The sequence below is a fragment of the Phodopus roborovskii genome, unplaced genomic scaffold (genome assembly GCF_943737965.1).
Source record: "Phodopus roborovskii unplaced genomic scaffold, PHOROB, whole genome shotgun sequence".
NCBI classification, from domain to species: Eukaryota; Metazoa; Chordata; class Mammalia; order Rodentia; family Cricetidae; genus Phodopus; species Phodopus roborovskii.
This window is the reverse complement of record NW_026125608.1, coordinates 223-72,311: the sequence shown is the minus strand read 5'-3', so window position 1 is coordinate 72,311 and position 72,089 is coordinate 223. Positions and strand designations below refer to the sequence as shown.

The 72,089-nt window shown below is 46.5% G+C and overlaps 1 protein-coding gene across 1 annotated transcript; it reads right to left on the bottom strand.

The window, feature by feature from the left end:
* Positions 1-43,615: 43,615 nt before the first annotated feature.
* On the bottom strand, positions 43,616-65,285 carry LOC127217074 (cyclic nucleotide-gated cation channel beta-1-like). The gene is given in 17 exon segments (XM_051177915.1): positions 43,616-43,930; positions 46,649-46,744; positions 46,746-46,796; positions 46,798-46,870; positions 50,976-51,122; positions 51,588-51,706; positions 54,234-54,317; positions 54,405-54,502; positions 55,559-55,718; positions 56,357-56,498; positions 60,553-60,675; positions 61,525-61,589; positions 62,336-62,422; positions 62,899-62,949; positions 63,815-63,826; positions 63,828-64,024; positions 65,102-65,285. Coding segments are annotated over 17 exon segments (2,004 nt in total).
* Between the last annotated feature and the right edge of the window lie 6,804 nt (positions 65,286-72,089).

Sequence of the window (72,089 nt, the reverse complement as noted above, 5' to 3'; positions counted from 1 at the left end):
TGACGGCTTCTAGAAGCCACATGTGGAAGTGTTTGGAATGAGCATTTGATATGCTACAGGGAGAGGCTACAGGTCTGAGGGGACTTCCAGAGCTGTACTCTCATCTGTTTGTTGTTGTTGTTTGTTTATTTGAGACAGCCTCTTTCTATGTAGCCCTGGAAGGTTTAGAACTCGATATGTAGACCAGGCAGGTCTCAAATGCACAGAGATCCTCCTACCTCCTGAGTGCTGGGATTAAAGGCATGTGTCACTGCACCCAGCGCTATCTTTCGCCTAAAATATGCATGGCTTTAGTTTCAGAACTTGGAAGGCAGAAGGATCTCCTTGAGTTTGAGGTCAGCCTAGTCTACATAGTGAGTTCCAGGACAGCCATGGTTATGTAGAGAGACCCTGGAGAGAGAGAGAGAGAGACAGAGACAGAGACAGAGAAATAAACCAGCTGCTGTGCTATATGCCTGCAATTCCAGAACTCAGGGAGCAGGAGGGTGAGAATTCAAAGCCAACCTAGACTACAAAATGAAATTTGACCTAAATATAACAAATAAATGCATTTGGAGCTGGAATGTAGCTCAGTGATACAGAACTTATCTAGCATGTAAACACCCCTGGGTTTGATCAGCATCATAAAAAACAAAACAACAGGAAAAACTCAGGATGCTGAGGCAGGAGAATAGGAGGATTATCATGAGTTTGAGGTTAGCCCAGGCTGCAAAATGAGCTTCAAGGTAGACTAGACTACAGAGTGAAATTGTCTAAACAAGCAAAACAGAACAATAGATAGCAGGGCAGACATGGTGGCATGTTCCTGTAATCCCTGTATTTGAAGGCTAAGGCAGGAGGGTCATGAATTAGAGGCAAGCCTGGGGTACACAATGATACTCTGTAGGGAAAAAGTCCTGAGTGAGTTGTTTGACATAGGCATGCCTCATGGGAGTGACAAAGTCTTTCTACCCTGGTAAGGCTCAGAGGGATGGCAAAGCAGGGATGGATGGTGTGTGCAGACACTGATGGTGTGTACAGACACGGATGGTGTGTGCAGACACTGATGGTGTGTGCAGACACTGATGGTGTGTGCAGACACTGATGGTGTGTGCAGACATTGATGGTTCTTCACATACAGTGATAAAGGAGCTAGGCATGGAGGCTTACTCCTTTAATCCCAGTACTTGGCAGGCAGAGGCAGGTGGATCTCTGTGAGTCTGAGCCCAGCCTGGTCTACAAAGTGAGTTCCAGGATAGCCAAGGTTATACAGTGAAACCCTGTCACCAAAACAAAAACAAACCAACAAACAAAAAGAATATTATATATAAAGGGAAAACAAAAAAGAGATAGTATATATAAAGATGGAAAAGTACGTGTCATACAGATATAAGGCCCAAGTGCATATGTTAACTGCAGATAAGGTAAGTACCAAAGCAGGAAAAGTGACCAGGAATAAAGAGAGACATTGCATAATGATAAAAGGGTCTGTTTGTCACAAAGAGGAAATCTTCCTCCCATGGATGCCCTCAGCAGGACTTCAGAATCAACTCAACCAGCTCCTTCATGGGGAATGAGTGGACCCTCTTGTGTCACCTGGGTTGTTCTCAGAAACCCCAGCCTGACTAGCTCTCAGTTGGACTAAACCTCACTAATTTTGGAGGTCAGGTAGCTAGGTAGCACATTGGTAGTCCCTGCTGCCTTCTTGGCTGCCTGGGTTGTGACTGTGATTGCCAGAGGCACTCTCTAGGAACCTGAAAACACTGGCCTTTGTCTTGGGCCTACAGATGACAGACACGTAATTAGGATGGATGAAAAGCGATCTCTGTCTCATCTGCCTTACCTGCTGTCTCTCTCGGCTGCCTTAACCTTCAGGTCAAATTTGGCTGAGTTCTACATGTAGGCATGTGAAACATTTGAGAAATGTTTTGCCAAGAACTACAAAACAGGGTTAACTTGAGCTAGACTTGCCTAGTCTGTCTCTCACCCTGCCTTCCAGGCTGGTGACACCTACAGCCACCATGACTGGAAACACCAGACCATGAAAGCCTGAAAAGAGGTGGTTCCCAAGTTCTTAGAAAAGCCCCACCTAGTCACAGAAGTGCCATGAATGTTCTTCCATTTCCTGCCCATCGCTCCCTTGTTATTCCTACCTGCATAGGGTAAGGGAGCTAATCTCATTCATTATTTATTGTTTTAGTTTGTGCTTTTGAGACAGGGTCCTGCTATGTGGATCAGGATCTGACCCAGAACTCACATGTAGTGTAGGCTGGCCTTGAACTTGTGACTCCCTCCCTTAGGGTCTTGACTACTGAGCTTGTGGGCATTTGTTACCATGTCCAGCTGGAGAAGCTGATTCAGGAGCAAGGACCCCTCTTCTCTCTTTGCTCACTGAATAAAGCCTTCACCCCTACATTAATCATCCCAGCATCCTCCTCTGGAGTACTGGTCTTTCCCTGGGAGGGGTACCTGGATCTAGCAACTACTTCATCAAGAAGACAGAATCATCCTACACATATGTGCCTAACAGCATAGCTTCAAATAGAGGCAGCAAAATCCATAGAAGCCATAGAAGAAACAAGAAAAAACACAATTTAGTTAGAGTTACCTCTCTCAGTAATTAATGTTATAAGTAGGCAAAAAAATTAACATAGATACACAATTTAGTCATCACATCATCTGAATGGATCCCATTGACTTTTATGGAATCTTTCAACTAATAGGGGCAGAACACACAGGCTCCTCAGGTGCAGGTAGAGCTCTGTTAGACCACACTGTAGGTCATAAAACAAATCCCCATACTTAGAAGGAGCTAACCTTTGGTTGTGAGCAGAGCCTTTAATGGCCAAGCCATCTCTCCCACCTACTTTAAAAGACTTTAAATGATATAAAATTATTTTCCAAAATGAAGTTAAATTTGAAGCCAATAAGAAAAAAACCTGGAAAAGTACTTAAACTGAGCAGCATATTTCTTCTTTATTTGGTTTGGTTTTTTTCTTTGTGTTTTGTTTTGCTGAGGCAAAGATTTCCTTTACAGCCTAGAACTAACTGTGTAGACCGGCTTTTCAAACTTGAGGCCATTCTCCTGCCTTTGCTTCCTGAAAGCTGGAATTTTACAGGCATCTGGCAATAGCCAGGGTGGGAGTCTTAGTCTCAATAGAAAACCTTTCAAACCAAATAAAAATGAAAATACAGCACATGAAAATTTGTGGGATACAAATAAGCAATGCTTAAGGAAAATTCATAGCATTGAATGCTTATCTGAGAAGAATAAGAGCCACAGTTCAAAAGCTAATCTAGATCGGGCATGATGGTGCATGCCTATACTCCCAACACTTGTGGGAGAGACAGGAGAACGGGGTGTTTTATGGCAAGTTTGAGCTACAGAGCTAAATCTTCTCTCTCTTACACACACACACACACACACACACACACACACACACACACACACACGAGGCGGGAAAACTGAGAGGAAACAATAAGCAAAAGCAAGGGAATAATAAAGCTAAGAGGAAAAAATCAGTATCAATGAAAATGGAAAAGCAGGAAAAACAGCAACAATGAAAACAAAAGCTGAAGTCAGGCGGGCAGGGTGGTGGGACAGACCTGCAGTCTCAGTACTGGGAAGGCTGAAGCAAGACAATCATTTCTTTTTTTCTTTCCCCACAAGGACACACAGTGTTTATTTGCTGTGGGGGTTCTGCTCACACCTTGGGGGTGGCAAATAAATCCCAGCCTTCCAGCTTGCCAATGCAAGACACTCATTTAAACCTGTAAATTCCAAACTGAAACTGAATAGGTGACTCACACTTATAATCCCAGCATTTCGGAGGCAGAGGCAGGTGGATCATCAGAGTTGGAGGCCAGCCCATCCACAGAGTGATCTCCAAGGCAGCTATGGCTACATAGAGAAACTATTTCTCCAAAAGACCTGGGCACATGTCATAACCTCAGCACTTGGCAGGCAGGAGAACTGCTACAGGTTTAAAACTAACCTGTGCTACATAGTGAGACTCTGTCTCAAGATAACCAACAAAACAGAGACCGAAAATAAAAAGCAGAAGCAGATTCTTTGACAAGATTGATAAAGAGATGTAAAGAGATGTGCACAGAAAACTGCTAATTCAGGAGAAAATGGACCAATTTGTTAAAGCCTCAAACTGCTAAAACTCCCCTATGAAAAAGCAAAAGAACTAAATAGTCCCACCTGCTAGAAGAAACTGAATGTCTAGTTAAAAATCCACCCCCACCCTATAGTTCTATCAGCTACTTAAAGAAGGCAGTAAAATCTGTTCTCCACTCTGTCAGAAACATAGAGGAGGCTGGGCATGATGGCATACACCTTTAATCCCAGATCTCAGGAAGCAGAGGCAGGCAGATCCCTGTAAGTTCCAGGCCAGTCCTGCCTATATTGTGAGCCTCACAGGACTAGGTAGAGATGTTATGTCTTGAGAAAGAAAAGAAGAAAAGAATTCAAGGGCACCTATAAAGTGCATTTTCCCTGGAGAGTCCTTCCTCCTGTGAAACTTAGAAGCATCTGAAGCCAACTTTAATTTTATTTTTCAAATTAACTAATCAGTTAATATGTTGCAAGAGGATTTCACTATGTAGCTCTGGCTGGCTTGGAACTCATTCTGTAAAGACACAAGCCTTTCCTTAAATGTCACCAGAAACTCTTGTTTTCCCCAGACCCCAAATAAACACTGGACTAATGTATCTTCTCTGTTTTCAGTGTTTTCTCCCACATCCAAGTCCAAATTCAAGCTGTGTCATATTCCCTCCCTCCCTTCCTCCCTCCTTCTCTCCCTCCCTCCATCTCTCCCTCTTTCAAAGACATGGCTAAAGCTACTGAAATGGCATGGATGACTTTTAACTCAGAATTAAGAAAAGAAAGGGGATGCAGCCCAGAGCATTTTCTAGCACATTGAGGCCCTGTTGTCGATATTCACTCCAGCCCCAGCCTCCACACACACACACACACACAGTAGAAAGAGTCACTTAATGAAATACTAATTATAGTTGCTTCCATCGGGCTCTGGGAAACTACTCCAGGGGTCTCACCCACTCCTGCTGAGCTGCCATAGACCCTATGATCATGCCCTCCCCCACTGGCCTTAGAAATTCCTCTCATACAATTCTCTGACACCCCAAAGTCATGCCATAGTCACAAGGGGCAGACAACTGTAGGTAACTAAAATAATTAAAGGATTGGCTTCATAAAAACAGAACAAAACCAAAAAAGCAGAAAAACATTACCAGGTAAGTGTGGTATTACAAATGCATAAAATAACCCTAGCACTTGGAAGATGGAAACAGGTGTTCAAGGTCACCCTTCATGACATAGTAAATTCAAGGAAAGTCTGGGCTAATTGTGACCCTATCGGATAAAACAAGGAACGGGTGAGGAAGTGTAGAGGTTTAAGAACAATTGCTGGTCCTCTAGAGGACCTGGGTTTTCGTCCCATACCCACCCACACTCAGCTGCTCACAGCTGCCTGTAACCCAGGCTCCAGGGCACCCAGCACCTCTGGCCCCATGCATGTGTCACCACCCACGGTTCCAGGGCAGTCACACTCAGCTCTCATGAGAGTCTCCCAGTCCTTTCTTGGAAATTATGAAAAGGCGGAATAAAGTTTAGAGACCTGAACTAACTTGAATGAAACGAGCTTACAGAGTCTCCTTTATCACTGAGGCTCCACACCTCTCCTGTGAATTATAGCACTATGCAATGCAGTTTCTCTGTCGTCAATCAAATACAATTGGCCAGGGCCAATGTTCCCAGGGAAACTGCAGGCCAGGAGGGCAAAAGGTCCCACACTTCCATAAAGGAGAAATAGTTCCAGGTTCAGGAAGCTGAAGTATCGGTTAGTAGTGTGGGCAGACAGGAAGAAAAGGAAAATGGGTTTGTGGAGCATATCTGACAGGCGGTGGGTTTCCTCATGCCTGCCAGCACCTAGGCCCTCCTTATACAGCAGTTCTTTCCATTCCTCAGATCTCAGCCTAAGACACACCCCCTTGTTGAGCAGTGTGGCACACGCCTTTAGTTAGTCCTAGCACTCCGGAGAGGCAAGCAGATCTGAATTAGAGGAAAACCTGGGCCAAGTGAATTCCTGGACAGCCAGGGCCTCACAGAGAAACCCTATTTCAAACAAAACAAAACAATTGGAAGGCCTCTCCCACCATCCCCACCCCTGTGTATGAAGTGGTACTAGGTTCATGCATGAATTCAGAAGTGGCTTTCTGTTTCCAAGGAAGAGCCTGCCCCGAGGCCCTGCCATGTCACCTGAGCTCCTGTCCTGTTAGGGCTCTGAAGGCTCCATGAAGCCCAGGTTAGCTGTCCTGACACATTGCAAATGGAAGTGGGAAGTGATCAATTAGGCATGCTGACACATGCCTGTACTCCCAGGATTCTGGAGGCTGAGAAAGGAGGGTGGATATTTGTTGGCCAAATTGGGTTCTGTGAGTTAAAGGACAGCCTGGGCTCCATAACAAACAAAGAGCAAGGCAAAACAACAAAATAAGCAGGAGTGGTCACTAACTCTTCCAGAAAACATCAAACAGGTTCAGAGACCTGTACAAACCAAGCAAATTCATCAGGCACTTCAAACGTTTAAAGGGTCATCTTTTACCCCAGGTTCCCTGACTCATTACACTTCAGTTCAGTTTGCAGAACTTGTAGTTTGAGGTACCAAGTGACATTCTGAGTAACAATGGGTTTAATCAGCATTTGACTGAGTTCAAAGGAAGCAGGGGATTATACCAGGCTTTTCTTTCGGGCCACCAACCAGATCCCAAATCATGACATGGAGACTTAATTTTAGCTATAGATGCTCTGTCTTGTCTCATGCTTGTTTCTTGCTAGCTCTTATAACTTAACCTGTCTCTCTTCATCTACATTTTGGCTCAGGGATTTTTTTTTTTTTTTTTTTTTTTTTTTTTTACCTTTCCTTTCTTCTGTATGTCCTATTCCTGCCTGGCTGGCTGGCCCTGAGCATCTTTTTCTTCCTCAATCTCTCCTCTCTTGAGCCTAGTATTCTCTCTGCCTGCCAGCGCTACCTAGCTCTCTCCTGCCTAGCTATTGGCTGTTCGGCATTTTATTAGACCAATCAGGTACCTTAGGCAGACAAGATGAAACAAATGCAACACATCTTTACATAACTAAAAAAATGCAGCATAAACAAATGTAACATGCCTTTACCAGTTAAAGTAATATTCCACAGCATAAAAAATGTAACACATCTTTACATGGTTAAAATAATATTCCACATCAGGGGATTCTGCAATTGGGAAATGCTTCTAAACACCCAAGGCCATCTCCAAACAACCCCCTTTCTCCAAATCCAAGACATCCTGTCCATCCAGCACAAGGCCAGCCTAGTTGCCTACCACGAAGACCATTTTAGACTCATCTCCATGGCAGTGAGCCCAGGAGAAAGAAATAATGTTTTCACCCTCATCAGTGGTGGCAGCCACAGGAAGAGGGCTGCAAGGGCAGCGGAATTTGGGTAACTAAGGACACTGGGGCTGAGTGTGGTAGCGAATGTCTTTAACCCCGATTCTCAAAGATCAGGTGGATCTCTTTGAGTTCTAGGCCAGCCTGGTATACATAGTGAGTCCAGGCTATCCAGGGCTACACAGTGAGACCCTGTCCAAAAAAAAAAAAAAAAAGAAGAAGGAGAAGGAAAAAGAGAAGAAGGAGGAGAAGGAGAAGGAGAAAGGTAGATACAAAACAAAACATCAGGGATCGGTCTGTTATAGCTCGGTAATAGAGTGAATAGAGTGTCTGCCTAGGATGCACAAGGCCTGGCTTCCATCCCCAGCACCACACACACACACACACACACACACACACACACACACACACACACACAAAGGAAAGCATCAGTGTCATATCCTAGAAGAGGGAGACCACGGCAAAGGGAGGTTATCAATTTTGGGGAGTCATGGGGCTAGGGTAGAATAGGCCTTGTGTATGTATGCTTGACAAACTCTTTAGCATTAAGATATGTTTCCAGCCTGGGGTGGGGTCTACTTATAACTCTAATCAATGCTGTGGGTTGAACAGAGCTGGGAAGTATTCTAGAGTGGCCTCCTTTTAGTTGAGAGATTATTAGTAGCTCTACCTATGGGGCACTTTGTGCACATCCCTTTGGAATGCCATTGAACTAGAGAGTAATTCTAGGGACCAACCTGTGAGTGACTCAGCAAGTAAAGACACCTTCACCAAGCATAAGACCTGAGTTCCATCCTCAAGGCCCACATGATGGAAGGAGAGGGGATCGACTTCTACAGGTTGGTTGTCCTATGACCTCCACATGTGTGTGCCATGGCATGTATGAACATGCTGTGCTACGTGTGAGCTTGTGCTTGTATATGAACATGCATGTGCACAAATAAATAAATGTAAATTTGAAAAAGCAATTTCCGAAGTCTTAGCCCCAAAAGATGTACATTTAATGAAAGTCATTTTTTTTCTAGTCCTTTATGAGTAGCTCGTGTCCCAGAGGTCTAGTAATCCCCTAGTAACTGCCAGAGAAACCTGTCTTAGCTCAAATCTCTGCCTTCCCTCTCTTTCCCACTGCCCCACACCCATTCTGTCCTCACCTCATTCTGCTGTGTGCCCCCAGGCTCCAATTCCGATGTGTCCTTGTCTCCGGAGCTCCACGAGGCTGCCAGGGTCCCCTTTCCAAACAGCAGCTCTGCCCAGGACATTCCCTGAGTTGGCTGCCTTCCTGACTGCCCCACAGCCTTCAGGCCAAAGTACAAATTCCTAACCTCCCTGAAAGCTCACAATCATCCCCTCCTCCCCAACTGCTTCTGCCCTGTGTCCTTTAGCTATCTGTCACAGTCAGCTGCCCTCCAGCCAAGACTTAGAAAAGCATAGTCCTGCAAAAATACAGTTTCAGGCCTGCAAGAGTCCCTGTGTGTTTTGGTCTTCAGTGTTATCTACCAGAATCTTCATAAGGCAGGAGGATTCACAGTTCAAGGCCAGCTTGGGCCAGATAGTGAGACCTTGTCACACTAAACAGAAACAAAACAAAAACCTTCCCTTTAAAATCCCTCAGCAAAGACGGGGGGGGGGGGGGGTGACGACACACACCATACATGGCTCAGGGACAGCACCTGCCTGGTATAGGGGAGGCCCTGGACTCCATCCTCAGCACTGTAAAGACGAGACCCGAATTCTAGCTGACCGTGGTCTCTGTCATACCATCGCTTCTGGACTGTGCTCCACTGCTTTATTCGTGAGAGAGGATGAGCAGGACCTTCACCTCCTGCTCTTCATTCACCCCAGCACCATGCAAAACCAAAGATGCCCAACCTTTGCTTCCTTTAAATTTTTCTGTATTTGCTATTTTGGATTGATGAGACAGGGTCTCATCATTGTAGCCCAGGCTGGCCACCAACTCAATGTAATCCTTTTGCCTCAGACTCTGGAATTCTGGCTGGAATTAAAGATGAAAGTTACTATACTAGGCTATTTAAAAAAAAAAAAATGTTTTCGAGTTCATTCTCCCCTCCCCCCATTTTTAAACAAGTGAAGCGAAGGGAGGGAGGCTGGAACCTACCACAGTATGTCCTGCATGGCAAACCCCACCTCCCACTTCTGAGCTCTGCTCCTTCCTGGGTGGTGTGGCAATGTTGGAAGCTTGGAATAGATTGTGGGGAGACAAAGAAGGGGAGAGATCTTTGAGGCTCTAAATTACTTATTTCCCTTGACTTTCCATTTACTCATTTGTAACACAAAATTTCTGCAGCCTTGACTGGGTCCATGTCTCCAGCCTGTAGGGCTTCAGCAGGCTCCTAGGCTCTCTGGGAGTGATAGCCAGGATCATAGCGCCACCTAGTGGGGTTAGGAAGAAGTGGTTGAGGAGCAAGAGAGGGAACCCACCAGCTCAGGGGCCAGGAGAGAGGAATCAGAATTTAGATCAAACCTGCGAAAGGTGGAGGTCAACGTGAAACGGGCAACAAGGCAATCCCTGTTCACCATGGTCAACCTCTCTGTCTGTCTTCTTCCCTTCAGGGTCCCTCTGTTCTTTGCCCTCAACTTCCGGGGTGCTGGGATCAGAGATCTGCACCACCATGCTCAGCCTCAGGCCCTTTTGTATTTTTTTTGAGATAGGATCTCACATCATCCTCCTGTCATTCTCTTGCCTTAGCGTCCTGAAAATAATGACAACTGATGCTCATTTGTATGACAACTTACAGAGCTATCGTTTTCCACCCTTCTTCTGGGGTCTGATGGAACCTCGCTGAGTATTGAGTGACAATTACTATCATGTGACCCCCCCAGATACCTAGCTGCTCCCCAAAGTCCAAACAGTGTAACTTTGTACTGATAAGTGTGTGTACATTAAAAACAAAACAAAACACAGGATGGGGGGGGGGCTGCCCCTAAGCGTCATCTCCAGATGCCTCCTTCTTGGCACATGTACAACCAACTTTCAAGTGACTGAAACAAGGAACTGCACAAGGAAAACGGTCAGCCTTGCTGTGACATGGTTTGGAAATGGCTCTGAAGAAAGGGGCTGGCTCTCTGGGCACAGGTGTGTCAGACGATGACAGAAGAACACTATGAGTTATGGGCCGTGGACTCCTGAGGCAGGCCTGTACCTGATTTTTGTATTTTATTTTCAGTTCAACATATGCCCCAACCTGTAAGCTCAGTAGCTGGGCTCCTCAGGTGGCTCATAAAGGATAATATGTTCCATTTAGATCAGCTCCATTTCATCTGACAAATTCAAAAATAATTTGAGACATACTTACACTGTTTTGTGGGGTTTGTGGTGCTAGATCAAACCTGGAGCCTCATATACACTGGGCAGAGGCTACACCACCAATTTACAACTCTACCTCCTCAAACATACAAGGTGGCTAGACAACATTTATCTATTTGTTGTGACAAGGTCTTGGGTAGTCAGAACTGATGGTCATAAGACCTCAAACTCAATATGTAGCAGAGGCTAGCCTTAAATTCCTAAATCTCCTACCTCTTACCATTTGACCCCATGCTTGACTTTTACTTATTATTTATTTTACAATTTTATATGCATATAACATATGCTGATCATATCCCCCATTACCCTATCTCTTACCCCTTATTCATTACATGTATTAACATTTTTAAAGTGCATCTATTTATTTGTGTGGGGTGGGATGCATGTGTCATGGCATGTGTGCAGAGGGTGGGGGTCTTGTCTTCTTCCATGTGGGTCTTAGGGATTGAACACAGGTCCTCAGCCTTGACAACAAGCACATTTCCCTGCTGGTTCACATAACTGGCAGCATCTACTGTATTTTTGAGAGAAGCTTTCACTGTGTGTCCCAAGCAGTGTCAAACAGGAAATTCTCCTACCATGGTCTCCATAGTGCTGGGATTATAGTCCAAACCTCCACTGGAAAACAAATTTTAAATGCTAAATAAATAAAAAGGCACAAGCTACTGGGGCTTAAATAGCACTGTAGCCTACCTCAAAGTCATCGGCTCAGAGGAAAAAAAAAAAAAAAAAAAAAAAAAAAACCCAGACAGGGATACACCCATAATGAATCTCAGGGCTTGGAGTTTAAAATACATTAAGTACACATGAAAAATTACCCTCTGTGTTCACACCATTGAAATGTAAATGTGGTCCTATTCTCCAAACTCTGCTACTTGGTCCTGAAATTGCACTTGGGATTCTGTCTCCCCACAGATGTCATACTCATCACCCCTCTTCTCGTTGATAAGAATTCTCTCCCTAAGGCTCTTTGCAAGAATTCTTTTTCCTGTAATGAATACTCAGTGGCTCAGGCTTGTCTTTGCAGCCTGCTGGATGTAAGTATCCCCTGATTAATGGACCTGCCAACTCTGAAAGCTGATATCACATCCGCAAGGGCTCAGCCTGAAAAAAGTGTCATTTCTTATCCCTGTTGTCCAAGCCCTTCCTTTTGTGAGCTCTGGGAGCCTCCAGGGATACCAAGTATTTCATATGGGGTTTTGTTAGTAGCAAGGGTCCCCTTATAATTAACAAATTGAAGTAGATTGTTGAATTACTAAATTCAATAGAAATAATTTCTTGTGTCAGATAACATACTTCACATGGTAAGCATAATCCTATCCCCATCGTTTTTTTTTTCAATTTTTCACTCCCAACAGTCATGCTGCAATGTAACCATTTAAATCCATGTGATACATCACTCTAAGCAACCTATTATTTTAAAGATTTGTTTTTATTTTATGAGTGTTTGCTGCACATACCATGTGCACCAGGGACTCCTTGGAACTGGGGTTACAGGCAGTTTTGAGTCACCATGTGAATCCTGGGAACATAGCCTGGGTCTTTGGAAAGAGCAGCAAGTGCTCTTAACCATGGAGCCATCTCTCCAGCCCTCCTCATTTATACATTACACCTTATTTATTGTGTGTAGCTGCATTAACATGTGAGAATAGAAGCCAGAGGATACCCTGAAGGACCTCTTCTCCTACCATGTGTGTCCCAGGGTTCAAACCCAGGTCCTCAGGTTTGGTGCAAACACCCACTGAAACCATCCCACCAGCCCTCAACACCATTATTCTTTTTCTAGGTTCTACCCAGAGGTGAAGGCTTGTGTCTTCATTAGGGTTTCTATTGTTGTGATAAAACACTGTGACCAAACTGGACTTGGAAAAGGAGTTGACCTCATTTTACAGCTTACAGCTGTTCCCACTCTGTGGGAACAAAAGGCAGGATCCTGGAGGCAGGAGCTGATGCAGAGGCCACGGAGGGGTGCTGCTTACTGGCTTGCTCCCCTTGGTTTGCTCAGCCTGCTTTCTTATAGCACTCAGCACCACCTGCCCAGGGAGACACCACCCACAGTGATCTGGGCCCTCCTGCATCAATCATCAATCAAGAAAATTCCCCACAGGCCTATTTGGTGGGTGTGCCTTTTGTTGTTGTTGTTTTGTTTTGTTTTTTGAGACAGGGTTTCTCTGTGTAGCTCTGTAGACCAGGCTGGCCTCGAACTCACAGAGATCCGCCTGCCTCTGCCTCCCAAGTGCTGGGATGAAAGGTGCGAACCAGCACTGCCCAACTGGAGGGGGCATTTTTTTCAAACGAGTTCCATCTTTCCAAAAGACTCTAGCTTGTATCAAGTTGACATAAAACTGCCAGCATGGCTTTCTGTAACACAGTTCCTTGAGAAGAAAATACAGTTCTACAGAGCTCTGACTGCAAATGAGTGGAATTAGGGGCCGCTTCACACGGCTGCACAGGCATCTAGGGAAATAGCAGGCAGGTGGGTGGATTAATTTCAAGAGGACTAGTGATCCCAAAGTTGTAAAACAATGTTCTACCCTGAAATTGTATTCCATAGCGTGGATAAGGTGTGGGTGTAATTGTTCTGGGGTCCAAATAAGAAAACCAAAGGAAGGGTAGGCGAGATGGTTCCATGGGTAAAACTGCTTGCTATTTTATCTCCAAAGCCCTGGTGTAAACAGAGAACCAACTTCTGAAAGTTGTCCTCTAACCTCCACGCATGTGCCCATACTGACACATGCACCACACACACTATGCCCATACTAACACGGGCACCACACACACTACTAGTAACAAAAGAAAAGTAACCAAAGCTATCCCTAACTGGGCATGGTGGTGTACCCCTGTGGGCACAGCACTTGGAGGCTGAGGCAGGAGGATTCTGAGTTCAAGGTCAGCTTAGGTGACAGATGGAGACCCTTTCTCAAAAACAAAACAAGATGGCCACTTCTCCCAGTGCCTGGGGAATATCCACAAAATATAGACTTCCAGAAGCAAAGACCAGAGCATCAGCATGTGATTTCCATAGTAACTGTAAAAACAATGAAAATGGTTAGCAGTTAACGCATCGTCAAAGGGATGGGAACCAGAGACAAGATAGGGAGATACAGTCTTCTACAGAGAAGTACAGGGCTCTACAGGCATCACAGGCACTGAGTCCAAGTGCACTTAGGCCAAGCTAAGCCAGGTTATACACTGTCTTAGTCTGATGGTTGATGCTGTAACAGAATACCACTGCCTGGGGGCTATGTAAGGAAAAGACATTTCTCACATTCTGAAGGTTGAAGTCTAAAGTTGAAGGGTCACATCTTGCTGCATGACAACACAAGGAAAGACATCTCACAGAGAGCATTAGAGAGACAGTGATGAGTCAGAGTGGCCAAAAAACCCCTCCTCCTCCTCTTGAGACAGAGTCCTGTTTCTGTTTCATAGTCTAGGCTAGCCTCAAATATGGCTTAGCCTTCCTTCCTTCCTTCCTTCCTTCCTTCCTTCCTTCCTTCCTTCCTTCCTCTTTTGAGACAGGGTCTTACTATGTAGCCCAATCTGTCCTGTAACACACTATGTAGACCAGGCTGGCCTCAAACTCACAGAGATCTGCCTGCTCCTGCCTCTCAAGTGCTGGGATTTAAGGTGTGTGCTACTATGCCCAGTAGACTAGCTTTTCTAACTAACCCAGTCCTAACACAGCACGATTCCATTCACGTGGCCTGACACCTCCTCAAGGTGCTGTCCCTCAACACAATTAAGAGTGGTGACTAAATTTCAATGTGATCTTTGGAAAGGGATGCAAACTACAGCAGGTCCACACCAAGTCGGAATGACAACTAAACTAAATGCCCAAGAGGTCATGACCAAGAAGCAAACCAACGATAAGGTACCACCCACAAACACTCCAGTGGTGATGAGAACACAGCCCATGAGAAATCTATAATAAGCCATTCCAATGAATGCAGTGCACAAAAGCTCACTGAAGAGCAGATCTGTAGCTTTCTAAAGCCGAGAATATAAAGATTCCGGGCAGCATCTATCAGATACCGAAGAACGAAACATTAAAGCATTGCATACAGCGATCACCACCTCATTTTGTTACGTTGTCCTAACACTTATCTCTGATCCTCCTATAGTGAATTTTCTTTAAAGTGTCTGTCAAACATCAAAGGCAAAGTAACTACCAAATAGCATGACTGGGACGCCTCCCAGCTCTGGGTGCTGCTAATTGCACCATGCAGTGGCGTGTCACCTGCTGACAGATTTACTACAGCGCCGTTTTCCCATCAGCCATTCATGCAGATATTTTTAGGGCTGGCTTATTAGAATTGGGTGGGTGCCCTGTGATTTCCCCCTCCCCAGCCCCCAAGCTGGGAGTCTGTGATTCAACATCCTTATTCTGCTTAGTTCATTGTTTTGCAGAGAAATTAGTCATTTCTGGGCGATGACTGCAGACTACAGTGGACATTTCAAATCTGAATCACAGTTTCCAGCCTCCACTGTAGTCATCATGTGATTCTCATGAATAATCAGAAATAAATAATCTGTCTCCTTTATTTCGAACCCCCCCCACACACACACTTCTACCCTTTCAAGTTAATGTCACACACTGATGATGACAATACAAAGTGCCCTTTCGGGGCCAGCCATCTCATCTTGGCAATCTTCTCTCCTGGAAGGCACTCCTCATGGATCTGCCCAAAGCAGTTCAGTATGTTATCCTCCACTGAAGTTTAACTGAGGTCCATCTGGTTTTAAAGCTAAGCACTTGCAATTTGAGAGACAAACAACAGAACAGCGAGCTGAGGGGAGATAGGGGCAAGGCGGTACTTCTAAGCAAGGGCAAAGTGTGCTGAGGAGTGCCTAGCCACGAATCTGTGCTCAGAGAATGCAATTCTAGACTCTTGGGTCCCAGGGCAAAGGATTCCATGAGGAACACATGGTTAAGAATAGAAATAGAAGCTGGGGTGTGGTGGTGCATGCCTTTAATTCTAGAACTTGGGACGCAAAGGCAAGGTAGAGATCTCTGTGAATTCAAGGCCAGCCTGGTCTACAGAGCTACACATCGGGACCTGATGTCCAAACAGCTGAAGAAATGGCTCAGTTCTTAAGAGCACTAGCTGCTTTTGTAAAGGACCTGGGTTTGACTCCCAAAACCCACATAGTGGCTCACAACTGCCTGTAACTAACTCTAATTACAAGCCATCAGATGTGGCTTATGTGGACACTAGGCAGACATGTGGTGCACATATATACATGTAGACAAAAAAGGTTTGTACACAGAAGAAAATAATTACTAAAAAGAAACAAACAAAACAGACTTTTTTTTTTTTTTATTAATCACCAATAACTCCTCACCCAGAAGTGAACCTCCATCATCTACATCAACCCAATTTCATGGGTCCTATTTCATGCAGGTGACCATGGCTCCTTTTTGCCTTTTGGGTTAGGGCTTGGAAAATAGACTGAGCTGACCTTGAACTTATGCTCCTCCTGCCTCAACCTTCTAAGTGCTGGGGTGATAGGCATGCACCAGCACGTGTGGCTATTACCTGAATGGTTTGTCTGTATCTGTCTTCAGTGCCTCAGGTTTTGTGCAAGCTCTCTTCCCTCCATCTTTCTTTATAGATTAACACTTTTGGGTTTTAGAAATTAGGAAGTCTGAAAGCAGGAGGTCATAGTGCCCTGGGAGTCTATATGTACCTAGTAATTAGCTCCTCAGACACATGTCTCCTTAATTGCTTTCTTTGGAAAAGGTGATAAACTCCTATACCTCTCCTGGGACAAGTGGCTACATTTGAACTGAGGTCCCTAGGTCATTCCCGAAGGGCATTCCTGAGCGGCCTCTTTAGGCATTTATATGCTAAATGGGGCAAGGCTCAGACTTTAAAGACCTCTGAGGTTTTTCTTATTGTTGTTGTTTCTGTTCTTGGGGTTTTTTGTTTGTTTGTTTGTTTGTTTTGTTTTGTTTTTGAGACAGGGTTTCTCTGTATAGCCCTGGGTGTCCTGGAACTCACTTTGTAGATCAGGCTGGCCTTAAACTCAGATCCACCTGCCTCTGCCTCCTGAGCCCTGGGATTAAAGGTATGTGCTGCTTAACATGTATTTTAATTAATTGTCTGATATTAAGTAATACATGCATTTCCATCTCCTAATCCTCTCACAGGCCTTCTTGTGGGCTCACATAAGCTACGGACCACACCATGGGTAAAATAGAGAAACTAATTTCTCTACCAATAAAAGGAAAGAGGGGGCCAGAGAGATGGCTCAGACTTCCTTCCAAAATTGACAACCTGAGTTTGATCCTTGGGACCCACACAGTAGCAGGAGAGAGCTGACTTCCTCCTCTGTCCTCTGATGGTTACTTGTATGCTATGCCATGCACAAACCCATGTGCATGAGCACACACAGACATGATAACATTTAACATATGACAAAACAAAAAGGGAAAAGAGGTATTCCCATCTTTCCTCACAAAAGGCTTTTCTCTGGAAGCAGGAGACACAGAGATGCCAGTCCTTGGGTGTGATTGCTAGGAAGTACGTGTAATCCCAGAACTCAAGCAGCTAAGGCAGGGAGATTATGAGCTTGAGGCAAAGCCTGAGCTACACATCTCAAGGCCAAAACAATTGGGTATAGCCTAACATATTTCATTCTCCTTTAAGGATAAAAGCACACAGATAAGCATAGCAGAGGCTACTGTGAGCTTTTACAAGGACCCTCAAACGAGCCTAAAGGTCTTTCTCTACTCCATGTCCTAAACCTGCAGTTGCCTTGGCCTATAGGTGACCCATAGGAAAGGCAACCATCTGTGATGCTGAATCTGAATCCTGGGGCAGGACCAATCATCTCCTGGGAGCCACCTGGGTCCTTCAGTCAGGAAGGACTTTTGGAGACCACCGTGTAGAAACATAATTGGGAATGTCACCAACCAAACCACACCGTGCCCAGATGCTTAATCATGTAGAGCTCTCCTCCTTGCCCAATTCTTCCTCTATTTAAACCTGAACCTCATGCCAGTACCACAAAGATGGGCATGGGGGTTTCTGGCCCCTTGATCTGTTCCTCTTCCTGTGTGCACAGGTTAAATGGCCCCTGCTTTTCACTAGCTCTTTAACTGGCATTTGGGTGGATGGCTGAACCCAGTTACACTCCTCTAACAATCAGGACTGACTGGAGAAGCTAAGGCATCCATTCAAAAGCATAGGCCCGCCTCTCCAAACCAAGGGGTGCCAAGGCTGCACCCTAATTCTGCAGAACAGGAGCTACTGGTCTCTGCCTAGAGATGGCAAGTAAAATACACCCTGTTGAATTTCAGTTTCAGATGAGTAACACAAACATTGTTTAGCATAGGTATGTAGCAAACGCTTCATGAAATAGTACTCCAGAAAACACTAAATTGTTTATCGGAAATCTAAGTGAACTGGCCATCCTATGTTTTTAATTCCTCAGTCTGGCATTGATGATGGTCAGGAAAGACATGTCAGCAGCACCTTGGGCCCACTGAGAGAGTGAGATACAAAGGAAGGTGTATTGGCCTTCTTTCCTTTCATTCTGGGATGCTAAAGAGGAGATGGCACCTGATGACATAGTGAGGCAGAGAGATACTCACATCCACACATTTATCTCCCCACTAGTTTATCAAATGTTTATTTAACATATTTAAATTTTTAAATGCATTTTCATGTGCAACAGTGCTTTTTGCCTGCATGTATGTATGTGCACCACATGCGTGCCTGGTGTCCACAGAGGTCAGCAGACAGTATTAGCTACCCTGAAACTGGAGTTACCAATGGTTGTGAGCTGCCATGTAGGTTCTGGGAAGCAAGACCTGGTCCCCTGCCAGAGCAAGCAGGGCTCTTAACTGCTCAGCCATCTCTCCAGCCCCCAATGTTCATAAAAGAGCTTGCAGAGATGAAACCTCTGGGCCCAGAAAAACAATTAGGGCAGTAAATTTGTTTTCTTTTTTCTTTCTCTCCCCTTGACTCACTCTTTTTAAGTAGTTTATTAGTTTAAATTATGTATATGTGATGTAGGTATGTGACCATGTGTGAGGTGTCCCCAGAGTCTAGAGATCTTGGATCCTGCAAGAGCTAAAGTTATGAGTGGTGTGAACTCAGGTCCTCTGCAAGAACAATACACACTCTTAATGGATGAACCAGCTCTCCAGCCCATACCCCACATAAAAGTTAACATCTCACAGTGTAGCCTAGACTGATCTCAGAATCAAGATCCTCTTGCTCCAGCCTTCCAAGAGCTGGAGTATAGGTGTGCACTGTTATACTCTGCTAAAATGAAAGTTGCCAAGTTTAGATGATAATGTAAGGTAGCAGCCTAAGTGGGGCAGTCTCCTCCTGTCTTCCTGGGTGCTCTACACTCCAGTGTTTCTGTCTCTGCCCTGGAACAAAAGAAATCCTTTCCTTTTGATTAGATTTATTCATTTACTTATTTTGTGTTTTTATGAGACAGGGTCTCATGTAGCTCAGGCTGGCCCAAAAACTTACTAACTAGTGAAACTTTCTTTGACTTCCTGATCTGCTTGCTTCTCCTTCCCAAGTGCTGGACTTATAGGCATGCACTATCACAGCTGCTCTAGTTTTAATTTTTCAGACAGGGTCTTGTATAGTCTCCCTGCCTCAACCTCCCAAGTGCTAGGATTACAAGTATGTCCTTCTCTTGGCTTCCCCTTTGGTCTTAAATTCAAATTTCCTCTATACGTTGAGTCTGATTATTTCCTTCCTGGTTGATTTTCAGGAGCACAGCAGTCAAACTGAGTGGCAGAGCTCTGTGATGCAGCAGAACACAGTTCATTCTTACAGACAGCAAGGTCTGGGACCAGACTGATGGGCACTCAAGAGGGGCCTTTGGCCTAGGAGTATCCCTTTAGTACTAGAGGGATCTAGGGAAGGCCTGGGGTCAAAGAGCTTCGATACTCAAGTTTATCTCCCTAGACAAAGCCCAGCCTTTCAATAGGCTAGCCATCTTCTGAGAAGCATCTGACTTTAGTCTCAGTCCAAACAGTCTACTCTCTCCCACGTCTCTGGGCTTTTCCTGGTATTTACATTTAGAAACCAATACCTGTTTATAAACAGGTTCTGAACAGAAACCAAGGCCTGTGTTACTCTGAAAGCCACACCCAGAGTGGGTGGCCAAGCTCTTGAGATGTGAGCTGTCAGGAGATTCCAGGAAGTGCCTTGCCTACTCTGCTTAGGTCTTGTCAAATCTGACCCATTGATGTATAGACTCAAAAGACACAAGGTGGCTTGTGTGATTTAGGGAAGAACTGAGGAGCAGCCAAGGAATGGCAGGACCCATGGGAAACTGAACAGCATCTCATTTCTCACCTCCTTAGAGGGTCCAAGCTGAGAACAGCTGATCCCATTTTCCTTGGGCCGTCTCCATTCACAGCTGAAGTCAGGGTCAGAGAGCAGCCTAAATAACAGTGCATAGTTGTCTCATGTGATGGAGGGTCTGGAGTAGAGTGGTTGCTCTCGAGTTGACTTGTTAAATATTTAATGATCTACAGTTCTCATTTTGCCCATCTATGTGTGTGTTTTTGGGGACCAAACCCAGGACCTCACACATACCTAGGCAGATGCTCTCCAGTTCAGCTATATACCTCAGCCCTGACTTTTGGCTTTTCGGGACCAGAGGGCTGCTTCAGCAACAAATACATCCTCCCATCAGTATTTCAAAAGAAGGCCAGCAAGGATGGGATATCTCCTTTACTAAATCCCCCATCCTCCTTCCTTTTACGGGTCAGAACTGGGTCGAATGTCCACCCCTACAATGGGGAAGGCTGTCAGGCAAGTGTTGGGCAAGAGAAGAGCAGGCAGGGATTGTCTTAGATCCATCTCCTGGACTGCCATGCCCAGCTTGTAACTAAGTCAGTGGAAGAAAGAAAGACACATAGTTCTCAAAACCCAGCTTCCCAGTGACCTCTTTGAGGCCGCCAAGCCTAAGTGATCATATGTTGTTGAAACTCCTTCTTTGGGGGAAATGTGAACATTGTCTACCACTTCCCTCCTATGATCCCCAAAACACACCAAGTGTGACTCCACCAAATTTACTTATGACTATAGGGCAGGGGTTACAGGCAGGAGCGTGGACAACGTCAGTGAGGCCACACTGGAAGGTCTGCACGCAGCGTGGATGATGACTCCCTCTGGGCAGGTGGAGTCCTCCTTTCCCATCTGTATCCTCTAGTCTTTCCAGGAGTGCCCAAGACTACATGCAATTAGGATAGAACTGCATATAACTGGCCAGGAGGGGTGGCTGGATACTCAGGGAAGGGTCTTAGGACTCTCCCTTCCTTCCAGGAGGGAAGGTCTACAGTTAACAAGCCCAGCTGCTGGGATGATCTTTGGTGAACAGCTGACCTCCTGGAAATGGTGGCAGTTTGGCTCAGAAGGTAGTCCTCCACAATGCCATGCAAGATGGAAGGGCAATCCTTCCAAAGGTTTCTGGGGCTGAAGGAAGGGAGACCAAAGGGAAGAAAAAAATAGTATATCTTCACTTCCCTCTGCTACTGGCCTTTTCAGATAGTGTATGGTATCCTAAGTATAAATGTCATCTCTCTCTCTCTTTCTTCCTTTCCTCCTTCCTTCTATCCACCTACCCATCTATCCATCCATCCATCCATCCATCCATCCATCCATCCATCCATCCGCAACTATGCCAAGAACCTTGGCAAATCATCTTCCAGGAGGAAAATTTTACCGAGTCTCTCAGTTTCAGAGGTTTAAATCCAAGGTCAGTGAGACTCTGCTTTGGAATGAAGGGAGGCAGAAGACTTGGCAAGAGTGGCTCTGAAACCTGCTTATCTCAGATAGGAATCGTGGAGACAGAGAAAGTGACCAAGGATGAGACAAACCTTTCTGAGACATGGCCTGAGTCCACTTTCTCCAGGAAGGCCCCAGCTTCCCCAGTTTCCACCACTCCCCGGTGGCCCATTCAACCCTAAACCTATCCATGGATGAATCTACTGATAAAGTTAGAGCCCTCATCTGGCCACTTCCCCCAAAGCCCAGCTCTGAACACTGCATGGAGGACTAAGCCTTTGACCCTTGAGCCTTTGGAAAATGTCCTGCATCACAATCACACCACTAGCCTTGCCAGGATTGGCTATATCATTTGTGGGACCCAGGACAAAGACAAACGGAGGACTTCTTAATAAAAAATCACCAGTAATTGCCAACAAGGGGTATTTGTGACACAGCCTTGTCTGGCTGCAGAGGTCTCGTGGCCACGAATCTTGCCCTGGGCCTCTCATCCTGGGAAAGCGTAGTTCAGTGTTCCACTGGGGTACTTACTTGATTTCATTCTTCGTGCCCACTTCTCTCTTTCCTCCCCACCCTATTCTCACTCAGACTTTGCAATGCCAGCCTGTTGCTGATCTTCAGAGTGGCCCCTATCTCCATCCTACTGAATAGGGCGTCAGGGCTCAAAGGGGTCCTTGACTATGGTATATGATCATTCTGGAGCCAGAAGGCAGGCTTTCTGGATGCAGAACCCATGTACATTAGTACTCTATTCTAACAAACTTGATGAGGTAGAGGGAATTGCTGGGTGAGAGCAGCTGATGAAACCAGAGGTGAAGGGGCCTCAACTCCTAGGACTCATGAGGTCGGGTAAAGACTTCTTCCCAGAAGCAATAATTCAGGGTGGACTAGAGCACTGAGGACAGCGATGGGAGCCGGCAGGGAGCTGAGCCAAAATCACTCACAGTGTTCTCTGTCTCTCTTTACACACACACACACACACACACACACACACACATTAAGATATATCTACATATAATATTATATATTAAGATACATATACACATGTCAGTGATGAAGATTGGTACTAGGACTTTGTGCATGAGGATGGTAGGCAAGCACTCTTATCACTGTGCTGTATCCTAGCTGTGCCCTTTTATACGGGTGAGAGGAGGGGCTTGAAAGTGAGGGGGCAAGATAGACTATCAGACATTCCTCTCTAGGATGAGCAATAAGGGTTGCACAAACTCAGCTGTAATCTTGTGGGGTATTCACCTGAGAATGATTAGACATGGGTTGAAACCAATAGAAAGTCTTTATTAGCAACTACACGGTGTTCAGGATTCCGGTATAGCCTGAGCCTTTCTCAGGGTGAGCTTTTAAACATAAAAAGCATGTTTTGGGTTTACAAACGCAGTCAAAGGCAAAAATCAAGGTTAGTACATTTAGAGAGTTTCCCAGAACTATGGACTTTGATTGGTTAGGCTTTTGTTTTAGTTTGGGCAGGTGGTGCTGTCTATATGCTAAGTTTTACAGCCTGTATCCATCATGGAGTCAGCTATGCTAAGGTCTAAGGTCTCAGGACCTACTAAGGTCTGGAGCCCTGTTACAATCTCATAGGAATCCTGTCAGGAAGCAGAGGCCAGCCTGGTCTACACAGCAAGCTCCAGACCAGCTAAGACTACTGTTGTGCCCACCAAGGGAACCCCCCCCCAAAAAAATTTTCAAGGAGCCAGAGAAGCTCGAATACAAACACAAGAAGGAGTTTATTTAGGAAAGCCCAGCTAGCTGGTACTTTGGGGGCTGCCCCTACAGCCCCAGTGGGATTAAAGTGGGATTAAAGGCGTGCACCATTACAGGTGTCCCAAATTCTTTTATTAATTAGACTAATAACTCCTAGAGGGAACTCTGATGTATCCAGTAACATGTGGTAACCATGAAGGGACTCCCCCAAGTCCCTAAAAATTCCATTAACAATTGCTTTGTGTCATTTTTGTTTTGTTTATTTGTTTGTTTATTTGTTTTTGAGACAGGGTTTCTCTGTGTAACAGCCTTGGTGGTCCTGGAACTGGCTGTATAGACCCAGCTGGCCTGGAATTCACAGACATCTACCTGCTTCTGCCTCCAGAGTACTGGGATTATAAAGGCATGAGCCACCCCCTCAGGGAACTTTGTGTCATTTTGATACAATTTTCTACCCCTACTACTCCTGAAAACAGCATGACAAATTTCTGGTTACTTCATTAAAAAAAAATTTTTTTAACTCACTGAATTTTAAATTACTATTCTTGGCATGCCTAATTTAAAGTTTGTGTGTATATGTGTGTTTCAAGGACAACTTTTAAACTACTTTAATATACAGGAGCTCTTACCCTTTGAAAATGAAGTTAGCTAAAAATAGAGAAATTAATATACAGGAGCTCTTATCCTTTGAAAATGCAGTTAGCTAAAAATGGAGGAATTAACTGTAGATTTGGGACTAAAGATATTGAAAAATTAATTTTGAACTTCCTTCCTGGTAGAATGGTTTTGGGTCTGGCACTTTCAAATGTTAATTCTAGAAACAAACTGAGAAAAAAAAATCTTGGTGCAGGATTTACAAGAGCAGTGACAACATAATTCACCAAGAAAGTTTAAAATAAAAGCAGGTGATGTTAATGCGTCATGAGTAGAGCTTAGATTTAATTTATGTGTTGAGAGACCTGATAAATAAAAACTGCCTGTTATAGTTTAGTTTCTGTTGATGTGTGGTGCTTTGAAAGAAAATGAAAAGTGGTCCCCAAAGGGACTGGCACTATTAGAAGGTGTGGCGCTGTTGAAGGAAATGTGTCACTTTGAGGTCTCATATATGCTCAAGCCACGCCCAGTGAGACAGACCACTTCCTATTGTCTGTGAGTGAAGATGTAAGAACTCCCAGCTCCTTCTCTAGCACCAAGTCTGCCTGCATGCTGCCTTGCTTCCTGTCATAATGATAAGGGACTAAACTTCTGAACTACCACAATTAAATGCTTTCCTTTATAAGAGTTGGCATGGTCATGGTGTCTCCTCACAGCACTGTGATAAAACACTAACCACAACCAACTTGGAGGGAAGGGGTTGATTTGCCTTATACTTTCTAAGCACAGTCCATCATAGAGTCATACAGTCAAACAAGAACTCAAGATAGGAACCTGGAGGCAGGAACTGAAGCAGAGGTTACAGAGGAACATTGCCTACAGGCTTTCTCCCCATGCCTTGCTCATCCTGCTTTTTTATACGTTCCAGGACTGCCTGCCCAAGGATGGTACTGTCCAGAGTGGGCTGGGCCATCCCACATCAATCATTAGTCAAGAAAATGCCCCATAGACTTGACTACAGGCCAATCTGATTGAGGCCATTTCTCTTGTCTTCTTGGTGTTAGCCTAGCCTTTAAAGGTGAGACATCTCTTCAGTCGAGGCTGTTTCCTCAATTGAGGTTTGCTTTTCCCAGATGGGAAAAGCTTGTTTCAAGCTGGCAAGAACTAACTAGCAAGGCTTCTAATATGAAAAGCTTAGGAGAAAACTTTATGAAGCTAGTGTCCTCCAAACTAGAATGTTTAATGGTGCTAATCTTTCTGAGGCCTTGTTAAACCCACTGAATGAGAGTAAAGACCATTTTACCCAAATTCTTTGGTCAAATTAAGCAAGTAAGGGTTTAAGAAAATAAAGTAGAACATAGGTGGTAATGGGGTTTATATACCCCCCCAAACCTGCAAGACTAGGGGGTTTTCAAGGGTTGGAGGGGTTTCTAGCAGAATTTTGGTTATATAAGAACTTGGCTGAACTTTTCAAAATTGTTTGGCAGAATATTTTATCTCAGAGTGGAGGTCAGGGTATAGGGTATGGAATATGTCAAATTCCAGAAAATGGGTCAAGATCCATTCAAATACAAGTTTTACAGAAAATAGGGATGAGCTTATTTTGACCTTGTAACAAGACTGCTTTTAATCTTAAAATGGAATCTGGCTGATCCATAAGCCTGTGGTGATGGCTATTTGTTTATCAATTTGACTACACCTGGAATTAACTAAAATCTCAAAATGGCTGGGCACATCTGTGAGGTATTTTTTTTTTTCTTAATTAAATCATTTGAAATGGGAAGACCTACCTCTAATCTGGACCACACCTTCTATTGGCAGCCTATGTAAAGGACAAGGAAGAAGGAAGCCTCTCTCTTTGCCTACTTGTTCTTGCCATCACCAGCAAATCCATTCTTTCACTGACATCAAAGCCTACTTCTTTGGGTTTCTAGAGCATACCGAAGACCAGCTGAGACATCCAGTCTGATGGACTGAACAACTATTGGATTCTTGGACTTGCTATTCATAGACAGTTGTTGTGTGTATTAGCTGGACCACAGCTAATAATAAATCCCATATGCATTACTCTGGAGAACCCTAACTAACATGCCTGTGTTTATGTGTTCCTAATGTATTTTTGTAAAGAACCAAGCCAATGAGCTAGGCAATCAAGATGTCCACACAAGATTTGTCTTTGAATATGCTCAGTTTATTCACACAAATATTCCTTATAATACTGAGGGGGATCAAATGAAAATGTCCCCAATGGTCTTATATATTTGAATGTTTGGTTCCCAGTTGGTGGACTGTTAGGAAAGATTAGGAGGTATTGCCTTGTTAGAGGAGATGTGTCACTTGGATGGGCTTTGAGGTTTCAAAAACCCATGCCAGATCTAGTGTGTGTGTGTGTGTGTGTGTGTGTGTGTGTGTGTGTGTGTGTGTGTCTGTCTGTCTCTCTCTCTCTCTCTCTCTCTCTCTCTCTCTCTCTCTCTCTCTCTCTCTCTCTGCCTGCAGATCAGGTTGTAAAGCTTTCAACTGCCACTCCAGGACCATGTCTTCTTGCTTGCTACCATCCTCCCAACAAGATGATAATGGACTAACCCTCTGAAACTAAAAACAAGCCCCTAATGAACTGCTTTCCTTTATAAGAATTGTCTTGGTTATGGTGTCTCTTCACAGCAATAAAGCACTAAGACAAATACCATGCCAATATATTAAAATTAAACAGACATCCCACCAGTGGGGAACAGGTAGTCAGGCAGAAAACACAACTGTTGGGCTTTACTGGGGAATCTTTTCTCGTGAGGATTCTTCTGGAGCTTTATGGAGTCAACCCATGTCCACTGGGAAGTCCTTCTGCTATGGCAGGCCTGGAGGGTAGCACTGGTAGAGGTCCAGAAGGTCTCAGAGAGGATCAGCTGGTAGCTAGCACTGAGAGATGGGTGTGTGTGAGCTCAACAGTGCCAGAGGGCCAGTCTCAAAGTCCTCTTCTTAATGGAAGGGCATCAGCACCGAGGCTCAAGAACACAAGTCTAAGGAGCACAGCGTTGGCATCCCAGGGGTCACTTCCAAAGGCACAATTTTTGCAGCATTTCATTGTGTAGTAGCTTTACATTATTGGGGCTCACTGTTTAGGGCTGGCTTTTTGCATACCAGTGCCATCTTGGGGTTAAGTCATTAGCATATCAATGTCATCTTAGGCTTGGCTCATTACTGAGCCTTATAGAGGGTCCATTAACTAATGCATCAGAACCTGCCTCTGGGGCATCAGAGCTGCCTTGTGACAAGTTCCTATCTTACAAGCATTACATTATTTCAAGTCACACACAAAATGGTTCTTAAGTAATGGAGAATGATCTCACTTATGCTCCTAATGTTATTTACCATGCTTGAGAACAGACCACAAGATATACAACAAAACCCACTTTTAGAGTTTTATTAGTAAAGAGAAACCTGTGGAGAGAGAAAGTGGGTCCGGTGTGTCTGCTTTTAAAGGTCACTTAGTGAATTTGGGGGCTTATGTAGCCATACCACGTTTACTCATGGATAATGTGGCCAAGCTGCGCATGTGCATAAGGCCCTGGGATGACTAGGCATTTTGCCTGAATTTTGATGACTACACCTAGTAAACGCGCGTGTGCACACACATATACATGGACACATAGACATGCACACACACACACACACACACACACACACACACACACACACACGAGACAGAAATCTGACCTTCAGTAGATAGCACTGTGTTTATTAATGCACAGAGAAAGGGGCAGCCTCTCTCCTGTGGGAAATTAAGTGCTGGGATTAAAGTCATGTGCTATCATACACAGCTACAAATATTTCTTTTTTATTTGTTTGCCTTTGGTTTTTTTTTCGAGACAGGGTTTTTCTGTGTAGCTCTGGCTGTCCTGGAACTCACTCAGTAGACCAGGCTTGGCCTCGAGCTCACAGAAATCTGCCTGCCTCTGCCTCCCAAGTGCTGGGATTAAAAACATGCACCACCATGCCAGTAAAATATAACTTCTAGCAAAAGAATTTAAGCAGTACTTTTGAAAGGTTAGGATACATCCACAGGACAGACATATTATATTTTTATTCATTTTTATATTATGTGTATGGGTATTTTTCTGATTCTGTGTTGTATACATAATGGGTGCCTACAGAGGCCTGAAGAGGGCATCACCTTTCCTGGGACTAGAGTTACAGACAATGGTAGATTGGGACTGATAGAGACATTGTGAAAACAAAAGAAAGAGGAGGTAGACCTCTAGATTGTCCTTTGTCAATGGAGTCTCTCATGGGAGTGAGGACTGTCTTTACAGGGCAGAAAAAGGGAACTTTGGGGGTGGAAGATTCTGTAGACAGACTTGCTCCCCTGTGATCTCAAAGCAGTAAATACCAATTGTATCTGGGGTGGTGTGGGTTCGTGTGGGTCCATAAAAAGAAGACACTGAGGCACTCTAAGGATGAATTTTAGCCGTTCTAGCTGCAGGAGGGTGGGGAGGTCAGCCTCTGGAGGACTGACTCACTGTCCCTTAGCAAAGGTGTTATACAATTTACACCATTAATTTCTGTATACCAGAATCTCTTATCTAAGCTCCCCCAAGGGAACAATGGCAAATTCAAATTCTCAGTTAAATGACATCCAGGTTCTCCTCCAACCAAGTTTTGCATAGACTTTGAACCCCTAGGAAACTCTCAGATTTACATACTTTCTACAGAAGGTACCTGGAGACAAAAGGTAGCAGTCGAAAAAGGCAGATCAAAGCTAGGCGCCAACACTTTGGAATCAAACCAGCTACAGAAATCTGCAGGAACTCCCCTAACAACCAATGAGGTCGGTATGCTGACCTCAGATGTTCTAAGTTTATCAGAGTTCCTGTTCCTCAGCTCCTTTGAGGATTTTAGGTCACTAACCTTTCAGGTAGTCACAATCAGATAGTGCCATGCCAGTGTTGGGAACCAAACCTGGGTCCTCTGGAAGAGAAGCCAGAGCTCTTCCCAACTAAGCCACCTCTAGCCCTCAGGAAAGACAGAATCAAGTTCAAGAATGGATTCCGTGTATGCTGGGCCTTAAAGTCACTCCTATATCTCTTCAATTAATTAAAATTGGCCACAAAGGATTTTATTTACACTAACTTCTTGACATCTAACTTCCAGCATGGGATCAGATCTCATTCCCCAGTGACAACTGACAGTCAAAACTGGACCACCAGAGTAATTGATGTCTTCAGAGAAATTTGTTCAGAGAAAAGAGATAATATGTTTAGAATCAAAATGGAGACCCCCCCCCCCCCCGACACATGGTGCTTGCTTTTGTTCTAGCACTTAAGAGGCTAATGAAGGAAGAGCATAAACTTGGGTCCAGCCTTGGTTTCTTAGAGACTCTGCCTGGAAGTCAACAAAATGGCATCAACTGTGCTAAAGCTGAGCATGGCAGCTCACACTGTTAATCCCTGTACTTGGAAGGTACAGGCAGGTGGATCTCACTGGGTTCAAAGCCAGCCTGTCCCTACGAAGTGAGTTACAGATCAGTCAGGAATTCTCCACTACATCCTGTCTCCAGAAAACAAAAACAAAACAAAACCCAACAACAATAACAACAAAACACTAAAGCCAAGAGGTCATAAAGAAATAATTCTCCCTGCATGGTTACCTGCCACCAATCGAATGTCCCCAGCCTTGGCTTCTCCTTGCATCTGTTTACACTGATTCCAGCACAGGCATATCTCAGGAATCCTCATATCAAATCCCTCAAGGTATAGGTCTGAAAATAGAAAGGATTGTAACTTATACCGGCAAAGCAATTCTAAAAAAAGGACAGGTCCTGTACTTCAATTACCAGGTTGTTAAGACAACAGACCCCAAAGAACAGGAATTTCCTCAGGAATCTCATGCTGGGGCAGGAAAAGGCTGAAGCCTGGTGCCAGATGAAAGAGGAATCTGTCTCCCAGGAAGACACTTCACACAGTTCTGACAGCTGGTCAAATGCTTTGCAGGACAAACTGCAGCATAGTCACTGAGGGTCAAGAATGGGAGGGACCACACTTTGACAGGACTACACAGCTCTTGCCCTCTATTTAAACCTGAACCTTATGACAACATCTCAGTATCATCTAAGGAGAGAGGTCACTGGACCTCTGTATTTGTTCTACTATCCAGTGTGGCCACCCAGAAGAAACCTTTGCTTTCAACTATTATCTGACTCCATTATTGACCTACTGAGGATGGGTAGTTGAACTTCATGCTTTCAGGGCCCAGGCTTTCATCCTAAAGCCACCAATAACAGGACCACTGAATATCCAAGAGTCTATTGTTCCATTTTTATGTATTGGTACAACCTTTGTAGTTTCATGATAATTGATTCCTTGTTTTATTTTTTTAATGATATAAGATATATGAAATTTGTTTAAATATTTTGTATTTGTGTAGACTTTTATGGCCTAGAAAGTTCCCTGGATTGATAAGAAGAGTATGTATCCTGTAGCTGTTGGATAGGATATTCTTTTTTATTTTATTTTTAAAGATTTTATGTTTTGTCTGGATCTATGACTGTGTGTGTGTATGATATGTGCCTGGTGCCCATAGAAATCAGAAGAGGACACCTGATTGCCTAGAATTATAGATGGTTGTGAGCCACCATGTGAGTGCTGGGAATTGAAACCAGGTCCTCTCCCACCCTGGAGTATTCATTATCAAGTCCATTTTTATATGGGAATTGTTGCTGGAAGTCTTTCCTGAGGGAGACATAAACAATACCTACCCATTTCTTCCTCCTCCTAAGGTCCCTAGGACAAATGGAGGCATCATTCCACCAAAGTTTACTCTAGGAAACCCCTTCATGAGGGGATGTAAATACCTAACAAGCCCAACCAAGATGACACGTTTGCAATATGGAACCGCTAAACTCTCCAAGACAAAGTTTGCTCAGCTCCATCTTTGGACCATAGCTGATGGATGTTACCTAAGTTCTCAGTATTAGATATGAATTTCCCTTTGTGATGCAGACATTGTGCCTTAAGTCCAATCAGAGAGCTGGTTCTATCTGTAACCACTCAAGCCCGCTGTTGTACAGGCTGGTACATCTTACCTGGTACTTTCATCATGCAGTTGAGTAACTTGAGGTCTTAATTCTCCCCAGTATCCTCAGTAGCACATTCTGATACTGTAGGAGCTAGCTCACATGGAGGGGACACTTTAGGCCCAGTCTTGGTTTTGTTTCTCCAAGTTCTGCAACCAAAGGAAGCAACCTCTTCAGCAATAGGGTCTACTGTGTAGTTCTGGAAGGCAACCAACAAAAGTGGCATTAACCTTAATTGTTTAAGGGCTTCCTAGGATCTCTGTAGCTGTGGTAGATATTCTTGGTTGTAAATTTGAGAATATTCTAGACTTAAGGCTAGACAGGCTCCTATAGGGGAAATAGAAATTTCAGTCCATGAAGAGACATGCTATACCACTAAATAGCTTAATGAAGTTGCTGATTCATTCAAGCAGAATGATTTACAAGTATGGGACAATAGTGGAAGGAACATACAACTAGATCAGGCTGTTTCTTAATATGGGCCCATTCAGTGGAGATTCTAGGTTTAATATGGAAGCTTGAACAGTTAACCATGATGTTAACCTTTTATTTGATTAGTTAGTGAAGTGTTTGTCAAAAGATGACCTGTTGAAAAGAAGCTGGCAATGCCTGATATTCTTTGGCTTAGTGATGATGAAGGGGTGTTAAGGCTCAGGGAAATTGCAATGCTAGAGTGGATACACTGTGTAAAACCTAATCCTCCACAATGGAGGCAAGGAAGATTATGTCTAGAGTACAGGAAATCCTTTAGGGAATCTCTTGGTGTTATCATGTCCTGTGATTAAAGTTAGCAGCAAAACTGTGACAGTGACAGTCCAATTCAGTAAGGACGACATAAGGCAAATTCCCTTCAGAAGTGAAGGTATGGGTCTCTCCTCTGAGGGGGGAAAAAGACCAAGACCTGCAGAGGTGCTTGCTGAGGGTGGAGGGAATGCAGAGTGGGTAGCAGAGGAAGGCAGTTATAAATACCAGCTAAGGTCATGTGATCAGTTGCAGAAATGAGGAGTATAATTGACGTGAGTGTTTCTGTCATATCTTGTTAAAAATGTGTTTGTACAAATACTTGTGTTTTCTTTGTTGACTTATTCATTATATAATATAAAATCAATTGATATAATATTAGCAATTATCATATTTAAGTTATTAGACACTAGAAGAAAGCCCTTGAAGCAACATTATCCCCTACTTTAAATATATGATGCATTTGCAGTTGTACATAGGATAGTTATATCATGTCAAGCATAATTATGAACTGGTTATCCTTTTCATTTGTAAATTAAGCATGACATAAAGAGATAAAGACAGCCAAAAAGCAGTCACTGAGGCTGACAAACTGGGAGAGCTGACTGGGAGAGCCACGCCAGCCATGGACTCCTGTGTGTGACTACGAGGCGAGCGTAGAACTATCATCCCTCAGTGTATAGGGTGAGTTGGGGAAGTAACAGAGTGGGGAGTAGGGACTGTGAGTGGATTTGCCTATACACTGTAGAGCTTGAAGCGACCCCTAAAGAGGGTTTCTTCCAGGGTTAACAAGGTTGCCAAAATTGAGATGCGAATTGGGGTTGATGGAGAGGGCAGGAATGAGAAAGATTGTTGAAGTCACCTGGTGACTCCAAAGAGTAGGGAGGTACCAGTGGTGACAAGGGAGAAGAAATGGTTTGGGGTTAACAGAGCATAGCATTTGGGGTTATGGGGGCAAGTGGGATCATTGCAGGGAAGCACAAAGGGAGTATGAGACGGCATTAAAGGACCCACTGTTCCTGCTGTAAGTGTGGGGAAGACTCAGGAGGCATTTAGAATAGTCTCCCAAGCCTGGCAAAAGAGGCACACAACTTGATCCCAGCACTCAGGAGGCAGAGGCAGAGGCAGGCGGATCAGTCTACAGAGTGACTTCCAGGACAGCTAAGGCTACACAGAGAAACCCTATTTCAAAAAAACCAAAAATGAAAAACAAATAAATAAAAAAGAAGGAAAAATAGAATAGTTTCCCAAAGGCTGAGTTAAGAGAGATCTTTCAAAGCTTGGCCTGGAAGATGGATTTAGATTGCCTAATAACCCCAACTATACTATCTATAGGAGTGGTGGGTACTTCCTTGCATGGTCCAAAAATTACCACCACTATCCTCTATGAGACAGGCTAGCCCCCACAGTGTAGAACTAGCTCTTTCCCACAATGCACTGGGCCCATTTTTCACCCCTGGGGTCTCATATTGTGAAGGTTACCATACCTCAAGGGGGCTCATGGAGGAATTGTTAAAGCTGTATGCCCCTTCGTGGTTCAAAGTAATGGAACTTACATCTCCAAATTGGACACCCACCCTAGGAGGGGGTTGTCCATGAAGGTCAGGTTTGTTTGGGCTTAGAGGGGACAAAAGTATTTGGCATTATTATGGGAACTGAGGCTGGATTTACTGTTATCACAGCTGGGGAGCAGGCTGTCTGGGTATCAAAAGTCAGGGAGATCTCTAAGTGGTCGCCAGAAGTCAAGAAGACAGAGAAGAACCCCAGCAGGAGGGGAAGACGGAGTTTACCCCTGAGGGAGGCAGAAGCTTAGGATATAGAGGTCCCAGTGACTGACAGGAGTCCTTAGCAGGTGAGGGGTCTGGAGCTAGTTTGAGTTGTGACAAATGGAGCCAGGTTTCTACTCTTTGAAGTTTAGCCGTCATTGTGAGGATAACCAGAAATAGACCCATCCAACACGGGTTTGGGGGGCTTCTAAATGACCTCAATCTCCTGGTAAAATGGTCTGGATGACAGGATGAGTGGAATGCTGGAGAAGGACATGATTGGCAAGTTCCCTGAGAAGGTGGTAGGAGAACATAAGTGTTCGTGGAGTGGGACTGGCTCCAGAGGAGCTAAATATTCCAAAAGGAGAGGATGGATATATGAACTCAAATGGGCTAAGAAAGGAGAAGGCTTGGGGTGTGGCCCCAGCTCAAGTTAGGGCTAGAGGTAAGAGCTAAGTAAAGGAAGGTGAAGTTCAGAAGACAGTTTTGGTGAGTGAGTCTTACTAAGTCCATTAGTCCTTCCTACATTTCCTGAGGACTTGGGATGGTAGGGAATGTGGAAGTGCCACTCCACCCCTAAGGTCCCTGAAATTAACTGGGAGACACTAAAGATGAACAGTGGGGCATTATCTGATTCTAGATAGGATATAGATCTAAGAAGCCCAAATCTTGGTAAACTACCATGCATGAGCTGGGAACAGACCACTTCTGCAATCCCAGCTCTAGTAGGGAAAGCTTCTACCCATCTGGAAAAGTGTCTACCGTTATGTCTCTTTTTAGGAGGCATGTGTGTGAAATCTATCTGCCAGTCCTCCCCAGAAGATTGCCCCCAAATTGGGGGTCTCAGGGCCCCCTGTGGGGAGGTTTGGTTGTAGGTGGGACATCCCTGATCAATAGCCTTAAAGAGGGCAGAAGGACTGGGGGTGGAAGCAGAGAGGTTAGATGAATCAGTGGAGGTCAAAACCCAACAGGAAAGAACCTGTTAATAGTTGTCAGGAAGGGCTTTGCCCAGCATCCATGAAGACAGTACCTGTAGAGGATCCAGCCCTGAGGACCTATAATGGTTCCCATAGCCTGGAAGACCTGTTGTTGGAGCTCAGAGTAGGTAGGAGTTAGGCTTGAAGGCACCAAAAGGAGAATAGAAAAAGGAGGGTAGGAATGTTGGCTTGCTTCCTTAGCAGTCTTGTCAGCAAAAGCATTTCCCAAAGCTGTATCACTAGTAGGGGCCTTTCACAAAGCTGTATCACTAGCAGAGGCCAGGTGGCCTGACAGCTAATAGCTGCTGCCTGCTTAGGAAGATAAGAGGCTTCTAACAGCTTTAGGATTTACAGGCTCATTGGTAAATTTAACACGAATAATAAAAACCCAGAGACAGATATCAGTATTCAAGCTGAAAGATCAGAGAAGCAAAGCAGTCAGTCATTAGCTCTTACCTCTACCTCAGACTGAAACGGTGATCCTGTCTCCATGAATCCTCAGAACCAAATGCTCTGAGCTCCTGTCTCCTCCCACCTTATATTTCTGTCTCAGCCCAGCCATCTCACTCCTGTCTCCACCTCCCTAGTGCTGGGATTAAAGGAATGAGATCCCAGGTGCTGAAATCATCTTTGTGTGAGCTGTTCCTCTTTTAGACTGGATCAATTTCATGTAGTTCAATGTGGCCTTGAACTAACAGAGCTCCATCTGCCTCTGTCTCCTGGCTAAAGAAATGGACCTATTTCAGAACCCCTGGGGGGAGGGGGACGGTCCCATAAACTGAGACGATGTTCTGGTGTTAGAGTTCTCCCAGGTGAAGACAAAGAGGTCATGTGAATCTGGGTGTAAAGGAATGGTGAAGATAGTATCCTTAAGGTCTGTTGTGAAGTATTCACCTAAGAAGACAGCTCAGATGTGGGTTTAAGTCAATAGAAAGTCTGTATTAGCTGGCTGATGAATATCTTGAGAATTTGGGATCCTGGTATAACCCCAAAGCTTTCTCAGGGTGAACTTTTAAGCACCAAAGCCATGTCCTGGGTTGACATACTTCAGTTAACAAGAACAGTTAGTCAGAAGTGAAGCTACAGAAGTTAAAAAACAAGGTTAGTACATTTAGAGACTTTCCCAGAACTATGGGCTTTGATGGATTAAGTCTTCATTATTTTGGCAGATGGTGCTGTCTACATGCTGAGCTTTATGGCCTGAACGGTACCTCCATCATGGAGTCAGGCGTGCTAAGGTCTGGGGCCCTGTTACAGGTCTAGAACGGTAAAGTGGGAAGTAGAGGAGGGAATTTGAGAAAGCAGAGGGTAAGGGTTAGGCAATCCTGGGTGGATAGGAGGGATTAACGAGTTAATAATATGAAGATCCCTAAACCAAGCAATAGGAGTCATCAGGCTTTAGGATGGGTAAGAAAGGCATGTTATAAGGTAAGTGAGTGGGCTAACAAGGAGAAGAAACTTCTGGAAGGCATTGGATGAAAAATGTAATGTAAACATGTTATCTCTGTCCCAAAACAGAGTTGGGCAACTAGGCATAAAGAGGAAGGAGTGAGAATCAGGTGGCCCCACCAGGAACAGAGAAGACCTATAGCCCTAAGCTGGTGGGGCCAGCCATCGACACCCATCACAGAGATGCGACAAGGATAAGCTTTACCATAGTAAGCAGGAAGTATAGACCCCAAATCTATTAAAACAGGGGACACTTACCCTCTACCTAGACAGTTACCCTCAGCTCCTTGGTGGTAATTTCGATGGTTTTGTTGGAGGCCAAGGTCCCAGGAAAAGCACCAATCTTTGGCCATCAGAAAGATCTTCCTGTGGAGGAGGAACCCAGGGGACTGGCTTACCTGGGTGAGGCAGAGGGAAGTGGTGACCCTCCAGCGTCCTTCTTGTTCACAATATGGGCAGGCACTGGCAGCAGGCAAGGAGGAGTGCATTCTTTGCCCAGTGAGTGGTGTTTGTTACAGAATATCCCTTTACACTGTGTGAAGATGTGCCACTGTGATTGGCTTCATGAAGAGCTGAATGGCCAATAGATAGCCAGGAAGAGGTTAGGCGGGACTTCTGGAAACAGGGGTCTCAGGGAAGAAGAAAGGAGGACTCCTCCGGCTGGGTGCAGGGGGAAGCAGGACATGCAGGAGGAGAGGTAAAAGTCATGGGACAGCACGTAGATGAGTAGAAATGGGTTAATTTTAAGTTATAAGAGCTTGTTAGAAACAAGCCTAAGCTAAGGCCGAGCTTCGTAATTAATAAGTCTCCATGTCATGATTTGAGGTATTGATGAGACAGAAAAGCCTGATACAGGCATTGCCCCATTTGACACCATGTGGAGTGTGTTCGTGCCCCATCTCTCTTAAAGGCAGCCTCAGGGTTGCTACCAGAAACTGCTATTTCTATTATGAGAAGTCTGCCCTATCCTTTCCTGCTCTTAAACCTTAACAGATCTCTCTGAGGGATTTGAGGGCCATCATCTAGTTTTCTTCTAATGGCAGGGCTGACTGGGAAGGTAAATTAGAGTGGAGGACAAGCATGCTCTCTTGAGTATGAGGGCCCAGCTTGCTGTACTGAAGGAGAGTTGGGCTAGGAGCTCAGCAGGAGTTTATCTGGCCTCTGGGTGATCCCCTAAGTTTGTCTAAATTTACCACCTTATGGGAGGCTTGTTGTAGGATGATCATCAGGCAATAAACCTTCTATCCTGGGTCTCCCCACCAGTTGACTGATGTTCACCATTAACCTGATGATCCCACTGGGCGCTGTTAAGATGGAAAATTTTCAGTTGCCCTGGGTCCCAGAATAGCCTGAGGATATGCATTTCACCTTACCAAGAAGGACCCCCAGGGGTGGGCTTTCAAAACATTTCCCAGAAACACAGATGAAGGTGCCAGCTAAGGAACATGAGCCCTGCCCAGGCCACCTGGGCCCAACTAATCAGGAGTTTGCTAGAGCAGAAAGTCCCTAATCCCAGACCCCCTCCCTGCTTGCAGTTTTTTTTTTTTTTTTTTTTTTTTCCCTTTATAAGCTCGTGTAAAATTGGGCTCAGGGCTCTCCTCCCCTCCTCCTTTGTAAGGTACGAGTTGAGCCCTAGCTGGCTGGAACCCGAATAAAGCCTCTTGCTGTTTTGCATCAAGTGCCGATTTCCATGGTTTGTGGGTCGATCACTGCATCCCGGGATTCAGGTGGGGGTCTCCCCAGTGTGGGGATCCAACAGGGGCCACCGGATAGGTATGATCCATTCTGTGGATATCATCTGCATGGGCCCTGTCTTAGTCTGGGTTTTTATTGCTGTAAAAAGACATCATGAACACGGCAACTTTTATAAAGAAAACATTTAATTGAGGTAGTGGCTTACAGTTTCAGAGGTTTAGTCCATTTGTCATCATGATGGGAATCATGACGGTGTGCAGGGAGACGTGCTGCTGGAGCTGAGTACTACATCTTGCAGACAACAGGAAGTGTCAGTCACAGTAGGTGGTATCCTGAGTGTAGGAAGCCTCAAATCTCCCCCCCCCACACACACACAGTGGCACATTATCTCCAACAAGGCCATCCCACCCCAACAAAGCCACACTTCCTAATAGTGCCAAACCCTTTGCGGTTCATTTTTCTTTCAACCCTCCACAGGCCCAGACAGCCATCAGACCCTTTCCTTTTCCTCAAGGATGAGATAGAAATCATTCAAGGTGAGATTGACCATAGAAATGGGACATGGAATATGCTGCTAGGGCCTGCCATTTCCCTGAGGGGATAAAGACCATCTTATATGGGAGTGGGTATGATGAAGAAATTGAGGATGAGGTTGAGTCAGGGTAAGAAGTACACCAGTGGGTGATGCCCACAAAGGGTCAGGCTGAGGTGACACCCACAGGGAATGTCCTCTATCAGAGTTGAAAAGAGAGGGAGCCTAGGTCCTGGTCAGCTTTGGGAGGAAGTCTGGCCTTTGCCAGGAGAATTTGGTGGCTACAACAGGAGACCCAAAGAGAGGAAGAAGGGCAGAGAGCAAAGAAGGCTTGGACATAGAGAGTCCTGGGCCACTTGCTGGAGCATTGGCAGAATTTGTCAAGAGCAGTGAGAACTTGAAAGCCTAATGTTCCGGGTTTGGGCCATTGAGACTGATTTTCAAACTTACATTGAGACCAGGCTATATTGCAGTAAAAGAATACAGTGGCAAGGTTAATGGTATCTGAGTCCCAGGAGGGAAAGAGATTTGGGGAGGCAGGTAGGGGAGTTTGATTTTGAATGGGAGGAACCCTTAAAGAATTCCCAGAAGCAGAGCAAAGAGGATGTAGGAGAAGCTTGGGAAATGGTTTTTCCTTTCCTAGTCCAGGTATTAGGGGCTGTAAACAGGCATCCTAGCAGAAGGACGATTCCAGCACCATAGAAACCTCAGTGCCATAAGATGGAATCTCAGCCCAAGGAGGCTTCCAGCGGAAGCCGAGTTGCCTAGTATCACAGTGGACAGGTACGTGTGGTAGGCTGTCCAGAAGTGCGTATGGAGGCTACCTAGGATACTGGTACAACTTTAATTGGGTAAGTGAGATAACTATAAGGATGTAAATAAAGAATAAAAATATGAAATTAAAAAAATAAAGTAAATTTAAAACTATAGTGAAACAGTTATTATGGTGAAAAGAAAAATGCACTATAAAGTGAAAAGGCTATGTGTGTAGTGTGTTTACTAGGAAAACATCTTTTTTTTTTACAAGGAGGGGCAGAATAAAGCACTTGAGTGGCTTTCTCCTGGGTGCTCTAAAATTGGAATCTAAAATTGGAGAGGTGGGATGGGGAGAGGCAGGTGTCTAACTAGGATAGCAACAAATGTTCAACACAGCTGTTTTCACTTTAGCAGTCTCCCTTCTTTGTGGATTAGCGGCCTCTGCTGGCCACACTTAGTTTTGCAGCCCATGGGCTGGGCTTTGGAGGTTCCCGTCTCCCCACTTCCCTCCAGGGTGGCTAAGATGCTGGACCACGGGCTGTCTTCCAGGTGGAGTGTTCTGCTATTTGGTGAAGTAGACACAGCTGAGTTCTGTGTGGGAGACCCAGTCTCTGTACCTTCAGAACCCACTCAGTGTTAAATCTGCCCCCCCAGGCAGATAAAGCTATAGATGATCACGCAGTCTACTGGAGTGTCAGAATGCTCGTTCCCCAGGCTGCAAACCTCACAAGAGGTCTGGATTTAGAGGCTGATCCCCTCCAGACCTCCAGCTCACAGTTATCTCACTGTCTTAGTTACTGCTCTATTGCTGTGTTCTAGTACTATTCTATTATGACCAAGGCAACTCTTATAAACAAAAGCATTTAACTGGGAGCTTGCTTACAGTTTTATAGGTTTAGTCCATGATCATCATGGCAGGAAGCAAACAGGCATAGTGCTTGTTAGGAAAACAGTAGCGCGGGCTGGGACCTTGGTCCTGTGGCGCAGCAGGTGATGAAGTGCGGGCAGATGGGGCAACAGAGACCTGTAGGCATGACTCATACTGAAAGTTTTATTGAGGGGAGGTAAGAAAATAAGGGAAGGAAAGAAAACAGAGGTAAAGAGACACAGAGACAGGGACAGACAAAGCTGCCTCCACAGAGAGAGGACAGAAAAGAAGAGAGAGGAGGGAGGGAGGGAGAGAGGGAGGGAGGGAAGAAGGGAAGAAGGGAGGGACAGGAAAAGTCCTGTGTGTTCCTTCAGAGGAACAGCAGGAAAGAAATCAGAAGTGGGTGTTTTTTCTTTTAAAGGGTGGGTCCTGTGTGCAGATTACATAGTGATGTAGCAGCCATGGAACCCTGGGCTGACCAGGATACTGCCAGGTGACAGGGAGGTGGGGGGGGGCAGGCCAGCATTATGCCTGAATCCTCACAGTGCTGGAGCAGTAGCTGAGAGCTTATAGTCTGATCTGTAGGGAGCAGATAGAGAGAGCAAGACACTGGGCCTGGCATGGGCTTTTGAAACCTCAAAGTCCATCCCCAGCAACACACTTCCTCCAATGAAGCCACACCTCCTAATCCTTCTAATCCTTCTCAAACAGTTCACCAACTGGGAGTTAAACATGCAAATGCATGAGCCATTCTCATTCAAACCACCACATTCACTCTCCAGTTAGAGTCAGGAGATAGGCTCAGCTTAGTCACTTGAGGGTATATTCACAGTACCCTTCCTGCCAAAGACAAACCTGCTTCCTGAACTTTCCAGCCTGTCAATGACTGACCCTCCTCCTCTCCATGACAGTCTCCGGTGGCTTCAGGGGTTTTTTGGTGGTGGTGGTGCGCGCGCGCGCGTGCGCGCGCGCGCGTGTGTGTGTGTGTGTGTGTGTGTGTGTGTGTGTGTGTGTGTGTGTACAGGGAGGGTGTTGGTCACAAGCTTCCTAACTTGTGACTGCTCCTTTTTATCAGGCCTGTAGGGAAGTTTGGTCTTAAACAGTAAGTTGCCTCTCAGAAACGATGGCCATCCATAACCCTCTGAGACTTGGAAAACAGTAAAACAGGTCTGTTATTCACTGCTGATCCCTCCCTCAGGAGCAGTCAGTACCTCACCAACTCCCAAATGGCATTTGAAGCTTTCGAGGCCCCTGAGCTTGTCCTGTAGACAGGTTTAGCAGTTGCCTTTCTCCACGGTCATCTGGCTCACCTTTAGGATGAGACTTCTGCTTCCTCTCACTGGCCTCCTTACGTAGAACAGGTTGACCTTAACTCTCAGTCTTCCTGTCTAGATGTACAGGTATATGCCACCAAGCCAGACTTGCAGTTTTCTCCTTGACTGGGATTAGTTGTTTGTTTTGAGACAAGGTATTATATACCCAGTTGGTCTCAATAGTAGCTGAGGCTGGCCTTGAACTCCTGACACTCCTGCTTCCACCTCCTAAGTGTTGGGATTACAGGTGGGCACCATCATACCTGCTCCCGACTTCTAGTTTTTAAAATAAATCCACAACCCAGGAACATTTGTCTAAACACTTTAATTAAAATTCACTATACTGTGAAAGCTGGTATGTACATAAAGCTTTCATGTTTACTGAGACAACAGCTTAGGCTATTTCCGGTAGCTGAGCATATTTTGATAATGAAAGTTTTAAAAGCTTCTTGGTTTTAATTCTATTTAAAATATTTGTGTAGTTTTTAAAAAGATGGCGTTCAATTTATTATATTCCAAAATGCAAGACACACCGAGGAGATTAAAGGAGGAGAGACTCAACAGTCACACATACATGTTCACATACATGTTCTGCTCTGACTCAGGGTCACAGTGATCTCTGAGCTGTGGTCATTTAATTTAGAGATTAATGCCTGTCTGCAACTCAGTTTACATAATATCTGGGTTCTGTGAGAGTGTTACCCTGAATGGCATAGCCCGGCGAAATTAAGACACTGCTGATCTCATTTCAAAATTAATGTTCTTTCCAAGAATCCCAAGGACCTCACACTTTATACAAGAAGCAGTCTATTTTCAAAGACTAGCATCTAAAAGAGTAGGTGTATCCACAGAGAACAGATTCCTTATGAAGCAGGACCTCATAGTGGCAGGGTCAGGAAACATTCTGACATCTACTGAAGGGTGCTATGTTTACCTTATAGAAACATCTAAAATACTTGCCAGTAATCTCCATACCCTGGACTTCAGATTATAGGGTGCACATATGACAATGATACATGGAGACACTAGGGTTAAAAAAAAATATGAGTAGACTCCCAACTCACCCGGCTTAAAAAAATAAGGCGTACCAGTGAGATTAGATCTGTGTGGGATTCTTTGTTTTGGTATTGAGGATCAAATTCAGGCCTCAAATAGGCCAGGCAAGTGATCTACAAAGGCAAACCCCTTTCTGTACCAAACGATTCTTATTATTGTGAGCTATTGAGAGAGAGAATGTGTGTGTGTGTGTGTGTGTGTGTGTGTGTGTGTGTGTGTGTGTCACAGTGCATGGGAGGAGGGCAGAAGACAACTTTGTGGGGCTGATTTCTTTTCACCTTCACGTGGGTTTCAGAGATTTCGGTCATCAAGCTTACATGGTGGTGTAGTAAGTAAGAGCCTTTATCCACTGAGCCCTCTCAATGTCCTGATGAAAGACTTAAACTAGCAAAGAAATGAAATGAAGCCCAAATAATTGGAATGCTGGGCAGAATTTGCTAACCACCAGCCCTGAGATAGCAGGATACCAAGAATTCACACTGCCCCTCCTTTCCGTGAGTCAGCAGGTGGTAGGTAGGGTCCTTAAGAAACAAAGAGATAGCTGCAACTCTGGTTTGCCCAGACAAGATTAATTGGCACACCCCGAGGCCCTAAGGTCTACTGACCCTAACAGCGAGACCATCTGGCCTCAAAGGGTCATGTACTCAATGGACAGAGGGCCAAACCCCCTCCCTAAGCTTATGGGTTTTGTCTTTAAAAAAACGCCTGTGCCTGGGAATGGGGCTTCTCTCTGGTCTGCGTGCTGCAAATTAAAGCCTCTTGCGTGTTGCAGCAACTGGACTGGCCATTGAGTTCTTGGGGGTACCGACCAAAACTGGGAGACTCCTCATTCTGAGGGTCTTACACTGAGATTGGAGACTACCCAATTGATCACTGCCTACTAAAATAAGCAAACTTTAAAAGGGTAAGATAGCAATACCAATCACCATTAACTGCAGTGTATGAGTGCCCAGTCACAGGCTCTGCCACTAATGAGACTACTGTGTTTACTGCCCTGGGATCTAGAGATGTTTACACGAACTTGGGAACTCCCAAGCCGTTTTTGCTATTGGTTTGTTTTGAGGCCGATTCTCACTGTGCCACACTGGCTGACCTTGAACCAAGGTTCCTCCTGCCTCAGCCGCCACAGGCGTGTGCTCCCCACTGCGACTCTTCCCTTCCACTTAAACCAAGGGTGGGTTCTAGTGGGGATACTGTCATATCACCAACCCTCGAGTTTTCTAGTAGATTCCCTCCTAAAAACTTTTTAAACGTGCAAGGTGGTTTTCTTCTTGAAAATAGCAACTGGGAGGGGGCAGGGTGCTCCATGGAAGGCAGGTGCTCAAGAACACAACTACCATTTGATGAAATTTGAGGGTTTCCACAAAAAAAAAATAAAAAAAATAAAATAAAAATCAAAAACCCCAAAAAAAAAAAAAAAAAAAAAAAAAAAAAAACCCAACCTGTGAGGAGGTGTTCTTGGGCTAGGAAGCTTATCCAGGTAAGCGGTTCCACCGCCCAGCACCCACCCGAGGATGGGGATCATGGATTATCGGGATCATGGGGCCTGCATACGCCTCACTCCGCTTCCTCCTTCTTCTCCAGTATCTCCACTGACAGCGTCTGCTCCTCTGGATCTGGGTCTGGGCTCACACGGATCCTTACTGAGGGCTCTGAGGGCCCAGCTGCCGCCTCCTCAGTGCCATCCTCGGGCTTCCCCAGGGCTGATGCTGGCGGTGGAGAGCTCGGGACAGGGGGCCCCGAGGGCTCCTGGGACTTCGGGGTCTCCTGGGGCTTCTGGGGTTCCTGGGGTTCCTGGGGCGCAGTTTGGTCCACAGGTTGGTCCGTGGCTCCAGAGCCCTCCTCTCCCCCAGCTTCCTGTGAGCTCTTGGCCTAAAACCCAGAGAGTATGCAGGTGAGGTGAAGCATTCTCCTCCAAGGCGGCATAAAGAGATCTTGCAAGCCAACTTGCCCCATTTTCTGGGCCTTCCAGGAGGCAGTGGCATACAGGAGGTGAAAGCTAGGGGCCTGGCAGAGCAGCATCAGGGTAGTGTAGAAGAAACAATATAGCATGGGCAGTTTGAAGTGTGAGCTTGAGAGGCCAGCCATGTTTTGTGGGTAAGTTTTGGTGATTTGTTTAACTTTGAGGCAATGTCTCCATATGTAACCTGGGCTGGCCTTAAATTTGGTGTGGAGCACAAGTTGGCCTCAAACTCAGGGTCCTTCTTCCTGAGCCTATCCAGTGGATGCTGAAACTGCAGGTGTGGGCTACCATGCCCAGCTCTTAGGGACAATTTAGACTAATGTGGGCTGGAAGCCTGTGTTACAGATCCATCCCCCACCTTATCTGGGGAGCTGATAACCTTGAAGACTGGCCTCTTCAAAAGCTGAGCCATCCTGACACCCACTCCTCCTCCTCTTCCGGTTTTTCAAGACAAGGTTTGCCTGTGTGGCCCTGGTGTCCTGGACCTCACTCTGTAGACCAGCCTGGCCTCCAACTCAGAGATGTCCCTGCCTCTGCCTCCTGAGTGCTGGGATTAAAGGCGTGTGCCAGCACCACCTGGCTGCATACCCACACTTCTTATTAATAATGGATGGTTCTGGGGTGGGTGAGAAAAACTTGGAGCACATAGGTAAAGCTGAGTGGGCAGGAGTACCTGTGGCCTGGCCATTTTTCTAGAGGGTTCCAAAAGTTGAAGCCCTTACAGGGAAAATGGAATGGGATAACAGAAAAAAAATTAGGATGAAGTGACCCTGTGAACACGAACTCGGTGGGCAGCTGCAACCCCTAACTTGTGATTCTCCATGGGTATTGTTAGATATCAATAAGTAATGGGGGAGGCATTAAAAACATCCCTGGGTTCTCACCTCACCCTAGTTCTATAAGGAAGGCAATGGGAGAAGAAACAATCCAAGAAGATCCTCAGCTGCCGCAGCTGCTGTGATTGTGTGGAGCAGAGACCCCCAGAAGTTTGCACAAGTCACAGGTGTTAAAGAAAGGGGGCATCGGGATGCTTCTAGACTCCAAAGCAGCTCTGAGACTTGCTTCTTCTTCCATGCCTCTGCACGTCTTCCTACACTTGTTCTACCCTACATGTGCACCCCAAACTCTCAAGACATTCCCACCCTGGGCAGGGTGTTCAGATGCAACTTCTGAAGCCAAGAGAAACAAACAGGAATGGGAGGATCATGGGAAGGCTGATGACATGCTATGCCATGTTCAAACACTTTGAAAAGGGAACTACCGCTTCAGCTCTGCGGTCCTGTGTGGCTACCATGAGTCTTCTGTGTCTTCTGGAGTGCAGGGTTCCTTCCCAGAGTGGCAGTGGCAGGGCCTCTGGACTTGTTTAGTAAAGAGCCCATTCACTGCATTTGCTCTGGCTTTCTAGACCTCACAGACACTTATTAGAACAGTCTCACAACAGGAATGGACACCCGTCTTAGCTGAAGCCTTTAGCTGCTCTGAGTGTCTTTGGGCTCACGTCCACTTGACCTCAAGACAGCAGCCAGCACAAAAGCCCCAACATGCAGACTCAGCCTTGACCATCACAGCAATCACATTTCCCCTCTGTCTGGGGCTGTGTATGGGAAATGTCCTGGAATCCCATGGGGCCTTGATGTCACTCGCCCAACTTCTGCTGACAAATGAACCCTGAATGTGTGCCCTGACTCACACCACTGGACTGGGGCTGCATTCACTGGCCTTCTGTTGTCCACACAGACTGCTACTGTCCACTTCCAGACCATTATGAGCAGGTAAAATTACTACCATTATTCTAATAGCTCTTCTCGGCTTCAGTCACAGAAAAAAGGGCCCAGGAACTAATTTCAATATCCCTTTAGATTACAGGGGTGGAAGTCAACGCCACTGTGCATAGCTATGGGATTTTTTTTTCCTTCCAAATCATTTAAATGGTCACAGACACTATATTAAATGGAATATCACAGCCAGCATTCCCAGCCTATACCCACTCCTCCTGCCAGCACCGAAGCCTTCCCCAGAGAACTATCTCTTGACTTCCAGTGCAGGAGTGAGTGGGCAGGTGTGGGACACCCTGCCCTGGCCCCATTGGCAACGGCTCAGGAACTGGCCCAGCACTGGCTGATGACGAGTCCTGGGGACTTTGGCTTTGCTCTAGGGGGTAAGATGCCCTTCCTGTTAGGGTTGCCACGTGACAGGATGTGGAGCCATCAGATGAGAGAGATTACAGATGGGAAGACTAGTCCTGCAACTTGAGGTCCAGCCATACTTGAAGAGACAACTATTAAGCCCTCTCGCCTTCCTATTCTGTCAACATAATGTCATACTTAGAGGTTGTTTGAGACAAGGTCTCGGGATGTGGCTCAGGCTGCCTTGAAAGTAGTAGCCCAGGCTGGCCTAGAATTCGTTAGCAATCCTGCATCAGCATCTCACCCACGTGAGCTACGCCTACGATCGAGGGTTCTCAATCTGGCTGAACCTGCTTCTGTCACTTGAACCAGACAAGGCCTGCTGCTGCAAAGGAGACAGAAAGTCCCAACACTGGAGGTGTGATCAACTTTTGGAGGTCCCCGACCTTCTTCCTTAAACAAACCTGCTAAAGGCGAAGAACCAGATCCCAACCATGTTACCTGTTCCAGCAGCTGCTGCTGTCGCGCTGCCGCCTCCAGGGCAGCCAGTTCCTTGAGCCTGGCTCTCAGGTGGGCGAGCTTGCCACCCTTGGCCCCCCCTGCCGCCCATTTTTCCTGCAGCGGCGAGGGCCGCATTGAAGAGCTTCGGGGGTGCCAGCACGTGGGGGCAGGATGAGCACACTCTTTGGCTCCTTGGGTTTGTTGTTGTTTCTCAGCATGCGCCTGAAAGAGAACCACACCCACTTCTATCCAAAGCGCTGTGGGGAGAAGCCTGCCCCCTGGGCCTGCCTGTAGAACCCTCTGAGCTGTCCCTACGTGGGGTGGTGGAAGTAACGTTGGTGCTGCCTTTGGCTGATGATTTCAGTGTGCTATGCTGGGGCATAATGAAGGGGAAAAAAAAAAAAAGAACTGCCATAATGAGATGGGGCTTATTGTCTGTGCCCTAAGGATAAGAACATTGAGGCTCAGAGAGGTTGATTGACTTGCATGAGGTCACACTGGACAGACTGAAGGACACAGCTTTAGTTCAGGTGTGGTTTGAGGGTATCTCCAAGAGTCGTGATGATATTGGGAGGGAGGCAGCATGGAGTCTTAGAGGCAGGGCCTGTTGGGAAATCGTTAATGATCTAGTTCCTGGGACCCTGGCTAGTTCTCATGAAGGGGGTTATTATAAAAGTCATGCTGGCCCGGTCTCTGCTTTATCTGGGAAAGACAGGGATTATTGTGTCCCTGGAAACTGAGGAAACCGGGCTCAGAATAGGGGCAGGAAGTGGTGGTGGCAGAACCAGACTCGTGATCAGGTGTGACCCAGCACCCTGTTTCTTTGAATAAGGATAGAATTTCCCATCAAGCAGAGCCTGTGCCTTTTACTAGGAATTTTTCAAGCTATAAATATGTGATAAACAGCTTGATTCAAGAACAAATGCATTTTGCATGCAATCTAGTGGATGAGACTGCTAATTGGCAAATTCATTCATTAGGTTCCAGTGCAACTTGTTTGTTTTTTGGTTTTTTGTTTGTTTGTTTGTTTGTTTATTTATTTTAATGAGGCCGCTGCTGGATGCTTAGCTAATCAGAGCAAACAGGCTTGAATTGCATGTGGTGATATTAATTGACTGAGATTTGCATTTCTCCCTGGGTTTCCCCGGGAGACACAAGCACGATCATCTATCAGAAGCCTTGGAAGCAGGCTCCTGAGCAGCCTGGGCACTGTCACCCATGTTATGCAAGTCCATAATTCATGCATGACAGGCCGCAGGAAGGTTCAGTTTGGTGCTGAAGTGACAAAGAGCAGTGGAGGGGACAGCTGCTGGCAGCTGCTCTGCTTTGAGTCAGTGCAGACAGACAGATGTGTCCATATGAATGGGATTCTCTGTGTTCCAGGCCTTTGCTTGGAAAGGGCATAAGGCAGGAGAGCAGGGACTAGAGACAAATATACGTTAAAAAAAAAAAAAAAATTAACAAACAAGTATTGAAGAGTATTATGCCTCTCTCTCTCTCACCACAAGGTCCTTCCTCACCACAGGTGGCAAGCATGGACTGAAACCTTTGAAACCAAGAGCCAAAACAAGCTTTTCCTCCTTTTGAGTTGATCTTCTCAGGAACAGAGTGGCACAATGTTTGACACCAGCTAGAGTGCACACTAGGCAACCTCGGCTATGGCCACCCTGTGCGAGTCTGTGAGTCAAGAGTCTGCTGTTAGAATCTGGGCCACACTGCTGCTCTGACCATGCCCATCTGCAGCAGCCCCTTTCTGTTGGAAAGGAAACAGCAAACCTTTTACCAAGAGCCTCTTTGTGAATCTTTAACTCCCTGACTCCCTTGGGTGCCTGTGGACTTCTATACCATACGGTGCTTCCTTAGTCACTCAACTTGAAACCTCATCTGAAGGACTAGAAAGCAAAACTCTGCTTTTCTCAAAGTAAAATAAGCCATCTCCCAATACAAAACACAAGCACACATGCACATGCAGCTGCACTGCTATTCACAGCTGCAAAACATTGGTGCTGCCCCACGTGGGTGCTCACTCTAGGGGAAGGAAGGTGCTCTGAGCCTGAAGATGATGCAACAATATGCTACCATTCACATAAAGAGAAATAAGAAAACTGAAAACAGGGAGGGAAAAGTGGGAACCAATGAGGTTAGCCAGACTAGAGGGCACGGATCTGTGAGCCCTGCTACGTAGGAGGCTAAGGAGGGCAGATGAAGAACACAGCACTCATCTGGACCACGGAATAACAGTCTGGCCAATCCAGCAAGATCAGCCCCAAAACTAAATCAAGCATAATAAACTTAAGGGCTGGAGGTTAAGCTCAGTGATAGAGCATCTGTCCAGTATGCACAAGGCTCTGGGTACTAAAGAATGAAAGAAAGAAAAATATTCCCCAAACAAACCTAACACATTTAGCTCTTTATAGGGGCAGGTGACAAGCTAAGACCTTGCGATACTTTCCTGAGCGTACAGCTTTGTACTTTGGGAGTCCTATCAATATTTTATGTTCTCAAAACAATAGTTCTGCCAGTCACAGCAGCACACGCCTGTGATCATGGCACTCAGGAAGCTGAGGCAGGAAGTTCAAAAGTTCAAGGCTGGCTAGGCATGGTGTTACATGCATCTAATTCCAGCACTGGAGAGGCCTTTGAGTCTCTGCGTTCCAAGGCCTTTATTGCTGAGCCACTCTCCAGCCCTTGACCCAAATAACTTCAAACACAATACTTCTACCATAGATACTTGAGCCAAAAACAAAAATAACTTTGTTCGAACACTGAACTCTATTTGGAAGGGTTGTTTTTGCACAGTGGGTGGGTTAAACATGCTGAAACATTATATCATAGGAGTGAACAAATGAATAAATACAACACAGATAAAAGGCAGTCAAAAGTCTCAGTGTCAGGAAGGAGGTTAGAAGCATCGAAAGGGAGACTAGAACAAACTGAAGGGATGATCAGAAATTGTTTTATAGATCCCCCAATTCATCTATAGAAAAATCAATGTAGACGTGTATTGCATACATATATGGAAATATTCACACTGATGTACACAGGCATGGGGCTGTCTCCCTTAGGCTCCTTTCACGAGGGGGCCTGGTAGCACCCATAGCACTGAGTACCCTTCAGGTTCAGATCTTTCAATTCTATTTTTACTTCACTGTTTTGAGAAATGGTTTCACAATATAGCTGTGGCTGGCATGGAACTTGAAGCACAGACCTGATTGGTCTTGAACTTGCAGCAATCCTCTTGCCTTCGCCTCTGGGATTATAGGCATGGACACACATTAGATTTTGCTTTCTAAAATCCATTGGTGAGCTACAGCTAGATATCTCGGTGGTAAAGCACACATGTCTAGCATGGATTAAGGTCTCAGGCTTTATTCCCATCCCCTGTGCCCCACAAAACTCTTCCAAATGTTTCTCACTAGAAGGAATTTGGTTACTTGAAGAAATTGCCATTTCTGGGCAGGGGGAGTTGGTGTGGGAGCCCAAGGTTGGCCAGCCTGTCTTGCTGCACCTGTTTGTTCCCCATAGACACAAGGAAATGTTGAATTATAGTGGGACATCAAAAGTAACACCTGCTCATGTAATAAATAAACAAGCATGGTGCTCATGTAATAAACAAGCACGGGGAGGGTCTTCCATAGTAGAGTGTGAGCCCAAGAGTGGGAGGCAGGAAGAGATTGGACAGTGATGGCACAGACAGACCACTGAGGAGTGAAGAGCAAGAAGCCATGGGCAGATCAGTGTCCACCAAGTGGCAGGTGCATTCTAGGGGAACAGGGACATCTATGCAGTCCCAAAGATGTCCTCACTAACCGCTTGTCAAGTACAAAGAAAGAGTAACTTTGCAGTCCAGAAGCTGTGTCAGTGTGGTTGAGGTGAACTCATCGCCTGGGAAGAACCCAGACCTTTTCGCCTATATGCTGCCTTGAAGGGCATATTCACCATGATCATTTCTGTACCAGATGCAGAGCCAAAAAAGCCATCATCAGAAAGCAACAGACACACCTAAACCAAGGGGCATTCCAAAACCTAGCCAGCCCAATGGCTGCAAAGAGGTCAAAGCCATTAGAGATAGACACCACAAAGAGCTGTCCCAGGTCAGAGGAGACAGGGGATTCGGCACATTAATGCAGGACAGGACCTTTGACTTGGTGCAGGAAGGAGAAGAAAGCTTCCAGACAAATCTCAGCGTGGATTAGAGGTGAGAGAACAGTATGGTGTCTGCAGCAAATTCTCTGATGTTCACTGTGGTATTACAGTCATAGGAGAGGACACGCTCCTCCCAAGCATCACTCAAAGCCAGACAAGAAAAAAGAAAGAGGTTCTGTACCTGGCCTTCTTCCGGAGTAACTTCTGAGATTCAGGATAATGCACCAAGATTTCATTCAAGTCCTTCTTGTCCAGAATGAAGAGGTTGGTGAACCCATGGGCCACCACGTTGGCTGTGCGCCGGTTCCCACCCCCAACAGCCAGCAAGCTGGAGTCGAAAAGGGAGGGAAATGAGAACATTTGGAGGCTGTGGCTTTAGAGAGATTACCTTAGATTTTTGTTGATGTTGTTTTGCTTTGAGACAGGATCTCACTATGTAGCCCTGGCTGTCCTAGGATTCCCTATATAGGCCAGCTGGCCTTGAACACTCAGAGATCCTCCTGCCTCTGTCTCCTCAATGGGCCATCACATTTGGCATTGTTTAGGTTTTGAAATAGAATTTTCTTTATTTCTTTCAGGCTGATTCACTATCAGCCTCCCTAGTAACTGGGACTATAGGTGTATGCCACCCAACTCAACTCTGCATTTCCCTACCCGCTTCATGGTACGCCATGGTGGCACCCACCCTACACAAGCTGGCAGGGGCCAGTTTGGTACTCACTGTAATTTCCCCTGATCCTAACCCCCTGCCCTTGTTAGGGTGCGTGGACCCCCTCCCCCCACCACTACTGACCTTATCTCTCCAAACACTGATCCGGCTTTGAGTGTCACCAGAACGGCCTTCCCATCTGGGCCACCCAGTACTTGAACCTGCCCCGCCTGGATGATATACATCTCTCGGCCAATCTCCCCCTGGAATAGAAAAGGGCTGAGTCCCACACCCCATAGCCACTGAGGCTGCCCCAGACCTGCACCATCAGATCGTGTGGTGGGAGGGGGGTGATTCACTCTTGGCCTGTCTTTTCTTTTGAATGTTGGGTATGGTGCTAGTCTATTCTTCAGCTTCCCGTGGTCCATCCCAGAGAGAACCTGTGGCCAGTGCCCTAGGAGCTCGGCCAGTTGAGATAGGAATGACAGTAATGGTCAGGAGGCCCAGAGGCCCCGGTGCATCTTCCAAGCTGATGCTAGTGGGCATGCTTCACACCAGTGAACCTGCTATGGTAGGATTATGCCCTACCAAGATTGTAATGCAAGTTCGAGTCAAGGCTGGGATCTGAATCCAGACAGCCTGACTCCTGGGCGCACGGCCGATGTGGTTAATCTCTGTCCCCAGACCTGGGCTCTGTCTGCTGAAATCCTAATCCCCAGAACCTCCCAATAGGCCCTTATTTGGCAATAAGGTTGATGCATGTGTAATTCAATTAAGATGGTCTACTTGAGCATGTTGGCTCTCATCCAGTCCGACTGGCATTCTTACAGAAAACAATGTAAAGGAGAAGAGAGCCAAAGAGAAGATGAACATCTTGCTACCTGAGAAAATGGCCATTCACTTTGGACTGCTGGCCCTAGAACACAGTAGCCTGAATTCTAACTTAAACCAGAGGAATGAATGAATAAGGGAACAAATGAATAACTAATGGAATGGATGAATGGATCGCTTGCTCTGGCTTTAATCAAAAACAGTAATTTGCCACCCATCTTCCAATCCGGTGCCCTCCCAGATCCTGCCTTGATGGCCACCTGTCAATTACACCTGTCATGATTAAAAGGGGTGGCGGAAACTCCTTTACAATTTAATTTACTCTACAAATGTTCCTACATGTCACCCACAGTCACGATCTGCTGTTGCCTTCTCTTTTCAGTCTTACAAGGGATCAAAATGTGGGGGTTCAAGTCCCAGTGTCTTAGAGAGTCCCAAAGGAGCCAACAGCAGAGAGCACACTTGCTTCCCAACACCCAGGTTATCTTTCACCTGCCACAAACTCTAAAATCACATGGAAAACATTGTCAGCAATTGGTGCCACAGGCAAACCTTATTCAGTCTTCCCAGCCACCTGATGGAAGAGGCACTATCGATTATCTATACTTCACCCATAAGATCAGGACTCAGAGAGACACTGCTCCGCTAGGGAGTGGCTCCCATACCTTGCAAAGCCCTCTATGGGTCCCAAACATCCCCCTGCCCCTAAGGCAGCAGCTTTAAATGCTCAACCTTCTGAATTTCATTCTCTTCCCTTGGCTCAGCCATTCATTTCCAGAAACTTCGCTGCTGCATAGTATACTGCCCAGCAGATGTGTCCAACCTGCAACTCTCTGAGCCACATTTGGCCAGGGATAGCTGTCAATTTTGATGAGCAGTTTGATCCCCAGAACCCACATGGTGGAAAGAGAGAACCAAATCCCTCAAGTGGTCCTCTGACTTTTTACTCATACCCCAATCAATTACGTAATTTTAAAGGAGGGGTTAGAGAGACAGAGCTTAGGAGGTAGGAACACTTACTGCTCTTCCAGGGGTCCATATAAATAAGTAAAAATAAAATCCTTAAAAAGACTTTTTTTTTAAGCCAGACATGGCAACACATGTCTTTAATCCCAACACTCAGGAGACAGAGGAAAGAGGATTTCTGTGAGTTCAAGACCAGTCTGATCTACATAGTAAGTTCCCCGAACTGCCAGGGTTATAGAGAAAGACCTGTCTCAAAAATAATAAATAATAATTTTTAAGAGAGGCTGGAGGCTCCCAAGTCTTACACTGATTTCACCCCACACACTCACCCAGACTTATTAATATCTCCGTACAAAAGACCTGAGACTTGCTGCCCCTGGTGACCTTGCTGCCATCTTGGACTCCTTGACAGGAACACAAAGGGCTTTATACTGCCAAGGACCAGATTCTAACGTATGTGTTTCCTAGGTGACTCAAAGCAACAAAGGCAACCTGGTGTGGGGTGGAACAGAGTGATGGGGCCCATGGCATCAGACAGGGCATCACCTGTCCCCTTTAGGGACAACCCCTGCTCTCTTGCTATTGTGGGAAGAGCTAGCCAAAATTCTGTTTCATCCAAACATTTGAATTTTCGTGTGAAATCTTCCAGATTTTAAAGGTTAAGGACTAATTCACCTTAAATAAATTCATAAAACACCTCAGGGGTTGTAAACTACCCACTTTCCTGATGGGAAGGCCAAGACCAGCTTGGCAATTTTGCAGCCTCCTCTGTGTGAAGGGAGCTTTGGAAGCACTTGACAGAGCCCAGGGCACCCTCCACAGCAGGCTGTCCCTGCTCGGGCTATAGGTACCCTCTACCTCCTCTGTAGTGGGACTGCTGTGCTGGGGAGCAGACCCCCCACAGGCCCTGCAGGTGTGGTCCCTCCCCACCCCACCCCCACTGCGCACTGCTCACCTCCCTCCTCACCCCACCCCCCACTGCGCACTGCTCACCTTCTTGCACACATAGTCATTGGGCAGGTAGACAACTGAGCGAAGGCGCTTGAGCATGTCGAAGATCATCTGCCGGTCACAGCCCTGCCCAGACCAAGGGGGAGGAGTCTCTTAGAAGAAGGCAGGGGTTTTGTCCCAGATCCCCTAGTGGGAGGACACTTGTGAGGGTACCTGGAAGAGCGCCACTTTGCTGACGATATCGTAGTTTACATCGATGGCCAGGTCCAGTCTCATCTTGTCTGGAAGCTGCACCATCAGCTCTGACTCATCTGGGAAGGAGACCCAGCAGGGGTCAGAGTTCAGGACAGGCCTGCCCCCATACCACAGCCTTGCAAACACACGAGGCCCTGCTCAGCCAGCTCAGCTTCCCCAGCCACAGGGAGCCTCTCCAGAGTCTGAGAGTTCCCCCACCATTCCAAACTCCTACTCATCCTTCAAAACTAAAAACTAAGCCAGGCCATTGGTGGTGCAGGCCTTTAATCCCAGCACTTGGGAGGCAGAGGCACGCAGATCTCTGTGAATTCGAGGAGAGCCTGGTCTACAGGGATACTTCAGGACAGTCTCCAAAACAATACAGAGATACCCTGTCTCAAAAAAACAAAAAACAAAACAAACAAAAAAACTAAGGACTAATGGCACTTCCTCCAGGACGCCTGACTTTGATGCCTCTACCCAGCTTTTGTATCAGTGATCTCTATTCTGTAGCACCTGCCACCACCACTTTGATTTTTTTTTAACATCGTGTGTGTGTGTGTGTGTGTGTGTGTGTGTGTGCGCACGTGTGCATGCGCACGTGTGCATACACACATGCACCATATTACATACATAGAGGTCAGAGGACAACTTGTGGAAGTCAGTTCTCTCCTACCATTTAGGTAACAAGCTTGAGCCATCACACTTGGCAGCAAGCCTCTCCACCAGCTGAGCTATCTGACTGGTCCACCTCCACTTTATTCATTTGGACACAAGGTCTAGCTATGTAGTCTACTGGTGACTCAAACTTAAAGCAGCCCTCCTAAGTGCTGGGATCCTAGGTCTGAGCTGCCATGCCTGGCTGCATCCTTGGTCGCAATTGCTTCCACCTTGGATGGAGCTGCATCTTAAGGCAGATGAAGCAAGAGGAAAGTGGCTGTCCAGAGAACAAGCTCTTTAGGTGTTTCAGGGTCTCCACTGGCCTGGAGAGGTCCCTCTAATAGCAATGCCAAGGGTGCAACCAAGAGAGACCCCCTCAGGTCACAAAGGACAAGGGAAGAGTTGGCCAATCTGGGAATCATGTGAAAGTTGGTTGGGGGAGGTAGGGGGTATGGGGGCTTGGCCAGTCTTACCCAGCATGCCTTGTGAATGCCAGGTGTACTCATACCAGGTCTTGACACGGTTCTGCACAGACCTGGGGATCTTGTAGAAGTTCATGTACTTCACTGTACTGTCCATGCAGCTGCGGTAGTAGGTCTGCCCTGCTGTGGCGGCTCCCACCACATCTCTCATCTAGAGCAAGTGAGGGGAGGTCAAGGAAGTACTGGGCCCAAGCTGGGTGGGACACAGGTTTGGTTATGTAGCAGTACACACATCGGGCACCTAAGCTTGTGGCCACACATAAAGCATGGACACTGGGAGCAGGAAGCAAGGCTGCAGACGTCTGTGGCCATCTCAGGTCCCCACCACAATGCTGGGGTGGGGTGTCCCATTGGGACAGGCTGATTCTGGTGTACAGGCACTCTCCCCAGGGAGGAACGCTGAACCTGGCATATTGTTTCTCAGAGTGGGGCCCTTCCAAGTTTGCTTTGAAGATTCAATTTGTTGCCTCATATCCTGACTAGAACACAAGTTACCCATCACATCAGAAACTCTAAATGGTTTTCTTACAGGGCAAGGCCCAAGTCCCCAGCCTTTAAAAAAGCCATGTAGCCACCTGGCTTGCCATGCTCCCAAGGGACTAACATTCAAACAGATAGACCTCAGGCAGTCCTGGGACACAGAGACACAGACATCCTCCTGTTCCAAATGCCATGGGCTCCTGGCTCAGCCTGAGTCTTCCCTGAGCTCCATCCCAAATCCACAATACACAGGGAAGTTTCTAGCTTTGGGCGAGGGAGTCACAGGTGGGTGTAACCCCAGTTACCTACCTGTCCAATCATCACAGAGAAAGCGAAGACACCTGTAAAATAATTCAACAGCTGGAAGACAATTTCAAAGAGCGTCTGGGGGTCAGGCAGCCCGCCAATGGTGATGAGCGTTTTCACAGCCCAGTAGTAGCATCGGATGTAACTAGTAAGAGATGAGAAGAGGGACCTCGGTCAGTACTGGAACTGTTGACCTTTCAATCCTGGTTCAGACACACAGAGGGACCCCATATAGCCACAAATGCAAGAAATCACCTTCTCAAATGCTACCAGGTGTGACTGAGGCTTTGTCCCAGCCATGTGAAAACATGTCACCCTGAAACAGATATGGAACTGAGGTTCCAGCAGACACCTGGCCACAGCTCCATGCTCACCCCTCCCCCGAAGTTAGCAAAGGGGAGGCCATCAGGGCCAAGGAGGTTCCAGAAGACAGCAAGGAAGAGCTGGCAGGAAGACAGACTGGCCCTGGTGACTGGGCTCCCTCAGTTTCTCAGTTTCTAGTCTTCCCCCCCCCCACAGAAAGTAAGAAAGAAAACAAAACAGCAGATACTGCTGGCCCCCACATCTGAAGGGCTTGCTTCTGCAGACCCAACCAGCTGCAAATGGGAAACACTTGGCAGAAAAATGTGTCTAACTGGATTCAGTCCCCACTAACACACACACACACACACGCACGCACGCACGCACGCACGCACGCACGCACGCACGCAAAGATTTGAAAAACCATTGTGTCTGTACTGACTTTTTTGTCATTTCTTAATGATTCAGTACAGCAACCATCAGACAGTGACTATACTGTATGAGGTATTGTGAAGGCTCTAGAGATGGAGTGTTCTCTGAGAGGGTGTGGCAGGTCACATGCAAACACTATGTCATTTCACATAAGGGACTTGAATCTACTTGGAGTTTGGAATCCTCAGGGGTTCTGGAGCTAGTCCCATGACCGCTGAGGTACAGCTGTGCTCTCTCTCTCTCTCTCTCTCTCTCTCTCTCCTCTCTCCCTCCCTCCCTCTCTAAGACAGAGTATCACTATGTAGCTCCAGCTATATAGACCAGGCTGACGTCACACTCACAGAGATCTGCCTGTCTGGCATGTGCTACACACTCATCCATTGTATCTTTCCTAACCCTGTCCTTCCCTCACATAGGGAAACTGAGACTCACAAAGGGAAAGGACTCATGGTCTCATTCCAGAACTTTGACAAGAGCCCAGGGCATGGTCTGCTGCTCTAAGCAGTCATACATCCTCAGGTAGCACGGGTACAAGCTCAGGGTCCCTGGGACAGGAAGTACAGGTGGTGAGGTCCTACTGTATTGGAAAAAGGCACAGGAAGTACCCTGCAATGGTCTAATGGTCACAAAGCATCAGGCCTGGTATACCTGACTACAGTCTGGGTCATTCCTGAAGTCAGGGGGTGGAGGGTGGCAGGGTGCAGCCAAATCACAGGTCCTAGGGCAGTGTTTCTCAACCTTCCTTCTGCTATGACCCTTTAACACAGTTCCTCATAAAATTATTTTTGTTAACATGTCATAATTATAATTTTGCTAGTTATGAATCACAGCATAAATAACATGCAGGATATCTGATATGCAAACCTTGTGAAAGGGTGGTTCGACCCCTAAAGGGATCAGGACCCACAGGTTGAGGATCACTGCCCTAGAGCCACTTTCTTGCATGGGCTGACTTTCACTCCCTGCAGCTGGCCTCCTCCATAAAATGGGCGCAGTAGAGGAACATTGTTCCCAGGCAACTGTGAGGATGAAGTGAGCTGCTAAAAGAGTGACCAGGCCATAAGTCAGCCATCAAGACCTGCGCGGTGCTGTGCCTGCCAGCACCTGTTGTGGAGAACAAAGCCACATTTTCCAGACTCTTCCTACTTAGTGAGAACAAGCACCCCAAAGCACACCTACGCCGAGAGGGATCCCGGCAGCTAGAGTGTGGCAGGCGTGTGTGTACGTGTGCTTGTGTGCGTGCACCCCCTCTGCCTCAGACTAACTGGGAGATAGTAGGCAGGGCTCCATGTCATCAGTTGCCTGGACATTTGATGACAACAGACCCATCTGCCATGACAACACACGCCATACCAGTACTGGTCACAAGAGGGCGCATGAAGCAACTTAGGCAGAACTGAGTGGCACCCACACCCACACTCCCCCACACACCCCTATTGCTTCCCTATCAGCCATCTAACTAACTCAACTGTGGGGGAAGCTGAGTGTTCATGCAACTAGGTAGTGAACCACAAAAGGTGTAAGAGTGGCATCCTCAAAGTCCTGGCTTTTCCCTAAACGTTTCCAATTGGAATATCTCCCACAGACTGGGCACATATTGGTACCTCCTGGAGTGGTCCCAGCTCAGCAATGCAAGCTGGGACAGAGCACAAAACACTACCATAGGTGGGAACTGGTTTTCCAAGGTTCCTGCTCCAGCACACAGCAGACTCCCAGGAAGTGGTGATAGTGTGTGTGCTATTGAACTTGAAGAATTTTCTGTTACTGCGTTTTGTTCCCGTATCCAGGGTCCCTGAGGACTCTCCCCTGGGAAAGAACAGGTGTCAGCAAGCAGGGCTAGACCCCAGGGTCCTTGAGAAGAAGGTCCCAGAAATCTACTGATCTCTCCTTTTAGGCCTGCCAGTCTAGCTTGCCGCTGAGAAGGGGTTCTCAGATTCTGGCGCCCAGACTCCTTTGAGAATTGGAAGGAGAGACAGAAAACTACCCAGAACAGCTGATATATTCTCAGAATTTAGCTTCTGCTTCCAGGCTGGGGATGTTTGAACCCTTCCCTGGCACGTTGGCCTTCACAGCTGGCACACACAGACCTGGCATCCAGGCGCCAGCCACACACTCACATTCATTGTTTTTGTTTTGTTGTTACTGCTTGTCACAAGACTCTTAGGTGGCATCCAAGCACTCCGGAAGCTAACAAGGATAGAAAGTTCAGCACCAACTTGGACTACAGAGTGAATTCAAGGCCAACCTGGGCAATTTAGAGAGACTGTCTTTAAAACACTTAGTTTATTTTCCACCCAAGAAGGCCTTGGGTTCTATCCCCCAGAACTTAAAATGTGTGTATATCATAAGAAAGCAAAGAAGCCGGAGGCTAGAGATTCACATACAATTGTGTGCTATGGGTGTGAAATGCACACCGGATTTGAAAGGTATAGAGGAAGCACACTAGCACTCCACTGTCTAGTCAACCACCTGTCACTCATGCTTAACATAGCAATTACCCGTGGAAAGGATAATGTTGTCTTTGAGATTAATCAAATACATTACTAAAATTAATTTCACCTCCTTTTATGTTTATAATGTAGCCATTAAAACATTTCAAGTTGTGTGTATGAGTCACGTCGTATAGTAACATTGCATTAATTGCATAGCCTTGCTTTAGGCAGTAGGGAACCAGCTAAGGTATGTTGTTTGCCATCCACCGTATTAGATATACATATATGCATAATGCCATATGAAATACTTTGCTGATGCTGACTCTCAAGAGAAAGACCGGGAACACACTCTCCTGTTACATTTCTTCAGTTCTAAGATGCAGTAATTGCATAGCACACCGATGAGTCAACTCAGGTTTGTTTTTCTTTTTGTTTGAGCCCAGGGCCCTGTGCATGTTAAGCAAGATCTCTCCCACTGATCTGCACCTTAAACCCAGATTCAGCCTCTTGTACAAAAATAAACATCATGTTAAACATACACATGGATTATCCTTATACCTCAAATTTAGAAATGCTAAAATCCGAAAAAGTAGGTCGCCCCACAGGGGAGGTAAAATAACACAATACCACATAGATGTTCTTAACCGTGCCGTCTTCTGCCAGCAATCCCCTCATTGGTCCCAAGGGGCATTTCCTTTTTTTTTTTCTATATGATGAATGACGTTATGGGGAACATCTTTATCCATGAGCCCTTGTCCCCTGCCCTGAAATTTTTCTCACACTAAAGTCTGTGTGGTATACTTGTCAACCTTATTGGACTTGGGATGCTAAGAAGATCTTAGCACATCTCATGCCCACACCCTCTCCTGGCACTTGCAATTCCCAGGAGACCTTCTCTTAGGGAGATGGACGGGAAAGGAGAACTTGGCCCTGGAACCTTGGCCATGAGTGGCTCCTCAGGAGCAAGGTTGTCTTGGCAATGCAATGGTTGTAACTGTAGAGGCCCATGTGATGCCCCAGGGAAGCCTGGCTCACCTGTTCCCCACACCATCATAAACCCAGTGAGTGGAACCGATACCCTGGAAGGCCGATGCCCAGTAGTAAAGACAGGAGTTGAGGTGCAAGCTGTACAGCAGGTAGGCGGTGGTCCTGATAACTCTGAAGAGAGAGAGTGACACAGCCAGGGAGGTGACACCTTGCCCCAGGGGCAGCACTTCAGGGAAAGAACTACATCTCAGCTCCCCGAGGCTCACCTGCTGGAACCACATAACCCTGCCCAGTCACCCAGTCAGACCCAGTTTTACTCTCCCCTCTCTCCTCTGCTGGATTCCTTTAATTCTAAGGAATAGTTAACTGCATGACACACCACTTAGTCAGTTCAGGCTTTTCTTTGCAGAGGGGGTTGGAACTGAACCCAGGGCACTTGATTGGGGCCTTGTTAAAATGCAGGGCTGGACTCAGCCCAGCTGCGGCAGAAAAATCTATGCAGATGAATGCTGGGAAAGCTGAGAGGTCAAAGGGGAAATATGGCCTGAGGAAGAGCAGGGAGGAGACAGGTGTGTGCAGAGAAATGACAACGAAATGATGCAGGAACAAGGAGCCTTGCTCCCCGAGTGTGGCCTAGCTGGTCCTGGGCTCTACCTTTAACATCTGTGTTGTACCCACTGTGTTCTTACAGATGGTCCCTTCTGTTAGAGCTGGGGGGGGGGCTTCAGTTCCCTGGACTGACAGAAAAGCTGACTTGTCACTTGAGTCAACCTGTGAGTGTCCTTGTCACAGTGGGAGGGGGGAATAAATAAGACATTCCTGGATCCTATAAAAGAAACAAACAAGCCAAACATTCTTCCAGAGAAGAGGCTGACCAAGAAGAGGCCTGGCTTTTGGAGGTCAAGAGGCCTGGGGCAGGGAGAGCAGCTAGGGGGTATGGTGTGTGTGTGTGTGTGTGTGTGTGTGAGCATACACACGCTGACATGCCTATGTGCACATGCGTGCATGGGGAACTCTCACCTGTAAACGTAGGCTTTGCTGAGGATGGCTTCCAAGCGGTTATTAAACTCGAAGAAGGCCATGTACTAGGAGGGAGAGGAAGGTGTCAGGGTGGTCCTGTGCCTTCTGGGGACATGGTGCACTGCTGTTGCCTCTCACCCTACCCGATGGCCACCAGGCAACCCCCCCCCCCCCCCGCTAGTAATTCTTTGGCTAGAAAAGCCCATATAGGAGATCCAGAGTGCTCTGAGTAGCCATCAGTCCTGACCACATTCACATGTCAGATCTCTACCCTGCATCACACAGATCCTCCTAGGACTCCAGGTCCAGCCAGTGAGTGTCAGAAAAAACAATGGGACGACACTGAGTACGGATCAAGAGGGTGCTGCCATTCAATTCTGTCCTTGACACAGCCTTACTCCTGTTACCGTGGGCAAGTCACCCGGCCTTCCAAGGGCCAATTTCCCCATCTTTTGAATGAAGTCCATTATAAAGCAGAAGCCCCTTCTTGGAGGAAGCTCTGTAAGGATGAAGTTAGAGCTAGATTGCCTACATTCAAATCCAGACTCCACTCCTGCCTAGCTGTGTGACACCAGGCAAGTTCCTTAGCCTCTCTGTGCCCCTTTCCTTAAAATGGTAAGAACAGTATTTAAGTGATGGAATTGAAGGACTAGAATTAGGAAAGTCTCTGGATCAGAGATGAACAAGAGTGTCCCCAAGTCACCGGCAATTATAACAAGCTTCTTGTGAAGGCATGTTTTGAAGGCATTGGCCTCCCCAGGGTCTTCTCTTGGGAACACCTTCCCTGCCCAAGTGGCAGTGCCAATCCTACCTTCAAGCAGCGGGGCAGGCGAAGGAGGGGGTTCACTCCAAGTTTCAAGTAGAAAAAGTCCAAGGGCAGCAGGCAGAGCAGGTCCATCTGAAATCCCAATGGGGCACCATAGAGGATAAGGCACAAAAACTTGGGGGTAGAGGGACTAAAGGGCATGTCCCTATCTGCCAGAGAGAAGGGTCAGAATTCTCAGAACAGCACAAGGCTTCCCACCCACACACCCCTGTGTGGCTTCATAGTGCGTGGTGCCCATCTCCAGTGCAGCTGTCACCAACCATTGTAAGGGACCCTAAGCTGCCTAACTGGAAGTGGAGGCACAGACATGGAAAGGTGTTCTGTGAGGGTCACCCAGCCTGGGATGTCTCAGAAGGCTTACAACTTAGTGAGCATCTCCATGGGAGATGGGACTAGCCCCCTTTATGTGCCGGGAACTACATGACACATGCCCCCCAAATACCCAGTCCTTCAGAGACTCAGCAGCAACATCTCATCCCCCCCACTCCCCTCACACACACACACACACACACACACACACACACACACACACACCCCCCAGTGCACACCTTAAACCGGCGAGACTTCAGGTAGTTATTGCGCATCTCCTTTTTGTCTGTCTGGAAGAAGGAGACACAGCGTGGAATTTTAGAAAATAAGTGTTCACCGTACTGGAAACTGGGATGTCTGCCTCTCCCTTTCCTTTCTCCTATCTCTTCCCCCAACCCCCCCCCCCCCCGCACCTAAGTTTTTAAGACAGGGTTTTTCTGGGGTGGCAGTGGCACACACCTTTAATCCCAGCACTCAGGAGGCAGAGGAAGTAAGTTTGAAGCCAGCCTGGTCTACAGAACAAGTTCCAGGACAGCCAAAGCTACACAGACAAACCCTGTCTTGAAAAAATCAAAAAAGAAAAAAAAGACAATTTCACTACACAGCCTGGTCTAGCTTTGAACTCCGCTCTACATGCCTCGGCCTCCTGAATGCTGGGATTACAGGCATGGATCACACCACAGAGCCACAGTTAGGGTTTTGGTTTCCTCACAGTAAGAGCCAGCTTAGGCTGTTCCATACGGCAGATCGGCACCAGCAGTGCCTTTGCAGGAGGCACACAGCTCCGTGAACCCTGCACGCAACATCTAGTTCTCACAGCAATACTTGCACCATAGGGGAGCTGCCACCAGCCATTCCCAGATAAGAACACTGACGCTCAGACAGGGCTTCAGCTAGAATTTGAAGCAGGTGCTATTCTCTGGACCACTTCTCCTTTAATTCTATCAGATGGTCTGGGAACCAGTTCATCATCGAATGGCATCTAATATGTATAATCTGAACACATGCAAGAGGCAGGGGGAAAAATGAACAGCTGCTCCCAGGATTTCCTTGTTCATCCATTTTGTCACCTGTCACAGCATCTAAGGTCAGTCCCCTGAAGGCCCTGGCTAGAGGATCTGCCCTGGCCACCCCCTCCTCCTGCCTGTGACTCACAATGATGTCCCCCGCCTTTGACAAACTGCAGGCGCATCTGGAACACGGTCATGTCCAGGAGGTAGATGAAGTCACACAGGTAATCCATCAGCAGCCAGAGGTGGATGTTGTCTGGCCGCTGGTATGGGAAGGCCCATCGCACAGGGATCAGCCAGCAGCTCCAGTTCCAGGCAAGAACCACAAAGAACAGCCACAAGATGTACATGAGGTCTGCGGGGGACAGGGATGGGCTTGAAGGCCAGCAAGAAAGGGCATCTCACCTGGGAAAGGCGTGTGGATTTCATCCGGTGAACAACAGACAGATGGGCAGACAGGTGGATGAGTGGATAGGTGGCCATGGAAGGCTCTGAGGGGCCCTAAAAGATCAGTCTTCTGATGGGGGGCATGGTGGCATTACTGGATAACAGACAGCTAAGTGGAAACCCCTCCTGCTTTCCATATTTACAATTTTGTATCACATTCATCCATTTATGGGGGGCAGAAGGGTATTTTAGAGCATTTTGAAGGTCAGTGGTCACCTCTCAGGAGTTAGTTCTTTCCTTTCACTATGTGGTTCCTGGGGATGGAACTTAGGTTGTCAAGCCTGGCTGGCATATTTACTCACTCAGCTACCTCACCAGTCCATGAACAGGTTTTGACAATAAATTTTTGTCTTAGGAAATCCAGAGCAGTAAATGACCCATGGGAAATGAACAGATGGATGGACACACAGGTGGGTGGATTCACAGACAGACTAGAGATCACTTGGTATCTTAGAAACCCAGTAGACAGCAGGGTTAAGGGTCTGCCCTTGAGTGACTCCCAGTTTAAAGAAATTCCTCTCTGACACCCGCCTTGGTCTTTTCACGGTCACAGGAAGTCACCAGCTGAGAAGTCAAGGGGCACTGTGAAGGGTGGTACATGGGTGGAGGATGCTGGGCTGGAGGACTGTGGAACAGATCACAGGAATTCACTTCAGACTATGGGGAACTTCGCCCTGCCCCTGCTCAGAGCAGGGGCTCCAGGAAAGAGCCCACACAACAAGGTTAGAAAGAAGACTTGGCCATGGTCAAGGTGAGGAGTCTAACTGGCTGAATTTCAGGTCCTTCTCTATGCCTCAGCTTCTTCATCTGTGAAATGGGTGTGGCCTATGTTCCTAGTCCAGGGACTTGTGCTAAAGAATCAGGCAAGAGCATGTGGAATCACTTTTGAAAAGTGTAAGGAATCGTGAACCAAGGATGTCCATGGCATTGGACGCTGCCTCCCTTCTCATATTGCATGTGGGGGACCCCCTCCAAGGGGACTCACTGGTCAGAGGGTCGATGCTCTGGGGGAACCGGTACATCTTCCAGGGTCTGCGCTTGAACTTGCAGCAGAGCATGTCACAGTAGTGTTCCTCCTCTGCCTCCGCCTCTGCCTCTGCAGGCTTCTGGGCTGGGGCTGGCTCTGGAGCCTTCTTGGCTGGGGCCTGTGGGATGACATTAGGAGCCATCGGCCCCAGCCCTGAGGCTTTGTAGAGGATGTGGGGGAAAGGGTTCCACCCACGGATCTGGGACAGCAGGGCCTCCACACTTCCTAGCACACAACTTGCAGAAGTCAATATACTCCTCAGGAGGAACTCCATGGCCTTCTCTTCACAGCAGTCTGGTCCCTGGCAGCTCTTCCTAGACCCCAGCCAGGAGGTGTTTCTCAAGAGCACATTTCATCTCTCTCCTCTCTCTCTCTCTGTCTCTGTGTGTGTTTGTGTGTGTGTGTGTGTGTGTGTGTGTGTGTGTGAGGCACGCACATCTGTCTGTCTGTGTGTCAGTGGACCCCTTGCTTCTTTGATGCCCACACTTCCCATCTTCCTCTCAGAATGCTGAAAGGATCAGCCAACAGGGGACATGTTGACTCAGACTCAGCTCCTTTACCTGGCTGGGATTCAGCCTTCTGTGGGTCTGTGATACTGTGCCTTGGCTCTAGGGATCCAACACAGCTGTGTTTCTAGTGTTAAGGTGTGAAGTCAGTTTGTGATAATCTATTGTGGGCATTTGAGTCCCAGTGTACAACCCTTGTCAGAAAAAATTAGAAAATATTCCTGACAAAAATCTTATTCGTGGGGCTGGGTATAGTGGCACACACTTAATTCTAGTACTTTGAGAGGCAGATACAGCTGAATCTCAGTGAGTTTAAGACCAGCCTGGTCTACAAAGTAAGTTACAGGCCAGCCAGGACAACACGTGAGACTCAATTTTAAAAAGAAAAAGCAAAGAAAACATGTTGAGTTTGTTCTTGTTCATTTTCTTTCTCTTTGTTTCTGCTTCAGTAGTACCTCCTATGTAGTCAGGCTGACCCCAGACTTGTGATCCTCAGCCTCGGACTCCCAGCTTCAGGGATTCCAGACATTTAGCACCTTGCCAGATGGCTCCTAAAAGGAAGGAATGTTAGTCCGTACACTGGCTCACACCTGTAATTCCAGGATGTGGGAGGATGGCCATGACTTCTAAGCCAACCTAGGGGCTACTGGCTGAGTTCTAAACCAGCTGGGGCTATGAATGAGATCTGTCTCAAAAGGGGAAAAAAACTTTTAAGGTGGCCCCGGCAAGACATAAATACCTATAAATATAAAGGCTCCTGATGCCGAGTAGTGGTGGTGCGTGCCTTTGATCCCTGAACTCAGGAGGCAGAGGCAGGAGGATCCTGAGTTCAAGGCCAGCCTGGGCTACAAGAGTGAGTTCCAGGACAAGAGAGAGAGAGAGAGAGAGAGAGGAGAGAGAGAGGAGAGAGGAGAGAGAGTAGAGGAGAGAGGAAGGGGAGAGAGAGAGAGGAGAGAGGAGAGAGAGTAGAGGAGAGAGAGAGAGGAGAGAGAGAGGAGAGAGAGGGGAGGAGAGAAAGGGGAGGAGAGAAAGAAAAAGAGAGAGAGAGAGAGAGAGAGAATGAGAAAAAGAGCAGCTATATTATCCCTAAGAACAAACCTGAGACCCTGGCTGCCCTTCCATCTGGGAGAAGGAGGCAGAAGAGTCTATAAACCACAGGTGTGGGAAGGCCAAGGTCACATTTGACCTTCCTCTCCCAAATACACATCTAAGCCCCAAATCCAGGGTTTGGGGGACTGAGCTTTTCTCACAAACCCCAAACATTTGCTTTTGCCACCCTCCCCAGTAGTAGGTGATGGGGTTCTCCGGGGCACCACAGCCTCCTTGGCCTGTGACCCCCTCTGACCCCCACTCACAAGGCTAGGGGGCTCTCCTCCTCAGAAGTGACATCAGGGTCGATAGCTTCTCCTTCACCTACTCCGTCCGCTCCTAGAACAGCTTCACCAGCTCCTGGAGCCGGTCGTTGATGATGGCACTCTTCTGGCTGGCTGTGGAGGCTGCACGATCCTGGCCACTGTGAGAACACCACCGAGGATAGACACCAAACAGGAAGGGTTCCCAGGACCCTAGGTGTGCTGAGTAATGTCTATGCCTCCACTTCCAGCAAAGCCCAGGGAGGCCAATCAAGCCTAATTGCCCCACTACCTGTGTCAGACCCACTCCACTCTCTTGGCTTCTAGAAGGACTGAGATTATAGCCCTGTACCACCATGTATGGCTGAAGTTTTCTCTTTCTAGTCTTATCCAGAATGTCTTATACATGGAGATACCGAGTCACTGCCACTTGGGTCCCTAAATGATTGCTTTCCACTGTGCTGTGACTATAACTGTATATGAGACATCTGTATTTTTAGTCACTGAACCATCAGGGCCTATATTTTTATAGCAGCTTAGCCTACATGACTGTAGGTGGGTCTCTATTGACCTCCTTATATAATCCTAAGGGTAATTTTATGGTTCTGATTCCTGCTGTATTTTTCTTAGTAAAATCTGAACTACACCCCTGCTCTGCTACATAAAATATAAGTCATGTGTTAAAGTGCCAGCTGGACTGTGTAAGATTTGGAGATTCCCTAAGTCTATCTTTTCTGAATTTTCCACAACTCTGGTAGCCACAAAGTGAATAAAATTATGGAGAAAGGGCGAGTAAGATGGATAAGTACTTACTGCATAAGCCCAAGGCCCTGGGTTCATCCCCAATCCAATAGAAAGTCAAAGAGGACACATTCCCAAAGATGTCCTCTAACTTAATCTACTATAGCACCCCATCTGACTCCTGACATCACATACACACTTACAATAACAACAAATAAATACATTTTAAAACAAATAATAAAATTATGGGCAGAAAAGGCACAGAGGAAGGAGGCAGGCCCTCCTCAAGTTTCTGTAGTCAATACAGGGGGCCATGGCTAGAGAGCATGGTAGGGTGTCTAGACCAGTGTCCCAGGCTGGGCACTAACATCAACCAGGGTTCATTGAAAACCTTCAGGAAGACGCTTAATTATGGCCCAGTCCTGGAGACAGTTAGATGCAGGGACTCAGCTTCTAAATCTGTTACCATGGCCTCCAGCCATGTCCTACAACCAGTTATGGAAGTCAACAGAATGCTATGGAAATGCAAGTTTTGGGACCGCTGTGTAGAGCCTGGGATCAGGTTTAACAAGCTCTCAGGTAGGGACCTATAGCATACCTTAATGTTCTTCTCTTATTGACTTACTTGGGGTTCAGTGCCAAGATCTTGGTGGGTGGGGAACTACTGTCTAGGTACTCCTTCCTCTCTGATCATTGTGGGATGAACATATCTTGCCTAGAGTTCAGACCAACTCTGTACCAACCAGGAAAGTTCTAGGCGGAGAGCTGCTCTCCCTTACCACTCCAAAACACTAAAGTTCACCTTGTGTGGGGTTCTACAAGCACCACAGGTTCCGCTCCTTTCTTTGTCTGCCCGTCCCAAACCAACCTTGATGTCTCTGAGAGTCAGGAGTGACTCCACTTACTCAGCCTCCTGTGGGGTGGTGGGGTCTGACCAGGCCACCACTAGGGACTCTGCTGGTGACAGTGCCTTGAGCTCTTCAACATCGTCACCCTGAGAAGGTAGCTTCTTCCTGTAGAGACCCAGTTAGGTTTGGGACCTTCAAAGAAGGCCAGCTAAGGGAAGTAAATGGCTGCCTTTAGAACTGGTTCCTTGGAAGGAGAGAAGGCCTGATCTTGGGTCCCAGGGTTTGCAAACCTCTCAGTGGTCTGGCCCAAAGTGAACACATGGATGCAGTGTCAGGTAAACTTGGAATCTGATCTTGGCACAGCACTTAATGATAACATGCTTCCATCTCTCTAGAAGTGGCACTAAATCTACCCAATGAAATAGAGGTGCTTGCCCTCAGCTAAGTCCCTGTCTAAGTGTCCTTCTACCCTTCGGCCTCCTGTTTCTGATCTGGTTTCCCCAACACCACCCTCATATCATACCACCTTCAGCTGTGAGACAAACCATGGAATCCAGTCTTTGGCTCATAGTGTGACCTTGAACAAGTCCTCTCCTTTCAACTCTAGGCTCCTAACCTACAGAATGAAGCCGAAGTTATCTAGGGCATCCCCTGTCATTCAGGAAAACCACGGTTGTTGCATTTGGAGCCACTAGTATCTTGTCTGACCCTAAATATGAAAGTTCAACGATCAGAGCCCGGGTAGTATGAGCTGTGGGCAGGGGGGCCCCTGGTACTATTGACTTGGCACCACTAGGAGCTAATTCTCTGGACTTTCCCACTCTTGTCTGCAAAAGTGGGGATGAGTTGCTATGGAGGGAATAAAAAAAAAAAAAAAAAAAAAAAAAAAACAGGAAAGAGAAAAGACAGACATCCCTTAACACTCACCAAGAAAGCCATTTCCCAGCCTCAGAGAAGATCTGTAGGGTGGGTAAAGTAAGTCAATACAGAAACACAAAGATATTACCTGGAGGCTGCAGGTTAGGCCTGCCTGGTGTGTGTGTGTGTGTGTTTTCTCGTTTTCTTTTCATCTTTAAACTGGGTCCTGTCATATGGCCTGTACTGTTTTCAAACTTGTGATCCCTCCTGCCTTAGCCTCCTGAGCACTGAGATTAGATACTTGTGGTATCAGCACACGGTTTATGAGACAATGAATACAGGAAAGAAGAAGAGCCATTTCCTAAGACTCTTAGCATATAAACACAAAATGCCCAGTGTTAACACGTGGAACCAACAGTCTGGAGACACAGATGGGTGTGTTAGCACACAAAGGTCAGCATTAGCTTATCAAATAAGGTCAGAACAGCAGGGAACAAGAAGATGAGGGTTTAGGACCTAAACTCAGGTCATATTCTAAAGGAGAAAAACAGGGCGATGCTGTGCACAGGTCCACTAGTAATGTCCTTTGGGACATGAAACATAAAGGAACTTAAGATAGGTGTAATGGGACATCTCCACAGTCCCAGCTCCTGGGAAGCAGAAGCAGGAAGCTGCAAGCCTGGGCTCTGTGGTGAATCACTAACTCAAAAGGAGGAAAGAGAGAGAAGGAGGGAAAAAAGGAAGGATGAGTGTTGGAAAAAAATACTTCAGGATTTGCCCAGCGCGAGAGTGGGGTTCAGTGTGCTGATCTCAGTGGCACTATAGTCAGCTAGGGGCACACAGGGGTGGTCTGGCCGTGGTCCTTAACCCATGACACCCTAAGATAACACAGTGAAGTTCAAAAGAGCCCTGGGTGCTAGGGGGTGAGCTGGTTCAGTGGGTAAAATTGCTTGCTATGCAAAACTGGAAAGCTAAGTTCAATCCCCCAGAAGATCTCAGAGAAGGTAGATGAAGAGAATGGAGGCCACAAAGTTGTCTTCTGATTTCCCACATACATCTGTGGCACATACATACACTAACTAGATAAACAGGTTACAGAAAAACATATTTTTTAATTGTGAGAGATGCTAGGAGTGAAGCGTTTAACTAACATATGAAGTCTGAAACTAGAAAAAAAGAAAGTGAGAGAAAAGTAATCAAGACTTCAGCATTCTGCTAATTTATAATTATAACCCTCTTTAAAGCAGCGCTCTACCAAAATGTAAAATAAAACACAGCAGTAAAAGAGGTGGCAAGTTAGCTGTCTACATTGATGCATGTGTAAACATGGGCATTTTCTACACACAGCGCTATGTCCTAAGTCACAGAGGGTGCATCTGAGCTGGAGACTCTGAAATGCTTCTCAGTCCTGCTGCTGCCATCATCTGTCAGATAGGCCTGGTACCTTGAAGACATAGTCCCCAATCCAAGCCATCATGGCTAACCTGTGGGCTGCTGTGGCAAACCCAGGGACCTGGAGGGTATCACTTTTATAGGAGAGAGTGGTGTCTAGAGAAAGGCTGCAACTCTAAGTATGAGGGAACTGACTGCTCAGCATCAGTGTCTTCTAAGGGGCTCTAGGTGCTCTTCAGTAGCTGGTACTGAGAAAAGGAAGAGGGATAGTGGGGGAAATACAGGATTTCTGGAGCTGTGTTGAGAAGGTCTCTGATAGCACCGCTTTTCCACTGGGTTAGAGCCATACTCCACTTCAACCTGGGTACACCTGCATGTCACTGCCACCCCCAAACCCAGGAGCTCAGAATCTTGCCTCAAATGCTGGCGAGCCCTATCTTAAGCTTCTCAGTGTCATGAGCTGATATAATGTCACATTGACAAGACCGTTTGTGCCCTTCTCACAAGAAGAAGGAAACCAATGTCTTCGAGGCCTGCTAGGAAAGTTGAGGGCCACATTAAGGCCTTAGTTTTCTTAATGGACTCCAGTTTCAGCTATTATTGCTGTGTTAGTCATGTGTTTACCTGACCATCTGCTTTGGAGGTGTGTTGTTTATCACTACCTGGGAGCCCAAGAAGTCACCTGCTATCTCTTTGGGCCTCTACAAACTTCTGGAGCCCTTATTCAGCAGGATCAGGTAGACCCTGGGAACTCCTGTGGTCAGTACCACCTTGGGCACTCGAAGGAGGACGCACAGAAGAGACTGACTATACCTGAAAGGGCACAGAGGCAGCTGTCCACAAGCCTGTTACCCACAACAAGGCAGAACGGGTACCCTGGAATAACTGTCCTGGGGATGCTTCTGCTCATGGCCCACTGTGGGAAGCCCAGTGCGTGGCTGACAGCTGTGCAATCAGAAGAGGTTGCCTCAGGACCTGGGTCCTTGTTTGCTAAGTCATTAAACCTTACCCCCTCCCCGCCTCCCAGAGGAGGACCAACATGAATGGGGAAAGTTTTTTAAACATAGGGCAGATCAAGATCATTTGCTAGAATTCAGGGTCCTACTCAACTTGTGGGTCTAGATCCCAACAGGGTTACCATATCAGATATTTACATTAAGATTCCTAGCTGAGCGATAGTGTCACCTGTCTTTAATCCCAGCACTCTGGAGGCGAAGCAGGTGGATTGCTTGTGGGTTCAAGGCCAGCC